At 45.5% G+C, this 71,650-nt stretch overlaps 3 protein-coding genes and 3 pseudogenes across 3 annotated transcripts; 3 read left to right on the top strand and 3 right to left on the bottom strand.

Moving 5' to 3' along the window:
- Positions 1 to 22,557: 22,557 nt before the first annotated feature.
- On the bottom strand, positions 22,558 to 23,496 carry LOC137161221 (olfactory receptor 13G1-like). The gene has a single exon (XM_067560326.1). The coding sequence runs from the start codon at positions 23,494 to 23,496 to the stop codon at positions 22,558 to 22,560; it is 939 nt and encodes a 312-aa protein (XP_067416427.1).
- Positions 23,497 to 25,712: 2,216 nt separating this feature from the next.
- Positions 25,713 to 27,713, bottom strand: LOC137161220 (olfactory receptor 6N1-like). Its single transcript, XM_067560325.1, has 2 exons — positions 27,674 to 27,713; positions 25,713 to 26,638 (listed from the first exon to the last, which is right to left on the bottom strand). The coding sequence occupies exons 1-2, from the start codon at positions 27,711 to 27,713 to the stop codon at positions 25,713 to 25,715; spliced, it is 966 nt and encodes a 321-aa protein (XP_067416426.1).
- A 12,584-nt stretch (positions 27,714 to 40,297) lies between these two features.
- On the top strand, positions 40,298 to 42,908 carry LOC137161219 (olfactory receptor 14A16-like). The gene is made up of 2 exons (XM_067560324.1): positions 40,298 to 40,370; positions 42,064 to 42,908. Exons 1-2 carry the CDS (start codon positions 40,298 to 40,300, stop codon positions 42,906 to 42,908), a joined length of 918 nt encoding a protein of 305 aa, XP_067416425.1.
- A 12,949-nt stretch (positions 42,909 to 55,857) lies between these two features.
- Positions 55,858 to 56,813, top strand: LOC137161218 (olfactory receptor 14C36-like; annotated as a pseudogene).
- Positions 56,814 to 64,516: 7,703 nt separating this feature from the next.
- On the top strand, positions 64,517 to 65,464 carry LOC137161204 (olfactory receptor 4D1-like; annotated as a pseudogene).
- A 4,818-nt stretch (positions 65,465 to 70,282) lies between these two features.
- Positions 70,283 to 71,299, bottom strand: LOC137161217 (olfactory receptor 4D2-like; annotated as a pseudogene).
- Positions 71,300 to 71,650: the final 351 nt, after the last annotated feature.

Below are 71,650 nucleotides of genomic sequence, written 5' to 3'. Positions count from 1 at the left end.
GGGGGCCCAAAACTGGACACAATATTCTAAATGCGGCCTCACCAACGCCAAATAGAGGGGAATAATCACTTCCCGTGACCTGCTGGCAATGCCCCTCCTAATGCAGACCAATATGCCATTAGCCTTATTGACAACCAGGGCAGACTGATGACTCATATCCAGCTTTTTATCCACCATTACCCCCAGGTCCCTTTCTGCAGAGCTGCTGCCCAGCTCGTCGGTCCCCAGTCTATAGCTGTGCATGGGATTCTTCCTTCCTAAGTGGACGACTCTGCACTTTTCTTTGTTGAACCTCATTAGATTTTTTTCGGCCCAACCCTCCAGTTTGTTTAGGTCACTCTGTATCCTATCCCTACCCTCCAGGGTATCTACCACTCTCCCCAGCTTAGTGTCATCCGCAAACTTGCTGAGGGTGCAATCTACCCCATCCTCCAGATCATTAATAAAGATGTTGAACAAAACCGGCCCCAGGTCCGAACCCTGGGGAACTCTGCTTGTGACCGGTGGCCAGCTAGACATGGAGCCATTGATCACTACTCGTTGAGCCCTATGCTCTAGCCCGTTCTCTATCCATTTAATAGTCCATTCATCCAACCCATACTTCTTTAACTTGCTGATAAGAATACTGGGAGAGACAGTATGAAAAGCTTTGCTAAAGTCAAGGTATATCACATCCACCGCCTTCCCTACATCCACAGAGCCAGTCACCTTATCACAGAAAGCAATCAGGTTGGTCAGACATGACTTTCCCTTGGTGAATCCGTGTTGACTGTTCCTGATCACCTTCTTCTCTTCCAAGTGCTTTAAAATGGATTCCTTAAGGATCTGCTCCATGATTTCTCCAGGGATTGAGGTGAGGCTGACCGGTCTGTAGTTCCCTGGATCCTCTTTCCTCCCTTTCTTGAAGATGGGCACTAGATTTGCTTTTTTCCAGTCCTCAGGGACCTCCCCCTGTTGCCACGAGCTTTCAAAGATAATAGCCAACGGCTCTGAAATCACCTCAGCCAACTCCCTCAGCACCCTCGGGTGCATTGCATCCGGCCCCATGGACTTGTGAATGTCCAATCCTTCTAAATAGTCTTGGACCCGTTCCTTCAGCACTGTGGGATGTTCGCCTCCTTCCCATTCTGTGCCACCCAGTGCAGCAGTCTGAGAGCTGATCTTGTCTGTGAAGACAGAGGCAAAAAAGACATTGAGTACCTCAGCTTTCTCCACATCCTCCGTCACTAGGTCGCCTCCCTCATTCTCTAAGGGGCCCACACTTTCTCTAATCTTCCTCTTGTTGGCAACATGCCTGTAGAAACCCTTCTTGTTCCCCTTCACGTCCCTTGCTAGCTGCAACTCCAATTGTGCTTTGGCCTTCCTGATTTCATTCCTGCACGTTCGAGCAGTGTTTATATAATCCTCCCTGGTCATCTGACCAAGCTTCCACTTCTTGTAAGCTTCTTTTTTGCGTTTAAGTTCACCAAGGACATCTTTGTTAAGCCAAGCTGGACGCCTACCATATTTGCTATTCTTTCTGCACATCGGGATGGTTTGCTCTTGTGCCCTCAATAAGGTCTCTTTAAAAAACAGCCAGCTCTCTTGGGTTCCTTTCCCCCTCATATTAGCCTCCCAGGGAATCCTGCCCATCAGTTCCCTGAGGGAGTCAAAGTCCGCTTTTCTGAAGTCCATGGTCCGTATCCTGCTGCTCTCCTTTCTTCCTTTTGTCAGGATCCTGAACTCGACCATCTCATGGTCACTGCTGCCTAGGTTGCCACCCACTTCTACTTCCCCTACCAAATCTTCCCTGTTTGTGAGCAGCAGGTCAAGAAAAGCACGGCCCCTAGTTGGTTGCTCCAGCACTTGCACCAGGAAATTGTCTGCAACACTCTCCAAAAACTTCCTGGATTGTTTGTGCTCTGCTGTATTGCTCTTCCAGCAGATGTCAGGGTGATTGAAGTCTCCCATGAGAATCAGGTCCTGTGAACTGGAAACTTTCCCTAGTTGAGTAAAGAAAGCCTCATCCACCTCGTCCTCCTGGTCTGGTGGTCTGTAACAGACACCCACCATGACATCACTCTTATTGTTCTTGCTTCTAAGCTTAACCCAGAGACTCTCAACTGGCTTATCTCCAGTTTCATACTGGAGCTCAGAGCAGTCATAGTGCTCTCTTACATACAGTGCAACTCCTCCCCCCTTTCGCCCCTGCCTGTCCTTCCTGAACAGTTTATACCCATCCATGACAGCGCTCCAATCATGAGAGTTATTCCACCAAGTCTCAGTTATTCCAATCATGTCGTAGTTTCTTGACTGTGCCAGGACTTCCAGTTCTTCCTGCTTGTTTCCCAGGCTTCTTGCATTTGTGTACAGGCACTTGAGATAAGTAGCCGATTGGCCTACTTTCACAGTATGAATCGGGAGGCCTCCCCTCCTGCACCCTCCTCCTTCTGCTTCCTTGTGGTGTCCCTCTTCCCCACTAACCTTCGGGCTTAGGTCCCCGTCCCCCGTCGAAACTAGTTTAAAGCCCTCCTCACTAGGTTAGCCAGCCTGTCTGCGAAGATACTCTTCCCTGTCTTCGTTAGATGAATCCCGTCCTTTCCTAGTAATCCTTCTTCCTGGAACAGCATTCCATGATCGAAGAATCCAAAGCCCTCCCTTCGACACCACCTGCGTAACCACGCATTTACTTCCCCAATGCGACTGTCCCTACCTGGGCCTTTTCCCTGAACAGGGAGGATGGACGACAACACCACTTGCGCTTCAAACTCCTTTATCTCTTTTCCCAGAGCCACATAATCCGCAGTGATCCGCTCAAGATCATTCTTGGCAGTGTCATTGGTGCCCACATGGAGGAGCAGGAAGGGGAAGCGGTCTGAGGACTTGATAAGTTTTGGCAGTCTCTCCGTCACATCCCTAATCCTAGCTCCAGGCAAGCAGCACACTTCTCTATTTTCCCGGTCCGGACGGCAGATGGATGACTCCGTCCCCCTTAGGAGGGAGTCCCCGACCACCATCACCCTTCTCTTCCTCTTTGGAATGGTGGTCGTGGAACCCCCAGCCCTAGGAGAATGCATCTCTTGCCTTCTGATCAAACGGGTCTCCTGATGATCCATTTCCTCCGAAGGGTCCTCCAAATCATTCTCTGCCGTAGTACTTGTGCAGAGAGGATGAAAACGATTCCTTACTTCTATCTGCATGGTTGGCACATGGGTTCTCTTTCTTCGGGAGGTCACATGCTGCCAATTTCCTTCCCCGTTCTTCATTTTCGCCTGCCGGGCGTTCTCTGAATCTTCCTTACGCTCTGCCTGTGCCTGATGGAGAAAGACATTGTTTTCTGTAGTGCACCGCAGGGTTGACATTTGGGCCTCTAGTCCTTTAACCTTCTCTTCCAATAAGGAAACCAGCCTGCGCTTGGTACAGATGAAGTCATCTCTATCCTGTGGGAGGAAGACAAACCTGATTGCCTTCTATGAAAAGGTGACTGACTCTGTGGATGTGGGGAAAGCGGTGGACGTGATATACCTTGACTACAGCAAAGTTTTGATATAGTCTCCCAGAGTATTCTTATCAGCAAGTTAAAGAAATATGGGTTGGATGAATGGACTATAAAATGGATAGATAGCTGGCTAGGTCATTGGGCTCAACGAGTAGTGATCAGTGCCTCAATGTCTAGCTGGAAGCGAGCCACAAGCAGAATGCCCCAGGGGTCAGTCCTGGGGCCAGTTTTGTTCAACTTATTCATTAATGATCTGGAGGATGGGGTAGATTGCACCCTCAGCAGGTTTGCTGATGACACTAAGCTAGGGGGAGTGGTAGATACCCTGGAGGGTGGGGATAGGATACAGAGTGACCTAGACAAATTGGAGGATTGGGCCAAAAGAAATCTGATGAGTTTCAACAAGGCGAAGTGCAGAGTCCTGCACTTAGGGCGGAAGAATCCCATGCACAGCTACAGACTGGGGACCGACGGGATAGGCAGCAGTTCTGCAGAAACGGACCTGGAGGTTACAGTGGATAAGAAGCTGGATATGAGTCAGCAGTGTGCCCTAATTGCCAAGAAGGTGCTAATAGCATATTGGGCTGTATTAGTAGGAGCATTGCCAGCAAATCAAGGGAAGTGATTATTCCCCTCTATTTGGCATTGGTGAGGCTGCATTTGGAGTATTGTGTTCAGTTTTGGGCCCCCCACTACAAAAAGGATGTGGACAAATTGGAAAGAGTCCAGCGGAGGGCAACAAAAATGAGTAGGGGGCTGGAGCACAAGACTTATAAGGAGAGGCTGAGAGAACTAGGCTTGTTTAGTCTTCAGAAGAGAAGAATGAGGGGGGATTTGATAGCTGTCTTTAACTACCTGAAAGAGGGTTCCAGGGAAGATGGAGCTAGGCTATTCTCAGTGGTGGCAGATAACAGAAGAAGGAGCAATGGTCTGAAGTTGCACTGGGGGAGGTCCACCTTGTATATTAGGAAAAACATTTTCACTAGGAGGGTGATGAAACACTGGAATGAGTTATCTAAGGAAGTGGTGGAATCTGCATCCTTAGACATTTTTAAGGTGCAGCTTGACAAAGCCCGGGCTGGGATGGTTTAGTTGGGGTTGGTCCTGCTTTGAGCAAGGGGTTGGACTAGATGACCTCCTGAGTTCCCTTTGAACCCTAATCTTCTGTGATTCCATGAAAACAAAACTGGCCCTTTTAGCTTTATCATCAAGGCATCTATGTAATTGCCTCTGGGTTTCTGCTACTGATTTGTGCAGGGCTCCAGGGAGTGTGTCACATTACTGTATAGGAAATAGACCTGGATAAATCATCTTCCCACAACATTAGTCCTTTAATGCCGGTGATGCGCAAAGCCATCTCCACACAGCTAATCTGCAGACAGCAGCAGGTTTGAGTCTAGTTCTGTCAGTTCTGTCTCAGATGAGTTGGAAAAGGATTCTCAGATACCCGTGCCCTTATCTTCTGGATTCTAGTACTGAGATAGATACCAACCAAAACATCCTCATGCTGGATGACTGAATTTTTCATGTGCTGGGGAAAAAATCGACAAAGATCATTATAGTAAGTTTGCTATTTCAATTAAATATATTGGGGGATCAACAAACAGGGGGAAATTAAAATGCTAAATATGAATTACAATATGAACTCATTAAGAATTTTACTCACAGTTTAATCAAATATCTACTGCTGATGGGAATTTTAACACTGAAAACCCAAAATTCACTTTTTATTTCAGTTTTTGGCAAACAAAAACTTTCTGCTGGAAACCGGATATTTTTGTTTTAATCTCAAAACCAAAAATGTTTGGCTTTAGAGTTTTCAGTTTCTTTACAAAACTATCCCAAAACATTTGAGGGAAGCAGACAGATTCTAAGATTTTGCTAGTGGTGTTGTTCAGCTGAAAACCCAATCCCCATTAAAAAGAACACACGTGAACATTTCCAACCAGCCTTGAACTTTAAATAAATCGAGGAACATTAATATTGATTGATAGGCCCTTGATTTCAAACCCATTTATTCTTTTGCATTTCTGTGATTTCTCTTTCAAAGGGAATAGTTGCAAGGAGGTAACAATGAGTAACCAGTAAAGCTGATAGCACACAGGATATGTTTTATACAGACTAGCCCTTCTAAACCCTGGGTTAGAGTAGAACCAAGCAGCAAAAGCCTGTCTACCCTGTCGTGGAAAAGAATCACACTGCTACATTTTAGAGTTGGATCGGGTGCAGCTTTAATTGTGACACACACAATCACATAACCATAGCTATGGGGAATACTATAGCCATGGGAAAAACCCAAATGGCTATAGGAAAGTCAAGCATCATGTCTGGATGCTGGGCAAATGTACTTCACCTGGCTACCAGATACAAAAGACTTATACAGGGGTTGCTTAGGTTTATTTACATGTTGATCGTATAGTGGAATTGGATTAACAGTTTATACTTAACAGGAAAGACAATTATATGTACAATGGGGTACGCCAGATGTTTTCTCAAGAAAGACCAAAGAGTCACTTGATTATACAATGTGGTTATCAGGTAACCTGGCTATCACCCGAAGATGGGTGGCTACACAATACATGTTCAAATGCTAATTTGTATGGAGTAAGTTCCTATGGGGCCAGGTAGACAGGGGGGCACGTACCGATACTTATCAGAACAGGAGACGTCTTTTCCACAGACTTCAAAAGGCCTAACGCTCACAACAGACAATTTGCATTTAGAGTGTGGTTCCGAGACATCCTGTGGGATTTTAGCATCTTTATCTCAGTCTCAGTTTGGGGCATCCTGTCAATGATTTAACCTGAGGGCTTCCATCGCAGTTCAGGCTACCCAGTTTCAGGCCAGGCATTCTATAATCAATTCTATGATTAATTCCTTGATTCCACAACCCTGACCCATTCAAAGATATACAGAAGATCCCAGATCTCCTGATCTAGCTCCACTGCAACTAGATGAGCATAAATGGTATAAATGGGTATGCAGGAGATAGAGACAGTAAGACATGGGCCGATGTATTCAGAGGTATTTAAGTGTTTCATGGGATTTTCAGAAGCACCTAGGAGTTTACAATTCATTGATTTCAAGGTGTCTTGAGTGCCTAGATGTTTTGAAAATCCCACCAAGTGCCTCAATACCTTTAAAACCCTGGCCCGTGGCCCCTCTCCGAAAGACCTTAAAATCCTAGAAGACAAAGCAAAGAAAAGGAGGGAGGGGAAACAGAGCCACAAAGAGGAGAAATGACTGTCCCAAGGTCACACAGCAGGTCACTGGCAGAGACAAGAGAAGAGCCTAGGTGTCCTGTCAGCCACTGCACCGCACAGCAGAGCGAACATGATAACCCATAGCAGTAACCGAGGGATGATATTAGCCCATTGTTACAGGCAGGAGGAAGTGCAGCTGGGATTTGGTGCCATAAAACAGTTTGGAAGCAGCCAGCAGGCCATTGAGGAACAGAGCTTAGAGGAGTCTATGTCATACTGCCCTGTATTCTAAGGTGGACAGTGTGGAAACATGAAGTTTGTCCTAAAGGCAGTTGGAGCATGCAGTTGAAAGCTAAGAGGCCGTTAGGAATGTGCCGAGTGATAAGTGTGGTCAGCTAGGCGTGGACGAAGTTTTCTCTGAAGCTAAAGAAGACAGCAAACTGCTCAACTGTCTCTTTCTTTTGACTGAAGTTGTATTTTTCCATTTTAACAATGAGCTATGTACATGCCTTCCTTTGTAACCAAATACGGGAAGTTCCATGTACAGCTGTATACGTGACACTGTTTGTGCAAACTCACTGTTATTTCTTCTGTTTTATTACGCATGCTCAATGCATTTTGCTGTATAACGATGACTTGGTAATGAGTCTGTATAAAAACCCTCACACAATGCAGAGTGGGGGGCGCAGTTTAACTAAAGCTGTTGCCTCAGGTAATTACCTTATTAATAAAGGTCTTTTCCTTGCCCACCCAAACAGAGATGAAGACTATGTTTTCTTCAACAATTCTTGGTGCCGTGACTCGGATTGCTGCAGCTCGCCTGGGTGTGCCAAGGTCAGAGTCTGTACGGTCAGGGTAACAAGAATGAGAGTACAACTGCGGGCACCCTTCAAATTGTCCCTTAAATGGGGCAGTTTGCCACTGGTGGTTCTGTGAACCCCAAAAGACTTGGGTGATAATTCTATGTACTCTCCTCCTCTAACTCATGACCTGACTCTTTACCCTGCACTTACTGCTGGGAAAGCCCGGGATAGGGCTTACACAATCATAAGAACTGCACTCGGATAGGGCGTGCGGAGCGAGAGGGGAGGTCGGCGGCTGTCCCGACTCCGGACGGCAACGGCACCACAACTAGGGAAGGGGCCTTTTGAAATCCCTAAGAGTCGGTCTCCGAGTCCGTTGGCAGTGTCGTGCATCTCCTTTCCCGTGCAGCCGCCTCTAACCGAACTTGAAAGTGGGCAAATGGAAAACAACCTTACGGCCAAATCCTAGGAAAAGGAAACTGAGTAACTCAACTCTGGTTTATGGTTTTGTATTGTTTGTAGGGGTATTGAATATTGTATTAAATATGGGTATGGGACAAAGTAAAGGGGCTTCGCCAAAAGAGTACCCTGCTTTTATATGTATGTGAATTATGGTCCAATGGAACTCTCTCACCCGTGATAATCCAGTCGAGCAGTTCCCAAAGGAAGGCTCTTTTCCCCATGACACAATTCTCCACTTACGAGGATCCTTGGAGTCAAAAGGAGCCAGGATTAAACAGCCAGAGTGGCAGGCATATTTTGAATTGTATGAGGAGTTCTATAACAGAAGGGAAAATTCTAAGGTTAAAAGCTTGCAGAATACTATTGAAAACCAGCAAAAGCAACTGGACCAGACTAAGGAGAAAAAGCCACAGGAGGCTGAGGCCAAAGTGAAAACTCGCAGTCCACTTTACCCTCAACTTCCAACCAAACTGGAGAACAAGGTAGATGACCAGGATCAGATGGATTATGCAGTCTGTACTCACTTTAAAGCCCTCAAATCTTCCCCACTTCCAGAAAATACATCAGCCCAAGTGGCAGAGTTGATTGCTCTCACTCATGCTTGCCAGTTGGCCTGTAATAAAACTGCAATAATTTGTACTGACTCCCACTACACCTATAGTGTTGCACATGACTTTGCAGTCCTATGGAAACAGCATGGGTTTCTTAATTCCAATGGGGGGTACATTAAAGGATCTCCCAGATCTAAAGCCCAAAGACCCAAATTTGATATTTTGGAAATAAATAAATCAAATAGTTACAACATATATGTTACATCCTAGGGATCTCCATATCCTGACTATAGCTAAATACCCCAACCTTTCATGGGTCAAGGTCCTTTTAAAGGAACATCAGAACGACAATTGGGCCTCTGCTAAGTTTAAATCAGAAGTTGATATGACCCATGCTTGCATTGAAAAAAAAAAAGCCGTTCAAAATGTCCTATGCAATGCAGTTGGTAACTGGGGACTGATAGTGCGATGTGTGCAAGACAAAGATGAGCCTGCTGCCAAGTATTGTGAGAGGAAGTGGGAAGTGTATTCAAGTAAGTACAGGCCCTGCGGATTCAGATCCCTGGGACAGGACTTGGAATGGCGACATCTGGGTTGATGGAGGTGTTGTTTTGGAAGATAAGGAAGTGATTAAAGGAAAAAGAGTGAAAAAATAACACTACAGAAGCTGGAGGGAATTGAACAGTTGAAAGTTGTAAAAAATGTTATAGGAAAATAATTCTTGGTTACTTTGCAGCCATTCTGAAGGAAAAATGGGCCTCCCCGATTCAACTGCCCTCAAAGCAGCCCTCCCTGGGGCAAAGGGAAGACAGGGGCACGGGGCTCTGCCACGGCCAGCCAAACGCGCACGCCCAGGGTTTCGTCCCGGTCATGGCGGCACTGCGCAAACCCCAGTCAGCCGCAATCACGTGGCTAAGCTTTTCTCCAATGGGCCCTACGAGGGGAAAAAATCCACCTCATGATACAAGAAGCTCTTCTTTCCGCTAACCTTCAAGTTTCAAATGGCTCCAGCAGAAGGAGAAAGCTCACAAACACACCCGCCCAGAGTGACACCAGAGACGCACAGAGAGAGCCCTAACGCTGCCCACGGAACAGGGAAAGTTTTCCAATTGGCCCCCCTGCCACAAATGGATGCCTCCAAAAATGAAACCGGAGGTCAGGCCAGAAAGCAGAAAGGGGGAAGGGAAAGCCGCCAAAACTGAGAGGATGTGCTAAGAAAAGGAGTTGGTCCTGCGCCTCCTTTACGCACTTCTCCCAACAGCTCGTGAACTCTCACGGGCTTTTCACATCTGAGTCCCCACTAGGAGAACCCCTTACTAAGCTTCCCGAGGGCTGTCAAGTTCAGCTGGTCAAGGGGCGGGGGGGCGGCGCTCAGGAGTGCAGGAAAGGGGTAGAAAAACCCTGGCTGGCTGCGGGGGGGAAGAGAGAAGGACCAGGGCCTCTTTTCCTCATTGTTTGAGGCACTCAAAGCACCAGCTCAAGAAAGCCACAGAAGGGGCCCCCACTGCCATGCCGGAGAACGCAGGCATCGATCCTGCCGCCTCTCGCATGCAAAGCAAGCGCTCTACCACTTGAGCTAATTCCCCACCACAGCAGATGCACTCAGACCGCACTCAGACAAAGGAAGGACTCCGGGGACTTAAGCGGAACACTGCCTTATTTGGGGGGGTACCCAGGCTTGGGGAAGGGGTCCCGGCTTCCTGCCGCGCTCCTCGTCACAAACACCGACGCTCCCTCCCTGCGCTGCATCTTGGGGTCAGCGTTAGCTCTGGGACAAGCACCACACTTGAGAAGAGACCACCGCTTAGCTCTAACCCGAGCAGAGGCAGTGGCAAAGACAGCTGGGGATCTTTAACAGGCTGGATGCGGGTTCCCTGGTCTCTGAGCCAGCATAGAGCGAAACAGCCCTCCCTCAACCCGGAGGGACCCCCACAGGCTCACTGTCCCACGCCAATGCAGCCTTTGCCCGCTTTGGCTCAGTCTAAGTTCTCCGTGCGCTCCGCTCAGGGGTAGAAGGCTGGGCGAGCGCAGGAGACCGCGTGGGATTCGTGGCCTCGGCTTTGCTGGCATCACGCTCCCCAGCCCGCCCGTCCGCTCACTCACACAGCACATTCCCAGGATCCAAATACTTCTGCATTTGAGTGGCCCTCCGTCCTCCCCGATCAGCTTTGGGAAGAGGAGCAGGGGGAGAGGGACAGCGCTCTGCCGCCGGGTCTGTGAAGAAGGGACAGGGCCCTCGGCAACCAGAAAGCATCCTGGATGACATGGGCATTGATTCCCCGCTCTCTCTCTCTCTCTCTGGAAGGCACGCACACAAGGTGTGCCATCTTCCCTTGGAGCCCAGTGCCGCTGCCTACCCCCAGTCTTCCGGCCATCCAAAGAGGGAGGATGAGCCACACTTCGGCACGCAGGGTCTGGCTCTTCTGGAGGCAGAGGGAGGCCACTGGAAGCGCTCAGCCCCTTGGCTGACAACGCCGTCAAAAGGCAAGGAAAGGGTCTTCCGCGAGCGCTGACTTGGAGAACGCAAGCATCCATCCCGCTGCCTCGCGCATGCAAAGTGAGCGCTCTACCGCTTGAGCTAATTCCCCTCCTGCAAGCAGGGCGCCCCCTCACGCACCCAGGTCATCCCGGAGGCCTCACGCTCGCTGCCACGGCCAGCGCTTCCTTTCTCAAAGGGCCATGTGAGGCTGTGACCCCTGGGGGCCTTCCAGCTCAGCTGGTTGGAATGTGGGTTTTATAACACCGAGGTTGTGGCTCCAAGCCCCATGCGGGCCTGTCGGCGGGCTGGGCAAGTTGGCTTCTGCTCTTTGGTCAGCCATTTGAAAGTTTGGAAGGTTTGCGGGAAGAAGAGCTTCTTCTAGCATCAGGTGGGCTTTTTCCCCTCGTAGGGCCCTTTGCAGAAAAGCTTAGCCACGTGACTGCGCCTAAGGGGAGTTTCCGCAGTGCCGCCACAGCCAGGGCGAAACCCTCGGCGTGCGCGTTTGGCTGGTGGTTGGCAGAGCCCCGTGCCCCCATCTTCCCTTTGCCCCAGGGAGGGCTGCTTTGGGGGCAGTTGCATCGGGGAGGCAACGGGCAGAAGACAAAACAAATGGAGCTGCCTCCGAGCGGTGGTGCCCCTTGGAAGAGTGCTGGTGCCGGTGCCGCTCCTTGGTGTGTGAGCGTGCTCCTGGGGGGCCGTCCATGGCAGTGTGAGGCCGGGGGTCCAGGGAAGACCCAGCCTCGCCCTGCAGAGGCGGACTCTTAAGCCTCTCCCCTGGGCTGCGGTGCCGACTGTTAAGCCTTCCTCTGTGTCTCGGGCTGGAGAGCACGAGCGGCTGGAGCATCCATTTGCGTGGAGGTGGTGGGCGGCAGGAATCCGGGCCACCAGGTCAAGCAATTGGGGAGAATGGGGCTTGAGCGGCAGCCCTGCGGTTTGCTTGCCGGGCCGCCAGCTCAAGCCTCTTCTCCCAGGAGCGGGCGAGGCAGCCGGCCAGGCTAGCCCTGCACGCCCCTGGGCCGAAGCACCCTTCAGCCAGCAGGTCCAGCCGGGAGCCCGGTTGCTGAGGGCCCTGCCCCTTCTTGGCAGACCTGGCGGCAGAGCGCTGTCCCTCTCCCCCTGATCCTCTTCCCAAAGCTGATAGGCGAGGACAGAGGGCCACTCAAATGCAGAAGCATTCATATCCCGGGAATGTGCTGCGTGAGTGAGCGGACGGGCGGGAGAGCGTGATGCCAGCAAAGCCGAGGCCACGAATCCCAGGCTGTCTCCTGCACTCGCCCGGCCTTCTGCCCCTGAGCGGAGCACACAGAGAGCTTAGACTGAACCAAAGCGGGCAAGGGCTGCGTTGGCGTGGGGCAGTGAGCCTGTGGGGGTCCCTCCAGGTTGAGGGAGGGCTGTTTCACTCTCTGCTGGCTCAGGGGCCAGGGAACCCGCGTCCAGCCCGCTAAAGATCCCCAGCTGGGTTTGCCACCGCCTCTGCTCGGGTTAGAGCTAAGCGGTGGTCTCTTCTTAAGTGTGGCGCTTGTCCCAGAGCTAAGGCTGACCCCGAGACACAGCGCAGGGAGGGAGCGTCGGTGTTTGTGATGAGGAGCGCGGCTGGGAGCCGGGACCCCTTCCCCAAGTCTGGGTATCCCCCCAAAGGAGGCTGTGTTCCACGCTAGTCCCCGGAGTCCTTCCTTTGTCTGACTGCGGCCTGAGCTGCTCCGCGCCAGTGGGGAATTAGCTCAAGCGGTAGAGCGCTCGCTTTGCATGCGAGAGGCAGCAAGGCTGCGTGGGTCACTTCTGCGGCTCTCGTGAGCGGGGGGGGGCTCTGAGCGTCTTGAGGAAAAGGCACCAAAGTCCTTCTCTCTTTGCCCCCCACAGCCGACCAGTGTTTTTCTACCACATTCCTGGCCCGGTGAGTACCCCCCCCCCACACACAAACACCCCCCTCCCTCAACCAGCTGAACTCGACAGCCCTCGGGAAGCTTCGTAAGGGGTTCTCCTAGCGGGGACTCAGATGCAAAAAGCCCGTGAGAGTTCATGAGTTGGTGGGAGAAGTGTGAAAAGGAGGCGCAGGACCGACTCCTTTTCTTAGCAGGACCCGACCTGCGGTTTCATTTTCGGAGGCGTGATTTTCTGGCAGGGCGACTAATTGTAAAACTTTTCCTGTTCCATGGGGATCGTTAGAAGGCACACCCAGAGCATGGGGTTTTTACCGTGACCATTTTACCGTTACCAGGACCATTTTTCTTAGCACATCCTCTCAGTTTTGGCGGCTGATTATTCCCCTCTATTCGGCATTGGTGAGGCCGCATTCCCTTCCCCCTTTCTGCTTTGTGGCCCGACCTGCGGTTTCATTTTCGGAGGCGTGATTTTCTGGCAGGGCGACTAATTGTAAAACTTTTCCTGTTCCATGGGGATCGTTAGAAGGCACACCCAGAGCATGGGGTTTTTACCGTGACCATTTTGACTTTGCTTAGAATAAAAATAATCATCATTTTTTAAAGGCTCTTCATCATGAAAATCATCCCCATTAACAACAGAGCTGCTAAAAAGAATCTTCTCCAATTAGCCAGGCAGAACCTTTGGTTCTCCAGATATTTAGAGGCCGATACACAGGTTGTTATAACTGCAGGAGACTTAATCAGCACTCTGAGGAACTTTAGGGCCAGCTGAGATCTGCCCATTGCCGGGAGTTTTGTCAAAACTCTCAGGAAATTAAGGGCCAGTGGCAGAAACAAAGTCACTCCTGGTTGTAATGAGTCCCAGGATGGGCCATTAGCATGGAAACGTCGCTGGGAAATGCAGGTCTCCGCGGCAGTCCCATCGTGGCTGATTAGAAAAGAAAGTCAGAGGCATGGATTAAAGTTAGACAAAGGAAAGGGAGGGTTTGTTCCTATGTGAAGCAGCCCCCTGATGTGTAAAGTAAAAAGTGTCAAGCCAGTTATGCCAGCTGCTGTGAAAGGTGATCCCTTCATTCATAAATTCTACCAGAGCCCCCCCTAGCCAGGCAATGTAAGGGGGTGTGTGGATTGCAGGAAAGAAACTGGAGATTCCCACTAGGTTAGCCAAGGCAGCAGGGCCCAGGCACAGCAAGTGAAAGGCAATTCCAGGTTTCTAGGCCTCTGTGACAGAGATCAATCAATGCATCTGGATTGTGACAGGCTTTGCCAGGATCCCCAGTTCTGCCCGTGTCCTCAGTCCTAACCCACAGACCCCTACTCACAAAACTCTTCCGTCTCTGGGCTCACACACTGTCACAGATCCACAGGTCGGGTGCTCCTTGCCAACACCACTGGCTCAGAAATCGAGAGACAAACTCTTAAAAAGCAAGAGATTTGGGATATAAATCAGGAGTTGCTATTTTTTTTCCAGACATAAATCCATATAGTTATATGGCCAGTGGATTTATAAACCTCACTAGGGTTGATGTAACAGGTCAGATCTCTTTACAAAAACTCTATTACATCATCGGAAAAACGCTTTATTAAAACTTTTTTTTTTTTAATTCCTCCCCATCCCCACCACCCTTGCTGGACAGCTCGGCTTGAGGTTAGGATGACAGAGTCTCATTTAACAATGGGGCTGCCTTTTAATTTGTCGGAACCAAAGCCCTGGAGAACACTGGGCAACTTAACTAAGGGTAACCGAGTGAAATCTTGTGTAAGCAAACTGTGGTTACCTGAAGGGGTGTGTGTGGTGGGGGGAGTCTGGGGGGGGTTAGGCTCGGGGTGTGTGTGAGGGGATAGACCTGGCCCTGGAAGTGAGGCGGTGAGGTCCTGGTGTGTGGGGGACAGGCCAAGCCCTGGGGTGTTGGGGGTGGGACCCAAGAAAGGGGGTGTAGGGACAGACCCGCGGTGTGTGGGGGTAGGACCCAGCATGGGCTGGGGGGCAGGATGCAGGCTCAAGGTGGGGATAGATACTGTGGAGGGGGTTGTATGGGGCAGGCCCGGTGTATTTGTGGGGGGGTTAGTCCGTGGCATGGGGGGGCAGGGCTCATGTCCAGGGTGGGGGTGATGATAGGCCCTGCTGAGGGGGGTAGGACCCAGCATGGCGGGGGGAGGATGCAGGCCCAGGGCAGGGATGGGGTTAGGTACTGTGGAGGGGGCAGGCCTGGGATGTGTGTGTGGGGGTTAGTCCATGGCAAGGGGGGGCAGGGAGCAGGTCCAGGGTCAGGGTGGCAATAGGCCCTGCTGAGCGGGGTGTAGGGGCAGGCCCAGGGTGTGGGGGGGTAGTTCCTGGTATGGGGGAGAAGAGGACAGGCCCATGGTCGGGGGGTTAGGCCCTGTGGAGGAGGCAGGCCTGGTCCAGAATGAGGGGCGTGAGGCCTGAGTGGGGGAGGCAGGACCAGGCCTGGCTCGGGGTGTTGGACTGGTTCCGGGGGCCATTCTGGGACGAGGAGACAGAGCTCACCCTGGTGGGGCCACCGTACCTGGGCAAACTGTGTGAATCACACTAGCATTAAAAAAAATCAATTCTGAGATCTGGGAGTTCAGTCAGGAGATCATGAGTGAGGCTTAATTTTCCTTCAAAATCACGTCTCTCGTGAACCGCTCTGTAATGGTCCCTGGGAGGACCCCTTCGGTGTGTTGGGGTCTCACTAGGGTAAGCCACGTGGCTTCCCCGCCTCCTGAGACCGCACCTGGGAGCCTTCGGCACTCCAGCTTCACCCTGTGAGTGCCTGGCAGCGGGTCCCCTGAGTTGGACACCTAAGGGACATTTGCATCCCCAAAGAGGAGCAACGCACCCCCCCACCTTCCTTCATGTGCAGTGACTTTCAGCCAGAGCTTTAAACTAGCACAGCATAGAAAGTCCAGAGTTAACATAAACGGAAGAACACAGCCTGGTCCATCCGGGTCAGTCCCAGAACCTGCCGCCCCCCCCCGTTATAAAATAAACAGCAGGATCTTATTCAGGGGGACAAGGCAACACACCACGTTTATTGTCAATACAAGGATTTCAAAAAGCAATTGCCTGCACACACACCAAGTTCTACAGAGATGGAGTACAGTGACCAGCCTCTGCTGCTCGTGTTAGTCCACCGGCCAGGTGGCTAAGACAGGAGGGAGGGAGCAGGGGTCTGCCGGTGCGCACCGATGCCCCTGGAGGATGATTCTAGAACTGAGCCACTACCCACTGATGTCGGTCAGCGAGTACGCCAAGTTAATTACCATAAGGCGGGAAGCAGGCAGTCATGTATCAAACAGCACACTATCCGCCATAAAGCTGATAGCAGGCTGTCATGTACACTACGGTGTAATTCTCTCAAAAATCACTCTCCATGGTAGAACCAGAAGGGGGCAGTGAGAGTACTCCTCGGACTTTAATAAAAACCCTGCTGAACTGTTCGACAGTGCTTCAGATGACCCGGATGCCAGCCGTCCCTGATAGGCCTGTCAGAACTTGCTGATGCAGTGGTGTTAATTTGCGGTGATCGGGTGAGTTGTCTCTAGATGCAGTTGTTGCTCCCCTGTTCCCTAATAAAATTAGTTTTGCATAAGCCTTGCCTGTCGGATCTCATCTTTAGGACCACAAGAACCAAACCCAAAGTCCTCATCTTTTCGCCCCTTTTTATAGGGGTGAGCTCTTATGCCATTCTATGGGTTCTGCTTCGTCATGCTGCATCTGTGTCCTGCTGTGATTATTAATCACCCATGCTTTGCAAACATGACAATTGTTTGTTTGTTTTTCATAGTTCATCTTGTTTTTGTCCTTTGAGATGGATCCCGGGGTCATCAGGGTGGGCAGTCTTCAGTCATCTGGGTTGTAAAAGTTGTTACCTTCACTCCCTTAAACATCCAAGGCAGGCACCTTTTCCCGTCACTCCCTGGTCTTACATACATACATCACTCATTCATCTATTCACACCCTAATCTCTTAACATTTATTTAAACTGTGTAACTGGAAGACACAAGTGTCCTTCAGGAACAATAACATTCCTTTTTATCTAAACCATTCACTACTATTACAAAACACCCACATTTAACACTGACTCTTTCTGTTTCAGAACATTTACTGATGTTACTTTAAGCAGTGATCTTAAAACACGTGTACTTCAAATATATCAACAGTTTCACAGGATGATCTTTGGTAACTTTACAAACAGGATAATCAATGACCAGATGTTCGTTTTGGACAAACAAATGGTGGTTTCATAAAAACTTATCAGTAATGAACAGATCACCCTAAATGGCCAAAATGCAAAACCACACAGAGACTGCTGTGGTGGTTTATCACGTATCAAAAGAATAAGGGTATTTCACATAGAATCAACATAACAGAATCAAGCTTTGGGCCTACACCCGGAGCCCTCTTGACTCCCAGTCTAGGAGCATCTCCCCTGTCACTTAACAACCCCACCTGTCCCCTCCCCTATCCTTTGTTCTCCATCTGGTCACCCCTGGCTGGACCCTCCAGGGTCGGTTGTTGCTAGTTAGAAAATGTCCGGGCAATTGGAGTGGCCATTGTCTTCTCAAACTTTCCATGATCATGGATGTCGGTCATCCCTGTGTGTCTGCCTAGAGTAAACTGCCTTTTTCCACCCCCTGGTTAACCATGCACCACAGAGGGGAAACTGAGGCACGCACACCATTCATCTAAAATATTCTGAAAAATGCCTGCTCTGTCACAAGTGCACACATGCATGTATGCACACAAAGCTCTGCCAGTGCCCCTTCTGTCCCAGTCCTGCGCTCCCCCAAACACCTCAGCCAACATTCTCCAATCCTGACAAGCAGCCCTCTGCTATCCCAGCCCTGGGCTCTCTTCACAGTCCTATAATACCTCTCCTCTTCCTGACCCCAAACTACTTCTCAGCTCTGCCAGTACACCTCAGTACTGAACTACAACCCCTCTGTCCTGGCTGCCCTGCCTCAAACCCACAATGCTGACAGATTCCCTGGATCCTGACCCTATGCTAGTCACCTTTCTCCCTGCCCCTTTCACCAGCCCCTCCCCCGATAGAGCTCTCTCAATACACCAATACTGGGACCTGCAGCTCCCCCCTCCCTGGTATTCCAGCCCTGGGTGTGCCCACGTGCAGCCCTGACAGCGTGCTAGGCTGCCACACCAGCCTAGGAGGGTACGTCTACACTGCTTTTTAACAGCTGTGGCAACGAGTCTCAGATCCTGGGCTCAGCATATCTACTGTTATTACTGTTATTATAGCACATAAAGGCCCCACCCAAGATCAGGGTTCTATACATAGTACAGAAAGAGACCCCACCCTCCACCAAAGGGCTTACAATCTAAATAAAGAAGATGGACAAAGTGTGGGAGGGGAAACTGAGGCACTGAGTAGGGAGGTGCCTTGCTGAAGTTCACACAGCAGGTCCGTGTCAGATCCAGGAACAGAACCCAGGGCTCCCTGCTCACATTTTAGGAGAAGGGAAAAGCTTCAAACTGGATGGTACCCTGGAATGAAAATTAACCAGCATGTTTATGTGATTACTGTAGCAACTGCAGGTCCCAGTGAAGACCGAGGTCCCATTGTGCTCTGTGCGGTAGCAAAACGCAGTGGGAAACAGTCCATGCCCCCAAAGAGTAGCTAGAGAACATAGACCAAGTGTGGGAGACCTAAAGAAGTGAGTTGTGCTCTCATGAATATGATGGAGTCATTTAAACACAGGAGAAGTGATGGGGAAAGTCATGGATTCTTAGATTTGTGGGCCAGAAGGGACCGTTAGATCATCCTGTCTGAGCTCCTGTATATCACAGGCCATTAAACGTCACCCAGATGCCCCTGTACTGAAATTTCAATTAGGCTAAAACTTTACAAGCCTCAGGAGACTGATTTGCTTCCCATGGTGCCCAGGCCTGTTAGGCACCTCACTACCACCTGACTCGAGCGTGAGGAAGACTGTCTGTCCCCACCATGGGTCAACTCCTCGACTGCACTGGCTGGGGCAACACAAGCACTGCCCGATCAGCCTACGTGGGCTCCGCTGTCCCTCTGCAGGTCCGCAAGAGACACACCAGCCCTAGAGTCCTCTGTGCAACCCCCTGAAGCATTCAGTCCCTGGAGCACTGGGCACTCGCGGTATTCACATTGTCACTACAACTTCCTAGTTAGAGCTTAGATCAAGCACTCCACTTAGCACGCGGCACTGAGATATGTTTATAGTGAACACAAGTGAAAGTTTATTTATCAAAGCGCACAGGTGTGAGTCATCTCAAGAAGAGATATTGGAAACAAAGAGTAACATACGAAATAAAATCATAACACACATTCTCAACCCTAGACTTACTTCACACGATACCCTAAACCGTTGTACAGTGTTGCTCTCCACTGCTATTCAATCAGGCAGGCTGTGATCCCTTTTTCATGGACAAACTACGCGGCCTTCTTCTTTCCTTGGTGAAGGATTCCATGTGTCTCCTTGCATTTTCCTCCTGTGCCAGACTAATACTTTGATCTTAGTCATAAACAGGACACCCTCCTGCTGTGTGTCCCTTCCTGCAGACTGTGTGATCCATTGCTCATTTCGTGGTCTTCGTCAGCTGGGAGCTCCGTTTTCAATTAGACTTGCTCTGTGAGGCGTACAGTACACAGTGACCAGATGTAAAGGCCAAGTGGCCACTACCCCCTGCCTGAAAAGAACCTGTCCAAGGTATGTCACTTCCTGCTGCTCTGACTTTAGCTTCAAGGCTTTAAGAATGTAATTTCCAGTATAAATATATAATTTCTTAATTGGTACCCATGCAAACATTTCACGATGTTTCCAGCCCCTAGATCAGTTGTCTGGCCCTCTTTTGAACTTTCTTCATTATTTCCACATCCCTCCTTAAGTGTGGGCATAAGAACATAAGAACGGCCACACTGGGTCAGACCAATGGTCCATCTAGCCCAGTCTCCTGTCTTCCGACAGTGGCCAATGCCAGATGCTTCAGAGAGAATGAACAGAACAGGCAAGCATCAAGTGATCCATCACCTGTCATCCACTCCCAGTTTCTGGCAAACAGATGTTGGGGACACTTCAGGACATGGGTTTGCATCCCTGACCATTCTGGCTAATAGCCACTAATGGAACTATCCTCCATGAACTTATCTAGTTATTTTTTTAACCCTGTTATAGTTTTGTCCTTCTCAAAATCCTCTGGCAAGGAGTTCCACAGGTTGACTGCATGTTGGGGGAGGTATTATTTCTATTTGTTTTAAACCTGCTGCCTATTAATTTCATTTGGTGACCCCTAGTTCTTGTGTTATGTGAGGGAATAAATAATGTCAGAGAATAAAGAGTTAAAAGCTGGACGAATGGTCAGGCCTAAGTTACAGGGAACGGGGTCAAGGCATGGGAAAACCTTGTTTCTGTTAATTGGTATGAATTCTAGTTAGAGTCTGTTATCTCTCTTCTTTTCCTCCCTTCCTGGCCATCTGCGCAGGGGACGAGACTGAGGCTAACTATCACCACTCCTGCACAAGGCATTTGGTGGGAACAGAGAATTATCTTCTTTCCCTCCCTTGCATGTTGTATATTTTAAAAAAATGTTTGTAAGTTTCAAGGTAATGTGTCTGTGCTCTGTGCAATAATGCTGTAAACAACAAACAGGGGCGAGTATAATTATATTCATCATGTAGTTGTTAATATTCATTTTATAGGTGTCAGTGTAACCAAATAAGGGTCTATGGGGAGTTGCTGGAAATGTATACATTTACAGACTGTTATGGATAAAAGAATTGTAAAGTAACTGTCTCGTTGCTCACTCGTGGTGTCGAGGTGGAACGAGCAGGCAATAAAGGGTTCTGTCTCCCCAGTCCACCTCTGGGACAACCTGTTTGGTTATTTCTAACAAATAACATTTCCTTATTCACTTTCTCCACGCCAGTCAAGATTTTATCGACCTCTATCATATCCCCTTAGTCGTCTCTTTTCCAAGCTGAAAGTCCCAATTTTTTAAATATCTCCTCACGTGAAAGCTGTTCCCTACACCTAATCATTTTTGTTGCTCTTTTCCAATTCTAATATATTTTTGATGGGGTGACTAGATCTGCATACAGCATTCAAGATGTGGGTGTACCATGAATTTCTAGAGAGGCATTATGATATTTCCTGTTTATTATCTGTCCCTGTCCTCATGATTCCTAATATTCTGTTAGCTTTTTTGACTGCCATTGCACATTGAGTGGATGTTTTCAGAGAACTATCCACAATGACTCCAAGATCTCTTTCTTGAATCTCAAGAGCTAATTTAGACCCTATCATTTTGTATGTATAGTTGGGATTAGATTTTCAATGTGCATTACTTTGCATTTATCAACATTGAATTTCAGCTGCCATTTTCTTGCCCGCACACCCAATTTTGTGAGATCTCTTTGTAACTCTTCACAGTCTGCTTTGGACTTAACTATCTTGAGTAATTTTGCATTGTCTGCAAATGTTGCCACTTCACTATTTACCCCTTTTTCCAGATCATGTATGAATAAGTTGAATAGAACTGGTCCCAGTACAGACCCCTGCGGGACACCACTATTTTCCTTTCTCCATTCTGAAAAAATGACCATTTATTCCTAACCTTTGTTTCCTATCTTTTAAGCAGTTACTGATCCAGGAGAGGACCTTCCCTCTTATCCCATGACTGCTTACTTTGCTTAGGACCCTTTGGTGAGGAACCTTGTCAAAGGCTTTCTGAAAGTCTAAGTACACTATATCCACTGTTTCACCTTTGTTCATATGTTTTTGATTCCCTCAAAGAATTCTAATAGATTGGTGAGCCATGTTTTCCTTTACAAAAGCTGTGTTGACTCTTCCTCAATGTATTGTGTTCAGCTATGTGTCTGATCATTCTGTTCTTTACTATGTAGCTTCAACCAATTTGTCTGGCATTGAAGTTAGGCTTACTGGTCTGTAATTGCCAGGATCACCTCTGAAGCCTTTTTAAAAAATTGGCATCACATTAGCTTTCTCCAGTCATCTGGTACAAAAGCTGATTTAAGCGACCGGGTAAATACCACAGTTAGTAGTTCTTCAGTTTCACATTTGAGCTCCTTCAGAACCCTTGGGTGAATAACATCTGCTCCTGGTGACTTATTGCTATTTAATTTATCAATTTGTTCCAAAACCTTTTCTATTGGCACTTCAATCTGGGACTGTTCCTCAGATTTGTTACCTAAAAAGAATGGCTCACATCACATCCTCTGTAGTGAAGACTAATGTGAAGAATTCATTTAGCCTCATCTTCCCAAATTGGACACAGTATTCCAGTAGCAGTCTCAGTATGCAATGTACAGAGGCAAGATCACATTCCCACATGATATTCCACTTTGTATACACACCAAGGATCACATTAGCCCTTTTTGCCAAAGCATCACAATGAAAGCTCAGGTTGAGGCAATTTCCTATGATAATCCCTGAAGCCTTCTCTGAGTCACTGATTTCTAAAAACCATCTCCCAACCTTCATTCTTTGTTCCCAGATGCGTTACAGGGATATCCAACTAACCATCAATGGTAAAACAAACAACAACATGTTTTATTCTATTTGAAAAATAAATACAACTGCAGGAACTTACAAGAACAAATAATCTTTTTAGTGCACAAATACTATACTGATAAGTACTTTAGATAGATAGATAGATCAATAGATAGATAGATCGATAGATAATGTTATTGTCTTTGAAATAGTCCAAGTCTTCTCATCAGTTTCCTGAGAGCCTCTCTGACCTCTTTGTTTCTCAGTGAGTATATGATAGGGTTGAGGGCTGGAGTTATAACTGAATATAGGACAGTGATCACTTTGTCTCTATCTGTAGAGTAGGACGAGGAGGGGTGTATATAGGTAGAAATGGCTGTGGAGTAGTACAAGCTGACCACAATGAGGTGGGAGGAGCAGGTGGAGAAGGCTTTCTTTTTGCCTTCTGGGGAGTGAATCTTCAGGATAGTTCTCAGGATGAGGTAATAGGATATTAGTATTATCGCACAGCTCCCCATCCCGAAGATTGTGTCAGACAGAGAAGTTAGAGTTTCTTGGAGGCTAGTATCTGAGGAGGAAAGTCTTAGCACTGTTGGCAATTCACAGAAGAAATGGTTGATGACGGTCGAGCAGTGGAAGGACAGCTGGAGTACAAGTCCTGTATGGACCACGGAATTGGCCACCCCAGCTATCCATACACCAGCGATTAACCCAACACAAACCCCCTTCCTCATGATGAGGGTGTAATGCAAAGGGTGGCAAATAGCAGCGTAGCGGTCAAAAGCCATGGCAGCAAGGACCAGAGTTTCACTTCCCAGAGTCCAAGTGAAGAGACAGATCTGCACAATGCAACCCAAGAAGGAAATGGTCTTCCTTTGCTCCAGAAGGTTGAGCAGCATTTTGGGGACAGACACTGAGATGGATAAAATATTTATCAAGGACAAGTTGATGAGCAAAAAATACATAGGGGTGTGGAGGCTACTGTTGGCAGTAACCGTGAGGATGAGGAGGATGTTTCCAGCTAGGGCTGCCATGTAGATGAAGGTGAATATCACAAATAGTAACATCTGGTGTTCAGGGCGGCTGGACAGACCCACCAAGTTGAATTCTGTGATAATGGATTGGTTCTTCATTCCTGAATCTCCACTACTCCACTTCTGTCAACATAAATCAATGCACTTGGTCAGATATTCAGCTGTTGCAAAGTAGTGTAGCTCTAATGAAACTCAGAAGGGGAAGGAAAAGCCGTTGATTCACACTCGCTGTTGATCTGGTCAATTGACTCCAATGAAGCAATGTCAGTTTACACCAGTGGGGGTTCTGGCTAATTGATTTCATTACCGTACACCAATTCATAACACTTGGGCAGCTGGCCCATTGACTTTAAAGGACCCTGCCTGAATCAAAAGTAATTCCCGTGAAATTAATGGAGTTTCACTAGTGTGAAGTCAGCAGAGGGGAGATAAGAATGAGGCACATCACATCACAAATTTAAAAAGTAGCCACATCACAAGGAAGGGACTAAAGCAAATTAAAAGGAGCACTTTGTGGGACCACTGGGAACATCGAGTCTGATCTCTTGTATATCACAGGTCACGGAATGTCCCCAAAATAATTCATTAAGCAAAACTTTTAGGGGAAAAAAAGTCTTAATTTAAAAATTACCAGTGATGGAGAATCCACTTTGATCCCGGGTAAATTGTTCCTGTGTTTATTACCATCATTGTCCAAAAATTGCACCTTCTTTTCTTAGTTTTAAACCAGTGATTTCCATCCACTTCAGTGTGGAGTAATTCATGCTTTATGCCACGGTGAGTGAGAGGGATAGCAGGGTCCATGTCACTGAGAAGGGTGAACAGCAATATTGTGTCTAGATAGGACAATTATAAGAGCTAGGGATATAAGCTGGGATTTTTGAGAAAGTCTAAGCAGTTAGGCCCCACATCCTTTTGGTAAGAAATCCCAGTATACACAAATTGACTCTACATCTATCTATCTATCTATCTATCTAGGCCCATTCACATCTACCTTATATGCTAATTGTTATAAAATTTGCTGATGACTCCAAACTGAAAAGGGTTGCATGCACCTGGGAAGGTTTAGAATTCATGTGTCACTGCAATGTTCATTGCCTCTCTGGCCCATTTTGATTGGGGTCGGTTTCAACTAGCTTCTAATGAATCTTCATTCCATCCAGACAGGGAGTGAGACACTCACCTATGTCACTTAGGCTGCCCTGAGAGCAAGCATAACCCTTTTGCCCCCTGACATGGTAGTCATGAAACTTATAGGGGAAATGGAGGCATGCATAGTCCTCATAAAAATATTACAAACATTCCCTCTTTGTCACAGGCATACTATCACGAGTATTATATGCAAGACATGAGAGATAATTGTTCAGCTCTACTTGGCACTGGTGAGGACTCTGATGGAATATTCTGACCAGATTTGGGCACCACACTTTAAGAAAGACATGGACAATTTTGGCAGTGGTGGTTGGGAAGGATCAGGGAATAGCAGAATTTTAGTTTCCAGCGCTAATGTCCTGTCCAGCAGCAAAGTACTGCTAACACGGAGCAAGAAAGGAGCAGAGAGGAGGGATCCGTGTCTTCCTAATTCAGCAATCCTTCCCTTGGCTGCTCCTGGGACAGTGTAGCAGAGACTCACCAGGCCTGATGAAACAAAGGAAAGGAAGCTTGTGGCCATGGAACCCTGAATAATACTGATGAGGGCTAAGATATCAATGAAAACTCTTGGCACACCTGTACATTTACCTTCCTTCACTCAGTCATGGCAGGTAATAGAACTGCAGCATTCAACTTAGCAGGAAATGAAGAGTGGGGATTGGTTGATTTACCTCTGATGTCACCAGGGTCCCACTTAAAAATGACCTGAGTTATGGATTTGGCCACCTGAGAAATGTATTCCTAATCTAGTGGTGTGACACAACTTTTCTGAACAATTTAGCTGCATTATTATCGAATGTCTGCAAGTGTGGTCTACACACATATTTCAAATGAGTTTTAACATAACGGAAAGTGTGAAAAGTATGTTTTACTCCAGTTTTAAGTTCATTCGAGACAAAGAAAGAGACGACAAATGCTAAATTTCTTAAGCATCTCATTTTAATTCTTTTCTTCTCATGAACTAAGTAAAATATTTACTTTCAAATTCATCTATTCTCAAAGAATAATAATCCAGATTCAGGAGGGATGCATAGTATTCTTCAGGCTTTAGTGTGGGAATGAGGGCGCAGTGAATATCTAACGCTATGGCTTGATGCCCTAATTTTCCTCCAAAACAAGTCTGATGGCACACACACAAACACACATATTAACCATGTATTGATTTAAAAGACAAAAAATCTAAGGACAGCTTTTCTCAAGGCTTCTTTTACCTCCTTGTTTCTCAGGCTGTAGATGAGAGGGTTGACCAGTGGAGTCAAGACTCCATAGAAGACAGAGAACACTTTGTTCAGGTCCCTCAGTGCATCCAACTCTGATACCAAATACACAATGATCAGACTCGCATAGAAAATGGTCACCACGATGAGGTGGGAAAAGCATGTGGAAAAGGTCTTTTGCCTCCCGCTGGTGGAAGGGATTCTCAGGATGGTGGAGATGATACAGACATAGGATGCCAGAGTCAGTAGAAAAGGAGGAAATGTGAATATGGAGGAAGATATGAAACTGGTAACTTCCACGATATGGGTGTCACTGCAGGACAGTTTTATTATTGTGCTAAAATCACAAAAGAAATGGTCCATTTCATTGGGGCCACAGAATGTTAATTGTGACATCATAAATATAAAGATGGAAACAGACAGAAATCCACCTATCCACAACCCAGCCACTAGCTCGAGGCACAACCTGCCATTCGTAAGGGCTGCATAATGCAGGGGTTTGCATATTACTAAATACCGATTGTAGGACATCATCGATAAGAGAGAACATTCTGTGCCTCCCAGAGAGCCAAAGAAATATAATTGTGTGATGCATCCAGTAACAGAAATGGTTCTGTCCCCGGTCAGGAGATTGGCCAGCAGCCTGGGCAGGATGGTGGAGGAGTAGCAGGTCTCCAAGCAGGACAAGTTCCCCAGGAAGAAGTACATGAGGGAGTGAAGGTGCTGATCAGTCACAATGAGTACAATGAAGAGGATGTTCCCAACCATGGTCAGGATGTAGATCATTAGAAAGAGAAGGAAGAGAAGAACCTGCAGTTGAGGGAGATTCCCGAATCCCAGAATGATGAAGTCTGTGACGGTTGTTTTATTTCCTGTAGAAGAAACCTCCAGCAAACATGCATGAGGGAAATCAAACAAATTTTGCTGTTGAGAGTCAAACTTCCATTACAAAAGAGCCATATTTTCAATTCTGGTTTGTCCCTGCTGTTTGCCCTCCCAACGCTTGAGTCAAGACTCCAGATGGCAGAGGCATTTGGGGTAAAAGTTTCAAAAAAGGCTGAAGTTAATTCACATTGGAAATTTAGCCACCATCTGGCATCTCTATTGAACACATCTCAGCTTCCTGAACATGTTTGTGTATTTCTTTAGTCACAACGTCTGTGATTATTTTTGTAGATTAAAGGAATTAAATGTGACTCCATTGGCTTCATATGATAACCTCAGAAAAACCCCATTGCTGGGCTCACATTTACCCATATTTCCATGGCAGAATCCACCAGATTCCAGAGGAGTGGACAGTAGAATTTGATTCCAGAGATCTGGTCTTTATTCCTGGCTCAACCATTCCCTGACTTTGGGCTTATCACTATCTCTCTTTGGGCCTCTGTTCCCTCCATTATATAAGAGCGGATGATGATCCCATTTACTGTTTTTTCAATAAGATTTGAAATTTATGCAAGAAGAGGTGTCTACCTATGCTTATATGCTCTTGTGGAGATGGAGATATCATACTTTGACATAAATATTAAAACATTTCAAAGTGTCTATCGGTGTTGTAAAACTTCTCAGTGTTAGCATACAGCAATGAGACCATGCATAACTTTCAACACACTCTAGGAATGTCATATTTCCACCTCAATTTCCACAGAAATGGCATCAAGATTTTGTTTAACACACACAACGTTTTTTAGACATTTTCTTTACTCCCACCCCATATTACAGAAAGATCTCTCTCAAAGCTCTCCTAAAGGGAATTGGATAGTTTCATTTTTCGTCAAGGATATGTAACTTTTTTTTTTTAGAGCTATCCAGCACCTAACATTTATGGCTAATATTTTCAAAAGTGCCCAGGGCCAGATTCTGTAAATTATCCATGCGCCTAAATCTGAAGATTGAACCCTCAGTACCTTTGAACATCTGGTCCTGAGACACGATGTGAAAGAACATGGGGTTAGTTAGTCAAATTAACGAGTTCTGCCAATGCTTGCTTGGCTAAAATTGCTGTGACAATTTGGGGAACATGTCTTTGTCCATTTTATCATTCTGGATTGGATCCATTCTTTCGTACCAGAAAACATGGAATAGGTCATGGAGAAGCTATGCCTCAAAAGCCATGACAACACTATCAAGGTCTTCAACACTGAGTGGCTCATGCCTGATGAAACAGGGGGAGTGTTGAGAAACCCACATCTAGGAACATTGACCAGACCTTACCCGTACTCAAGTGTTTCGGAAGCACATCCGATTTAGAAGTTCGATCCAATCATAACAAACTGGTATCTGTTTTGAGAGGGGAATTGGTCCAGAATGTTATGGTTGAAGCCAGGTTTTCCCCTTGACTAATATTTGAAATTGGCCCACTAAAGAGACAAATAAGGATATTCACTAATCCAAAGAAGAGAGCACACCCCTCATAAAATCTGCTGATTTCTCAAATCTCCTATTAGACACAAGGCTTCTGATAACCATTAGAGATTTGCTGTTAAAAGTGCTGTGTTCATGGCCTGATATTTGAACATCACCTTTTTCATAAGCACCTAGCTGCTGCCAGAAAGCACTGATAGGGTTGAAATTTATAATAATGAAGTAATGACCAACATGCAGCATAACTAGAGATATAATCTGGCACACAATTAATGCCCATCCCTACAGAATCAAGCACACAACAAAAATCTAAAATTTCAGATTTCAAACAAAGTCTTTGGAATAATAACACACACACAGGGGCACACCCACGTGCATTCAGGTGTGTATGTCCTAGTCAGGGGAAGCGTGTAATTTTACCTGGGATGCAGGAGCATGATATGCACACGGTAGGGATATGAAATGCAGATGATAATCAGCTTATCTTAGAATTTTGACGTAATGCAGAATGTTGAAGCTGAGGATTGTGAAATGCTGAAATGGGACATATTCACCTAATCACCATTGAGAGAAATTTTCAATGGGAAAAAAGAGCCGTTTGTTTGAAATGCCAAACATTGCCCATGACTGACCTGGTGACAATCTCTGTAATGAGATTCCAGGATTGTGACCCGTGTCATTCTGAAGCATAGTAAGCCTGAAAAACCAGAAGGTATCCTGTAAAACCTGAAAACATGGACAAATAGCTGAGGATAAGTACAAAAGAATACCACAAGCACATACAGAGACAATCAGAAAGGTTAAGGCACAAAATGAGTTTCACCTAGCAAAGGAAATATGTATATATGCAGCACACACCCACACAGATCAACCCAAATCTGCCAGCACAACACAACCCCCACACAAATCATCACAACCACCCACACTGCAACTCAGCCAGCATACACAATAACCCCAACCACACATACCCCCTAACCAGGACACAAAGCCTTGTTGACCACAGACACAAATCAACACAAATGCAGCACAAGCTACACATAGATCAACACAACCACATATACAACTTAACCAGCACACACAATCACCCCAAACACCATTCTGAAGACTAGAATGTGTATTGAGTCTGTAAGAAATGATGGAAACAGATACAAGAATGGTTGAGAGCTCTTTCTGCTTCGTATATCACCAGATTCCATTATCACCGGGATTCACCATCTGTTATTGTCCAATTGTTCAGTTCTCAGCCATTTTGGGGCTTTTTAACATACATGAGTTCACAAACTACACTTGTGTGACAGCAAAGGTTTCCGGCTACTATGGAAGATGTAAGCAGATTGCCTCCAGGGATAGAAATTTGGCACAGCAACCTGGCTGACATGGCAAAGAGCAAGTAATATTTAGAAGAAGAAGGACCTCAGACAAATTTGGAAAGATTAACTCGAACTTTTAGGAGCTTTTGATTAATCACTAATGGATGGAAACTGAGATGTCATTCTCCTTCCCCCTTGCTGGCCCTCTTCTTACTCTTTTCCCTCTCATCCAGATCCTTTACCTTTCTTTTCCTTGACCTTTTTTTTTTTTTTTTAATTTTTTTTTCTTTCAATTTTTTACCAATAGATTTGTGTTGTGGTGGAAATCAATAAAATAAAAAGAAAGCAATAAAAAGAAACGTGTGCACTTAAAGGTGCATTACAGTAATTGAGTTAACGTGAAAACTAAAAGGACAATTGAAGCTTTTTGAGGAGCTAATCAGGAAACAATTTGGCTCTCACTTACCCTAGTATAAATGAGGACGTCAATAGAGATGCGCTGCTGTAAAACTGGGGTAAGTAAGAGAGGAATGACACCAAAAGAGAGGTGTCCTTCTTCTTAGAATCATAGAATCATAGAGTTGGAAGGGACCTCAGGAGGTCTTCTTCTTCTTGTTCAATTTTTTATGTCTCTATATAAATTCTTGCCCAGTGCAGCTGCACAGACATAGAATGTCACGTTCACAGCACCTTTCCCCATGTGCAGCATTGCAGTCACCTGTATATGTTTTGGTGACCCCATGGGACTAGTTCCCAAAGAAAATCGACTGGGATGTTGCCAGGCAACTTAAACCACGTTCACAGCACCTTTTGCCAGGCAACTTACCCTTAGTAACAAATGGCAAAGAAGTCAGCCTTTCAGAACAAAACAAGGTTTTCTACCACCTCTGCTCCAGGGCTGGGGTTTCAAGTGGATCCTTTGAATGTCTGGGAGCTGGGAGAGGTGAGAGCGAGTTGACTGGTCATCAGGCAAATCAGCAGAGAGGCGCAATAAGATTGTGGTTCCGTAGCTGTTGCTTTGCAGGGACTGTGCTGTAGAGCGGTGCCATGTCACCGTGATATGACGTGGACGTGCCGAGGCAGCATCGGGCTGCAGACATTGTCAAAGAGCAGCCAGCCTCATGCACCATCATTATAGCTGCCCCTCCATCACCCTCATTTCACCTTTGGGAGCAGATTCATTCCTGTTGTGTCTCCAATATCTTTGATGGAGTGAAATCCTCATCGCCTCATTCTTTTCTTCAACATTTCAGGACCTCCCTCAGCGTCCCTGCTGGAGAGAAGGCAGATGTTTCCTCTCTCTTCCTCCTCCTGAATTCTGAGGATCTTTGTTCCCTCTTCATCTCCCAGCCCTTCCTGGGGTGTGATCTCCTCACCACAATGCATGAATAATTCCACCGTGTTGTACCCTGTGGCTGTCAGGAAGAACAGGGTCCTGGGCGGGACATGGGGGAGCTGTCCTGTTTCCTAACTTTCCCCTGTATCACACTCAATAATAGGGATTGCTCCTCTTTGCCAGCCAGCCATTGCTCTTGTTCCATTCCACCACAGCCTGGAAACAGTCTCTCCAACACGTGCTCTCCATGACAGCCACGTACGGCAACCCCCAAATCCTTGGAAAAGTCAGTGCCGCACATGGAGGGGCTTCCTGAATTCTTACGTGGGCAAACGTCCAGTGAAGTTAACAGAGCGTCTCACATGAGTCACGATGACGCTCAATGATTCACAGATGCTTGAATTTTGACCCTGTGTCCGAACCCATTCCCCCTTATACTTAACGTGAGAAGATTTCTGGCACAGGTTTCTCTCAGCTCTAGAAACGTGTCCGATAGCTGAGTGCCACAGAAATCTCCATGCAGGCTGCAACTGTGCTGACTTCCATCTCTTCTCTTTGGTAGATCAGTTATACGTCACAGAGTTTTATGGATGTGGTGTCCTAGGATAAATATGCACCACGTATGTGCATTTATATGTCTCCCTCTAATGTCTGGACCAAACGACTATAGCAGCCTGCCACCAACTGACATACCTTTAGGTCTATAAGTTGAGACCTGAGTTGTTGTTACAGGTCATTCTGGATCAGATAGATAGATAGATAGATAGATAGTATCTATCTACCCACAAACATATCTACCTTATATGCTAATTGTTATAAAATTTGCAGGTGAAACCACACAGGAAAGGGTTGAGAAGACAGACTTAGAATTCTGAGTCATTGCCTCTCCGGCCCTCTTGTTAAATTGGTTCAGTTTCAAGAAGTTCCTTAATGACCCTTCATTCCACCCAGACCAGAAGTCATACACTCACGTATCTTTCTTTGGCTGCCCTGCTAGCAAATTTAACTCTTTCCCCCTGATTAGGTACTCAAGACACTTATAGGGGAAACTGAGGCACATATAAAAACATTACAAAAATCCCCACTTCGTCCCAGACATATTAACAGCAGTATTATATGCAAGACATGCTAGGTAATTGTTCTGCCGCTGGAGTATTTTGTCCATACTTGGGCACCACACTTTAAGAAAGAAGTGGACAATTTTGGCAGGTAGCGGTTGGGAAGGATCAGGGAATGGTAGAATTTTAATTTCCAGCCCCAACAACATGTCCAGAAGCAAATTACTGGTGTCAGGGAGCAACTTTGGAGGATAGGACTAGCACTCAAAACGATCTTGATGAATTGGAGAATTGATCTGACATCCACAGAATGAAATTATTGATTCTTGATTGAAATTATTATTCATTGTATATTATAAAGACAATTATTTATTGCCTTTCCATTGTAAACGAGTTTATTATATTATTCATTGTATATTATAAAGACAATTATTTATTGTCTTTCCATTGTGAACAAGTGTGAGACCCGACAATTCATCTCACATCAGAGATGGTACAAACTTCACTCTGAATTGCTGCTGCCCTTTCTGTTCAAACCACAAATTAGCTTTCTCCAGAGTCACTCAGCCTCAGAGAATATAACTTTAGCTTTGCAGTCAGCTTGCAACTGGGATCATCGCACTGGAAAAATGATCCATATCTATGCACCTTAGGTATGTCCAAGGTGCCCATCACCTTGGTATCTAAGCAGCTTGATAGCTACCTGGTCTAGTGCCCATATGGACTTTTATTATCATAATGTTATTGATCTGTTATTTGTATTGATTTATCGCTTCACAATTAAGCTCTGCTGATCAGCTACCAACAAAAGGCAGTTAAGATTAATGGGTCCCACTGGGCATTATTAAAAAGTCTTTGAAACGATCATGAAAAAGATTTTCAACTTCACACAGGTCGCAGAGGGATCGTTAACATTCAGTGGGCTCAACTGGTGTAACGACACTGGAGTCCACCAAGTTACATTCAGGATGAATTTGGCCCATTGCATTAAGCGCCCTAGAGATGGGAGGTGCTTGCTGACTTCTCAGTCGTGGTTAAGGCTGAAACTAACTTGATGTTAAATTATAGCAACTCAATGAGACCTTGCGGGACTCACCAAAGAGGAGGAACAAAACTTTCTGGGTTGGCAGCTGGAGTAAATTGGCATCGCCTCATGCAAGTCAATGGAGCTTTCACCAGAGGAGGCTCTGGCCCCATCACATGCAGCAGAGTTGGTGGATGACTTCATTCTCACGAGACAAATTTCCCCAACGCTCATCCCCACTGGGTCCCAGAGAAGCAAGTGGTGGAAATGTCTTTGGGGCAAAGGCTAGAGACAAAACAGATGTTAACTCCGAAGGGCATCGAGGGGAATCCAGCCAGTTCTGTGTAAACATCAGGGGGCCAGATCTGTTCCGGGAGTAACTCCTCTCTGGGCAGTGAGATTACACCCTGGGTGAGTTTGGTTCCTGTGCTGTTAGCAGTTACCATCAGAACAGCTAAGCGCTGCCCAGCTCAGGAAATGGGATACAGATTGTGTTTATGTCCATATCCCACCGGTTAAAATCTGCCCCCTCAGGTGCTAGTGACCAGTTCTGGGTGCGCACTGAGGACCAGCTAATTAACCCCTTGGTCACATTAGTGAATGGTTACCCACACGAATCGTCCCTCTGAAGTCAATGGAGCTACTAGTGACAGTAACCATTGGCCAGGGTGAGCGAAGGAGTCATGTCTTTAAAGTGCCACAGAACTCTCATTTTTATTACAACCACTAGCAGTTTAAAGACCCATTTCTTCCTTCTTCCCTCACATGGGGCAGGACCTTACCCTGAGATTGGTCCCACTGATTTTAATAGGGCTACTCGCTGAGTAAAATATTACTCCATGTGAGTAAAAGAGGCAACATCTGGCTTGTTGGTCTTGTGTTGATTTGGCATGGGCCAAAGGTGCTAATGTAACCCAGTCGCTGTGCAACATTAAACAGAGTTAAACAAGGTTTGGTATACAGAGACCCCAGCTTGCTTGGCACCATGGCATACACACCATTAAAAATATTTTAACCCTTTATTAAAGATACAGAAAAGAAGGAAAAGCAGTCAAAGTATTTGGAAGGTAAAGTATGAAGTCAGGCTTTCATTTTAACAACATCCCTCCTTCCCTTTCCCTTTAGCTGGAGAGAGTTTTTAGAAGGAAAAAACGCTCTTGTTTGACAGTTTCTTAGATGGTATCAAAGATGGTCATAGATGTCCTTTGGGGGAAAGGAAATGTTAGTTGAGATGGGCTGGAGCTCCTGTAGTTGTTGTTGTTGCAGTCCAATCCCATTTTATCACAGGTGGTTTTTAGAATCCAGCTGGAACCAGTAAAGGTGGTGATATCTTTTGTCTCTCTCTCTTTGACCCTGGTCTAGCCAGGACATCTTTCAAGATCAGGATGAAGAAGGCCAGGGTCCCAGGAGGAGGTGAGGGTAGCAGTGTCTAGTAGTCAATTTCTATCCAAGGTCTCTCTTTCCGTAAAGATTCCAAAAGAGACCGGTGAGTGGAATAGCCACTCCCTCATTACTTTGTCCACCAATGAGGCCTAGTTTCACACACACCAGTTTTGGTTCACTGATTTCTGATTCCACACTTTGCTTGTTTACCAGGCATGATCTTAACACAGTCCCTGATTTAGGCCTTTTTGTTTGGACTCACTCATAGAATCATAGAATCATAGAATATTAGAGTTGGAAGGGACCTCAGGAGGTCATCTAGTCCAACCCCCTGCTCAAAGCAGGACCAACCCCAGAAACACTCAGTCTTTCTGTCTCTATTTTGTACCTTTTCCACTCGACGTTTGTTCTTCGAGGCTATCGCGGCATCTTATGAACTTTCACTCACTTCTGCAGTTAAATTCATGCTTAGGGTAAAATTGTAGGCCCAATTATCACAAGAGGTTGGGGCCAGAAACTGGCTCCTGGTTTTGGTGTCCTGTGTGGAATGGATTGTTGCATGGGAGGTGGAGGGTTTCTTGTAGGCCAGTTAGTTCCCACCCAAGCTGAGTGACAATTTTATGGATGAATAGTTAATTCTTTGAAAAATCTTGTTTTGGGTCAACGTAAACTATTTGTGAATTTGTGCTGAGTGTGCCAAAGAGTTCTGTGAATGTAAGAACAGCCGTACTGGTTCAGATCAATGATCTATCTAGCCCAGGATCCTGTCTTCCAACAATGGTCAATGCCAGGTGCTTTAAAGGGAATGAACAGAACAGGACAATCATGGAGTGATCCAGCCCCTGTCGTCCAGTCCCAGCATCTGGCAGTCAGAGATTTAAGGTCACCCAGAGCATCTTGGCTACTAGCTATTGATGGACCTATCCTCCATGAGCTTATCTATTTTTTTTTAACCCAGTTGTACTACTGGCCTTCACAACATCCCCTGGCAACAAGTTCCACAGGTTGACTGTGCATTATATGAAGAGATACTTCTGTTTGTTTGTTTAACCTGTTTCTTAGTAATTTCATTGGGTAACTCCGGGTTCTTGTGTTATGTGAAAGGGTAAATAACACTTCCTTCTTCACTTTCTCCACACCAGTCATGACTATATAGACCTCTATCATATTCCTCCTCAGTCACCTCTTTTCCAAGTTGAAAAGTCTCAGTCCTTTTAATCTGTTGCATCGAGTTAATCATTTTTGTTGCCCTGCTCTGTTCCTTTTCCAATTCTAATATATTTTTTGAGATAGGGAAACCAGAACTGCACACAGTATTCAAGGTGTGGGTGTACCATGGATTTATGTAGTGGCATTATAATATTGACTGTCTTATTATCTAGCCCTTTCCTAATGGTTTCTAATAGTCTGAAAAATGGCCATTTATTCCTAACCTTTGTTTCCTGCCTTTTAACCAATCCACGAAAGGACCTTCCCTCTTTTTCCGTGACTGCTCAGTTTCCTTAAGAGCCTTTGGTGAAGGACCTTGTCAAAGGCTCTATGAAAGTCCAGGTATACTAAATAACTGGATCACCCTTGTCCACGTGTTTGTTGACCCCCACAAAGAATTCTAATAGATTGATATGATGCTGACTTGGAACTGCTTTCAGTTTCCTTTACAAAAATTATGCAAGTGATGGTGAAAACAAAGGCTGCTCCTCTGTCTCTCTCTTTCCGTCCCCATCTCTCTCTCTCTCTCTCTCTCTCTCTCTCTCTGAGATCTATTACAAAATTCTGCTATCTTTTACTCTCAGAGTCAGAGCTGACACCTCAGCTTGCTATGCCTTTCCCCACGCTTTGTTAGGTTAGGTACAACTAAGGTTATGCAGATTCTGGATAGGGAGCCCTGGACACTGGATTCATCTATTGAGCCACAGAATTAGCAATCTATGGTAGAAGAGCATAGTCCCCATAGATGGAAAGTGCTAGCTAACTCCCTTGCATGTTATATGGTGAGATCAATGCTGAAAAAAATTCTAAAAATAAGGCAAAGGACCAAGAAGTTTTGCATTAATCTTATTACACAGGTGATCTCAGGAACCAAGAACCCTAACTTCACTGGAATGACTCATAGACTCTAAGGTCAGAAGGGATCAATATGATCATCTAGTCTGACCTCCTGCACAACGCAGGCCACAGAACCTCACCCACCCACTCCTGTAATAAACCTCTAACTATGACTGAGTTATTGAAGTCCTCAGATCATGGTTTAAAGACTTTAAGGTACAGAGAATCCACCAGCAAGTGAGCTGTACCCCATGCCACAGAGGAAGACGAAAAACCCCAGAGCCTTTGCCAATCTGCCCTGGGGGAAAATTCCTTCCCAACCCCAAATATGGTGATCAGTTAAACCCTGAGCATGTGGGCAAGACTCACCAGCCAGACACCCGAGAAAGATTTCTCTGTAATAACTCAGAACCCACCCTACGTAATGTCCCTTCACAGGCCATTGGCATGTCTACCACCAGTAGCCAAAGATCGGTCAGTTGCCAAACTAGGCTCTCCCATCATACCATCCCCTCCATAAATGTATCAAGCTCAGTTTTGAAGCCAGCTCAGTTTTTTGCGTCCACTGCTCCCCTTGGGAGGCTGTTCCAGAACTTCACTCACAGCTCATCCTGCCTAAAATAGCCTTTCCCTGCTTGGCTTTAGCTTTCCAACTGGTGCTCCTACGACAGAATCGTAGAAATGAGTGGGTAGAAAAGATGCCACAGGAAACAATCATGAATTTGTCTGGATTGGAGGGTGATAATGACCCCTCCTGACCTTAAAACTTTTAGGTCTATACCTGACACAGTGAGTTCAGCGTGGAGCCAGGAAATGACTCTACCTTACATGTCGTGTGAACCCAGGCAGAAGAAATTGTTTGGTAATTTTACTTTATTTTTATAAAACGTCCTCCTTTGAACTGCACAGCTCCCAAATGTTTAAATCATTCATAAAAACTTTCTCCTCCTCCTCAGTCTCCTCACAGTATCCTTCACCGCCTTGTTTGTCAAGCTGTAGATCACAGGGTTTAACACGAGGGTGATGATGGTATAAAAAAGAGCATCACTTTGTCTACGTCCCGTACGTGGTTGGACTTGAGCCACAGGTACATAGCACAGGCTAAGCCATTATACAAATGGGAACAGGGGCACCTTAGAATTCAGACGTACTCTTTGTTAATATCATACAGATTCTAAAGAATAGCTGATATATACATGAACCGAATATACAAAAAGAACTAAAAGGGTTCGTATTTATTAACAGATACTAACGAGGGATTCTCAAAAGTGTCTAAAACCCATTGGGAATTCGGTGCCAAACAGTTGTGGCATTTTTTTAAACTGCCCTAGGTACCTACCTGCACCGTCTAGTGCCTACATAACGTTGTCCACTGGCCTTAGGGGACTTAGGCTGACGTTTGTGACTTAGGCTGACGTTGTTGAAGCAGAGTGCTTTGTGTCTGTGGGCGGTTTTCCAGCCCAGGGCAGGGACATTGTTTAGGCCAAAAAGAGGCAGAGGAAGTTGTTTGTGCAAGAAGATGGATCCTGGTTTTTTTGCTGCTAGAGACCCTGTGTTCGCTACCTGACTCCTGGCTTAATTCCCGGTCACTGAGTCCAGCCCTGCCCTGTTCCCAGCCCTGGTTGCTGACTGCCCTGGCTACAACCCCAGGCTATGGTTATTTGGTTTCTGACTCCGTGCTGACCCTGTTTCAGCTCTGACACCTGGCTCCTGACTTCAGAGGCACCCATTGGCCTCTGGTTCCTGGACACGGCACTGGCCGCCAGCCCAGATTGGCCACATCACGGTCACTGGTCCAGCTCTTCCACAAACCCTGTGCCTTTTATTTCAGAGACAGAGTGAGTGAGAGAGCTCCGTGGGAATCACCACTTACATTGCGTGGAAAATATTGCATTTCTGATTCCCGCTCCTCGGCCCCGATTTGAAAGCAGAACAAAAAGCTGAAAATGCAACGTTTTCTGCAGCAGGGACATTTAAAAAAATTCCACTTCACTAGGGGTGGAAATGATTTTTTTCCCAAAAAAATCTCATGCAGGGAGATGACCAAGCTGGCAAGCCACCGGGGCAGCTGGGGCTGCAGGCAGTGCACCTTACCTGCCCGGGTATCCCAAGGAGCCAAGCAACCCATGGCGTCAGGCTGCCTGAGAACACATCTCTCCACCTTTGCACCAGGCGGGCAGGCCAGGGATCCCAATTTCCTTTGCAGTGGAGAAAGAAGGAGGCCAAGGAGCTGGGCTTCCTTGGAGCCTGAGAAGCCAGACAGCTGGGGAGCCCACCCACCTATCTAACCACCACAAGTGCCAATGGGGATTGCAAGCAACCTGGCAGCACAAGAACTGACCAGGCAGCCTGGAATCAAAGGGCGATGGGCAACCTGGCTGCCCAGCAGGTGGGCACTTGGGGAGTGAAGAGCTTAGGAAGTTGACCATACTGGGGAGCCAGGCAGGTGGGATATTTGGACAGAATGGAGCTGGGACAGCTCAGGGTGTCAGTCTGGCAAGACAGGGATCTCTGGGAGCTGGCAAAGTGGGGATCCCTGGGACATGAACAGTTCATCAGGCTGAGAACTGGGGGAGCTGGGCACGCCATCCCCCCATTCATCTGTCATCCGCCCAGCCTGGTGGGAGGGGCTGGTCCAGAATATAAAAGAGATATCAATTAAATTAAAAAATATATTTGTAAAAAGTTTCAAAGCATATCAAATACACTTTAAAACATTTAAAAAATAGTAAAAAATATTTTTTTTGCAAAAAAGTAAAGTCTGAAATTGAACCAACACCTGCGGGGTGAGAGACAATGGGATGTGAGCTCCCCCATCACATGTCAGGAGCTTCCGTGTGCCCCCCACTCTCTGCCCCCCAGGGCAGGGCTAACAGCAGTCTCACTCCGGCCATGCGGCCACCCCAGCCTGGGAGTGAGGGGCGGCCCCCTCCTGGGCTCCCAAACCCACAGACAAAGCCCAGGGGGAACCACTCCCATTTACACTTGCCGGACACAAGGCTCTTGCTCTGGTTGTACAGGGGCTAGGAGACCCCAGGCAGAGTTCAAATAAAACTAAGTTTTGCATAAGCCCTTATTTACACCATCCACTATGAATTATTCCTCCACTGCCAGGTCTTCTCCCCCTGGTTACAGTTGGGGCAACTGAGGCACGGAGAGCTGAGGTAATTCAGTTGCGTAGCAGGGCTTAGATCACAAGCGCTCCAGGTGACTTGACTTCCTCTCTATAACCCCTGCTGCCTGGCTGCCCTTGTTATCGTTGTAGGCTGGGATTGTCAAGGCAGTCTAAGGGAGTTAGGCCCCCAAGACGTGCATGCATGCCTTACTCTCCCTAGGCTCCTTTACAAATCCAGCCTTCATAGTTCTGAAAGTCAAGAGAAGCCCAGGCCTTGGAAGATGCCAAGAGAGACCCAGGGCCAGAATTACAAAGGGGTTTAGGCATCTAAAGAAGCTGATAGTTGCCTTGTGGGATTTGCAGTAACACCTCAGCAAGTGAGGTGCCTAACTCCCATTGGATGACCATGGGATTTAGCTACCTGGCAGATTTAGGAGCTTTGGGAAATCCCAGTATATACCTGCCCCCACCTTTAGGTACCCAAATCCCTTTGTAAACCCAGCACACAGACAGCACAGAAGCTGGGCTGGAGTCAGGAAACCCTGGGGGAAATCCTAGGGCCTCTGCTAGGCAGGGGGTCAGAGTAGAGGAGCAGAACGGCCCCTTTTGGCTTTACAATGGATGAGTCTACGAAGTTTTGCCTCTGGGTTTCTGCTTCTGAGCTGTTCAGGTCTCTCAGGAGTGAGTCCCACAAGCCCTTAGGAAATAGACATGGGTAAATCACCTTCCCTCAGCATCGCTCCTTTAATGCCAGTGACGCTCAAAGCCAGCTACACACTGCTCAGCTGCAGAGAGCAACCGGTCTGAGTCTAGTTCTGTCAGGTCATGCTCAGAGTGAGTGGTGAGATGACTCTTACACACTTGTGTCTTTGTCATCTAAACAGATAGATAGATAATGACCGAAGAATCCTGGAGCTGGACGACTGGATTCATCACCTCTTCGGGAAAAATCCATAGTGGCCAGTACAGTAAGTGTGCTATTTCAACTAAATATATGTGTGGGGAATAACACACAAGGGAAATTTAAAGAACACGACTCAGAATTGCTGTCAGCACTCGTTAAGGATTTCACTGTTAAGTTACTCAAACAACTAGAGACAGTCAGAAGAAACAAAAATTCCTCCTTTCGAAAATGTCAACTTTTCATCAGAAACCCCAAACCCATTCTTTTTCCTCCTTTAGGCAAGTGAGAACTTCTAGCTGAAAAGTGCAAATTTAAGATGAAAACCAAACAGGATTGCTTGTTGAGTATTTAGTTTTCCAGCATAACAGATTTTCAATGAAAACAGACACATGGTGAGAAAAACGTTGTTTTGCTGTAAACCCAAATTTTCCATCCAAGAAAGCAACCAACAAACCAACCAACCAACCATAATTTAACTGAAAATTTCCAACCAGACTTAAACTTCAAACAAGGGTGGGGAAACTTTAAGGTTGGCTAATAACACCATAACTGGAAACCCATTGATTTGGTTGTATCTGTTTGATTTCTGTTTCAAATGAAAGTAAAACTGAGTAATGGCAAAGCTGATACCCACAGAATATGTGTTATAGGGACTAGGAGTTTCAAACCCAGTTTCAGAGTTGCACCCAGCAGCCAGATCTGTCTATTCTGACTTGGAGCTTAGATGGACAGGGAGGAGGTCACTGGGACTAGAAACCTCTTTGTCTAGCACCGTATCCAGGCTCCATCTCTGCTGACAGCTGAGCACACAAATATTGTAATGAGGTGCAGAAAATATACACATTGTAAGACACAGCCCATCCCCCGAAGAGCTCACAGTCCTAGTAGACCAGGCAGAGAAAGGGAGGGAGGGAAAGAGAGTCCCAGGGAGGGGAAGTGACTGGCTGAAGGTCATACAATAGGTCAATGGCAGAGCCGAGGACAGAACCCAGGTGTCCTGATTGCCACTGACCCGCACAGCACAGACACAAAGTCACAAAGGGAAACGATACAGCACAGCAGTAACTGAGCCATGCCACTAACCCATCGTCACACAGCTTTGTAAGCGTGGCTGGCACTGGGGGCCATAAATCAATGTGTGAATTGGCAGCAGGCCGTCTATGTGGAATCATCACAGCCGAGTGGCCGTGTCAGACGCTGGGTGAGTCTATGTCGTATTTCCCTGGCAATGGGACTGAGGCTGTGCTGGTGTTTTACAGTTTCAGTTTCAGATCAAGGCCCAAGCTACGACCCTGCGGTTGGTCACAGTAGAGGGACTTTCTTTGCTAGGACTGTTGGATTCAGCATGTACCTTGTTCCATCTTCTTAATGCATTTTATCAAGCCAGGCCCTGGTTCCAATCTTCACAGGTGTGATCTGACCCAGCTTCCAAGACATGTGCGGATTGACATCAGTGGGATAATGCACCGGACTAGTCATCCCATGCCCCGCAGCGAGGAGCCCTCACCGCCCCTGCTCAGTGGATGTGATCAGGGCTGTGCTCGGACAGTCACATCGTCAGTTACTATGGAGAGAGGAATCAGGGTCATTCCCTCGGTCATTCTAATCCTCACCGTTGCCCTTCTCCTTCCCTCCGCAGGCAGGACACAAAGTGCTGAGGAAGAAAATGTCCAACCAAACCACTGCGACCGAGTTCCTTCTCCTGGGATTCTCCAACATTCGGGAGCTGCAGATTTTGCACTTTGTGGTGTTTCTAGTGGTTTACCTGGCAGCCCTGGTGGGGAATCTTCTCATTATCACAGCCATAACCTTCGACCGCCACCTTCACACCCCCATGTACTTCTTCCTGATGAACCTGTCCATCATAGACATTGGCTCCATCTCTGTTGCCGTCCCCAAATCCATGGCCAATTCCCTCATGAACACCAGGTCCATTTCTTACGCTGGATGCATTGCCCAAGTCTTTTTCCTCCCCTTCTTGATGGGAAAAGATTTTTTCCTTCTCACTGTCATGGCGTACGATCGCTACATCGCCATCTGCCAGCCACTGCACTACGAGAGAGTGATGAACAGGGGAGGTTTTGTCCAAATGGCAGCCGGGGCCTGGGCCAGCGGTGTTCTCAATTCTGCCCTGCACACCGGGAACATGTTGGCAATCTCCTTCTGCAGAGGCAACACGGTGGGTCAGTTCTTCTGTGAAATTCGCCAGCTACTCAAGTTCACCTGCTCTGATTCCTATGTCATTGAAGCTGGGCTCATTGTCTGTAGTGTGGGCTTATTGATAATCTGTTTTTTCTTTTTAATTGTGTCTTATGTTCAGATCATCATCACAGTGCTGAGAATCGCCTCTGAGCAGGGCCGGCACAAAGCCTTCTCCACCTGCCTCCCTCACCTCACTGTTGTCTCACTCTTTACTTCTACTGGCGGATTTGCCTACCTGAAACCCATCTCCAGCTCAACGTCAGGGCTGGATCTCGTGTTGGCTGTTTTATATACTATGGTGCCTCCCGTAATGAATCCCATCATCTGTAGCATGAGAAACAAGGAGATCCAAGCTTCCCTGAGGAAACTGACAGAGTGGTGGTTATTGACTAAACATTAAAGGTCCATCTTTTTTTCCTTTGTCTGTGATTTCATTCTTTGTCTGTATAGAAATGTAATCAATGGGTGACATTAGTGTCTCTGTAAGAACATGCTTTGCAATCTCTTTACATGCAAAGGGGTATTTACAGTGGCAAAAATGCACACTGTAGGAGAGTAAAGAGTTAAAAGCTGGACAAATGGTCATGCCTAAGCTACAGGGAACGGGGTCAAGGCACGGGCAAACCTTGTGTTCGTTAATTGGTGTGAATTCTAGTTAAAGTCTGTTATCTCTCTTCTTTTCTCCCTCCCTGGCCATCTGTGCAGTGGATGTGGCTAACTATCACCATTCCTGCACAAGGCCAGGGTGGGAAGAAAAATTATTTTCCTTCCCCCCCAGCATGCCTTTATTTCAAAGAATGTTAGTGTAAATTTTACAGGTTTTAAGGTGATGTGCTTGACCTCTGTATGGTAATCCTGTAAACAACAAACAGGGGCGGGTATGATTGTATTCATCATGTAGTTGTTAATATTCATTTTATAGCTGTCAGTGTAACCAAATAAGGGTCAATGGGGAGTTGCTGGAAATGTGTACATTTACATACTGTTATGGATAAAAGAATTGTAAAGTAACCCCCCCGTTGCTCACTCATGGCGGCGAGTTGGAACGAGCAGGCAAGAAAGGGTTCCATCTCCCCAGTCCACCCTGGGAAGACCAGTTTGGTTATTTCTAACACACACAAACTCAGGTCAATGGAGTTACTGTAGATTTACACTAGTGGAAATAAGATCGGAATCTGTTTATCTATCTATGTGTCTCTCTCAGGTCTCTGTCCTGCCACCCATCCCTGGGCTAGCTGAGTACCTTCCACATAAAAGCAGCAGCCAGATCAAAGTCTAATGAACTTTATGAGGTCATTGGGTCTTCTCCTTTTGGGCGTATAAACTCTGTTTGTGTTATGCCGGCTGTTGGTTTATTGTTTGCTTGTGTAACTCCGAGGGATATGACTGTTTGAAATCCTAAGCTCTGTGTTGTGGACATATTGCCAAGCTGACGGCACATTCCTGCTGTCTCTCAGGGGCCAAGTGTTGTGCTGGATTCCAGACAGCTTCCCTGACTGGGACAGGTGTTTGACACCTGGCTGAAGGACCACCACGGACAGTCACCAAGAATAGGCTTTTGGGGGTCATTGATTTTTATGATCTGTGAATGAATTCTCCGCCCTGCCCCTGGAAAACAGGCAGCTAGAGAATGGAACGTCGCAGTTTAAACCCATGGCACAGAGACGGGGGCCTGGTGAACAGCACAGTTTTGCTTTCTGCAGTGAGACACCGAACACGGACACAAACAGGACAGACAGAAAGAAGCAAGAGGGAAGGAGTGACTCTACTGAGCCGGAAACTCTGATTAACATGGGACTCACGGCAGAGGTAAGATCAGACCACGGGAGGGGTCTGCGTCTGCCCTCAGCTGAGGGCATCTTCAGGACGGTGGAAATGATGCGGCTGTAGGACAAGAGGATGAGCAAAAATGGAACCAGCGAAAGGTACACCGTAAGGATAGTAAGAGCAACTTCATTCTGGCTGGTGTCTGTGGAGGCCAGTCTCATCACAGGCAGAATGTTGCAGAAGAAATTACTGATTCTATTAGACCTACAGAAAGGCCATGTAAATATAGAAAGGATGTGTCCAAACGCCACCAGGATACAAATGGTCCAGGAACCAGCTGTCATCTGAGCACAGAAGGTTTGGTTTATAATGAGGGTGTATTGCAGGGGATGGTATAAGGCCACATATCGGTCATACTCCATGACAGAGAGGAGGCAGCACTCCATGATGCCAAAGAGAGCAAAGAAACACATCGGAGCACCGCAGCCCACGAAGGAGTTGGTCTAGGTCTCCGACAGCAGGTTCACCCAGCATCTTGGGTTGGGTGACTGAGGTGTAGCAGATCTGCCAGGAAGGATAAATTCCTGGGGAATCAATACATGAGGGTGTGAAGGGCAGAGTCAGCGATCGTGACGCTAACAATCAGAGTGTTCCCCACCAGGCCCATCACATAGAAGGTGAACACCAGCAGAAAGAGCAGGACTTGCAATGACTGGAAATCAGAGGATCCCAGCAACTCTGTCTCAGTCACACAGGTCTGGTGGCCCTTCTCCATATCTTGAACACACTTCACCAGGGACCTGGGAAATTGAAAACAAAGGGAAGCACCTTTTGTAATAATAGATGTAGAGATGGGCCGAAAAAATTGTTGAAACTCTTCTCTTTTGCAAAATGCTGTTTTGTTGATATTGAAATAACTGGCAGAAATGTGCCGGTTTTGGGCAAAATGTTCCACACAAAAATATTCAAAACCTAATGTTTTGTGTATCTACTCTCCCATTTCATTTTGTTCCAGATTTTTTGTTTTGATTGTTTGACAGAAGCTATGAGGGTGGATGGATCACTTGATGATGACCTGTTCTGTTCATTCCCTTTGAAGCACCTGACATTGGCCACTGTCAGAAGACAGGATACTAGGCTAGATGGACCATTGGTCTGACCCAGTGTGGCCGTACTTATGTTCTTATTATTTGTATGTTCTATTACATTGTGAAATATTAAAATTTAATATGTAATACATGATTATATATATACATTATATATATACTTTAATATATTTGTATTTTACATTATATTTAATATTTTACTATATTGCATTTAATATTTATTATTCTATTATCATTCTAAAGGGTCGTTTCACTTCAACATGATAAAAACAAAACATTTCAATAACGTCCTTTTGAGGGTTGTGAATTAAATCTTTATTCAGAATTTCCATTTTTAAACGTATTTAGGTGCCTAGTGGGATTTTCAGGAGCATCTAAGGTAACCTTAGAGCATGCCTACCAGGTTTGTGTGTATTTGTGTACCCTATATTCACATTAAATAAAAGCAGAGTATGTGGATAGCTAGCTTGCTAGATAATAAAAGCCAATTATTGTGCCTTTTTGTTGTTTATAACTGTTGATGTCCAGATCAATGATTTCCTTGAAAGTATTCATTATTTGGTGTTATTCATCAAAGAATGTATGTGAATCTTTCCTACTCCATAGCTCATTTACAATAACTTCATGATAAACATTGTCTGTGAGCCTTGAGCTGTTTTGACTTGACACATTTTAGCATGCCCTGTTTCCCTTGCCTTTTTCGTTGCAATGGATTATTACAATTGGTTTTCTTAAAAAAACTAATTCAGCTGGTTCAAATTGTCATAACTTATTGTCCAAACACTCAATGATTATGAATTTAAAACTCATCTCCTTCGAATATTCGGATCTAAGGCACTGATCTAAAAAAAAAATATGGTGCTTAACTGTAACCATGAGAGAAGTACCACTGATGGCTTACAGCTAAACTCATGCTTAAGTTTGCTTATTTTTTTTTTTAATTAGGGGGTTTGTGTCACGGTGCCTGGAGTGGCTCACATCTAAGTGTGCTAAACTCAGGTCAGAGCGTCAGAAACCAGGGCAGACACCCCAGACTGGGGATATATCCCATTATTAGATTTCACCATGTCAGTAGTGAAAGTGTGCTCCTGGATCACTCTTTATCACTGTCTTGGTCACAGACGGTCCCCTTATACTCTCTAGCTTCTCTTTACCACCCAGACAAATAGGACTTTCTGATAAAGGGTTATGAAAACCAGAAATCATATAAACTAGATTCTTCCAGCCCCAAAGGATAGAGGGGGATTTGATAGCGGCTGTTAACTACGGTCGCTCACTCTAGATCACTGGGTGCTCAGGTTCTTACCAAAAACAGCACAGCACCCAATTCTTTTGTAAACTAACTACAGATTTCTTAACTAAGAAAAAGAAATGAGAGAATTATCGAGGGGTTAAAGCAGATAAAATACATTACAGCTGGATCAGATTGTGTTGTCTAAATGGTAGCAGAGAAGTCATAATCTGCCAGTCTCTTAGCGTCTTCATGAGTTCCTCAGGGTTGACCCCAGTGGATTTGGGGAACTCTGTCTTGTATCTGGAAACTCCCCTGGCAGCATCCAAAAAGATCAGAGAATCCCATCTAGTGAGTCTTTCTTTAGCTAAAAACAGTCTATCAATCCCTTTCAGCACACCATGGATCTTGCTTTGGTCATTGAAAACAAACAAAGCTTGTGGATCTCCCATTCTCCAGTATAATGACCCATGCTTTGAAGCTAACTGTCTTCTCACTCAAAGTTGTAAGGCTCCAATTCTGGTTTATGGCCCATTTCATTACAGAGATATAGCTAATGCATTTAGTGACAATAATCCAGAGCATTCCATTTGTTTTCATTAACACCACAAGAAGAAGAAAACTCTTCCTTAAATGCAAAACATCCTTTGATTTAAGTCCAGGATACACACATGAGAAAGAACATGGCAGCAGCAGGCTAATTTAGTTGCACTAATACACATCAAACAAGATACATAGATAATGCAAACAGCCTTCAGCCAGCTACAGATAAACGTAGGCAATAACATTAACATTTAACGGACAAAAGAATTGGGACACTTAACACTGCCTTGAGGTCATGACCTGACCTCAGTTAGCTGCTAGACCCACAGTGCGGATGTGATTTTCAACTGGTCCTGTGGTAATTAGACACCCAACATCCATTGACTTTCTGTAGGAGGGCAGCACTCACCTCTCTTGGGCCAATTGCTTCAAGTTCACCGGTTCCATGAACCTTCATGTCTGCATTGCTGGGATATTCATGAACTCGCCTGACTCAAATTCATTTTAGAGGTAAAAGTATAAGTCACACAACTATGGTTTTATTGTTTCACCCATTTCTTCAGATGATCCAGGCTTTTGGCAGAGATAATCAGTGTTGTAACTCCAAGTTGTCTTTGTTGCCATGTTAGGTCATCTGTTTCCATAAATAGTGAGGCTCATTCAACCCCAGGCCACTGTCATTTGCTGAGACTCTTGAGAAAAGAGGTGACGGGTGACTGACACTGGAATTGTCTTCTCATAGAATCATAGAATCATAGAATATTAGAGTTGGAAGGGACCTCAGGAGGTCATCTAGTCCAACCCCCTGCTCAAAGCAGGACTAACCTCAGCTATATCATCCCAACCAGGGCTTTGTCAAGCCTCAGTTTAAAAACCTCTAAGGATGGAGATTCCACCACCTCCCTAAGTAACCTATTCCAGTGCTTCACCACCCTCCTAGTAAAAAACTTTTTCCTAATGTCCAACCTAGACCTCCCGCCCTGCAACTTGAGACCATTGCTCCTTGTTCTGTCATCTGCCACCACCGAGAACAGCCCAGCCCCATCCTCCCTGGAACCCCCTTTCAGGTAGTTAAAGGCCGCTATCAAATCCCCCCTCACTCTTCTCTTTTGCAGACTAAACAAGCCCAGTTCCCTCAGCCTCTCCTCATAAGTCCTGTGCTCCAGCCCCCTAATCATTTTGGTTGCCCTCCGCTGCACTCTCTCCAAATTGTCCACATCCTTTTTGTAGTGGGGGGCCCAAAACTGGACACAATATTCTAAATGCGGCCTCACCAATGCTGAATAGAGGGGAATAATCACTTCCCGTGACCTGCTGGCAATGCCCCTCCTAATGCAGCCCAATATGCCATTAGCCTTCTTGACAACCAGGGCACACTGCTGACTCATATCCAGCTTTTTATCCACCGTTACCCCCAGGTCCCTCTCTGCAGAGCTGCTGCCCAGTTCGTCGGTCCCCAGTCTATAGCTGTGCATGGGATTCTTCCTTCCTAGGTGGAGGACTCTGCACTCTTCTTTGTTGAACCTCATTAGATTTCTTTTGGCCCAATCCTCCAGTTTGTTTAGGTCACTCTGTATCCTATCCCTACCTTGCAGGGTATCTACCACTCCCCCCAGCTTAGTGTCATCCGCAAACTTGCTGACGGTGCAATCTACCCCATCCTCCAGATCATTAATAAAGATGTTGAACAAAACCGGCCCCAGGACCGACCCCTGGGGAACTCCGCTTGTGACCAGTTGCCAGCTAGACATGGAGCCATTGATCACTACTCGTTGAGCCCTATGCTCTAGCCAGTTCTCAATCCATTTTATAGTCCATTCATCCAACCCATACTTCTTTAACTTGCTGATAAGAATACTGTGAGAGACAGTATCAAAAGCTTTGCTAAAGTCAAGGTATATCACGTCCACCGTCTTCCCTACATCCACAGAGCGAGTCACCTCATCATAGAAAGCAATCAGGTTGGTCAGGCATGACTTTCCCTTGGTGAATCCGTGTTGACTGTTCCTGATCACCTTCCTCTCTTCCAAGTGCCTTAAAATGGATTCCTTAAGGACCTGCTCCATGATTTTTCCAGGGATTGAGGTGAGGCTGACCGGTCTGTAGTTCCCTGGATCCTCTTTCCTCCCTTTTTTGAAGATGGGCACTAGATTTGTTTTTTTCCAGTCCTCCGGGACCTCCCCCTGTTCCCACGAGCTTTCAAAGATAATAGCCAATGGCTCTGAAATCACCTCAGCCAACTCCCTCAGCACCCTCGGGTGCATTGCATCTGGCCCCATGGACTTGTGAATGTCCAATCCTTCTAAATAGTCTTGAACCCGTTCCTTCAGCACTGCGGGATGTTTGCCTCCTTCCCATTCTGTGCCACCCAGTACGGCAGTCTGGGAGCTGATCTTGTCTGTGAAGACAGAAGCAAAAAAGGCATTGAGTACCTCAGATTTCTCCACATCCTCCAGCACTAGGTCGCCTCCCTCATTCTCTAAGGGGCCCACACTTTCCCGAACCTTCCTTTTGTTGGCCACATGCCTGTAGAAACCCTTCTTGTTCCCCTTCACTTCCCTTGCTAGCTGCAACTCCAATTGTGCTTTGGCCTTCCTGATTTCATTCCTGCACGTTCGAGCAGTGTTTATATAATCCTCCCTAGTCATCTGACCAAGCTTCCACTTCTTGTAAGCTTCTTTTTTGCGTTTAAGTTCGCCAATGACATCTTTGTTAAGCCAAGCTGGACGCCTACCATATTTGCTATTCTTTCTGCACATCGGGATGGTTTGCTCTTGTGCCCTCAATAAGGTCTCTTTAAAATACCGCCAGCTCTCTTGGGTTCCTTTCCCCCTCATATTAGCCTCCCAAGGAATCCTGCCCATCAGTTCCCTGAGGGAATCAAAGTCTGCTTTTCTGAAGTCCATGGTCCGTATCCTGCTGTTCTCCTTTCTTCCTTTTGTCAGGATCCTGAACTCGACCATCTCATGGTCAGTGCTGCCTAGGTTGCCACCTACTTCTACTTCCCCTACCAAATCTTCCCTGTTTGTGAGCAGGAGATCAAGAGAAGCTCGGTCCCTAGTTGGTTGCTCCAGCACTTGCACCAGGAAATTGTCAGCGACACTCTCCAAAAACTTCCAGGATTGTTTGTGCTCTGCTGTATTGCTCTTCCAGCAGATGTCAGGGTGATTGAAGTCTCCCATGAGAATCAGGTCCTGTGAACTGGAAACTTTCCCTAGTTGAGTAAAGAAAGCCTCATCTACCTCATCCTCCTGGTCTGGTGGTCTGTAACAGACACCCACCACGACATCACACTTATTGTTCTTGCTTCTAAGCTTAACCCAGAGACTCTCAACTGGCTTATCTCCAGTTTCATACTGGAGCTCAGAGCAGTCATAGTGCTCTCTTACATACAGTGCAACTCCTCCCCCCTTTCGCCCCTGCCTGTCCTTCCTGAACAGTTTATACCCATGCTACATGCTGACCTGTAGGATGTGCCCTGAGGCCTCCCCATTCCCCCAATCTTTCCCTGACGTCTTGGATTGAAGAGGTAACATGATGGGTTGATGGGAGGAATTATATTCAGGTTTCATTAGTTGAGGTGAGAGGATATTATGGTGAATATCTGCGAAATGATCTTATGGTGAGTGAAAAGGGTAGAATACTATCATTGACTGAGGAACAAAAATGGTATGATTTGTGAATAAGGAATTGTTTATGGTAAATTGTGAGGGGTAAGTCTATAACAGGTGGAGGTACGGAAAGTCTATGTATAAGTAATTGTGCTAGTGAATATTATGGTTTATGAATGCAGTATTATCCAATGGTTAGTGGAGGATCGAGAAGCCTATTGCTGGTGGAGGGCAGTGAAGTCCGAATGCTGATTACAGGATAAAAGATAAGATTAATAATGCAGAAATGCAAGAGACCTATCAGCCCAGGCCTGTAAGAATTAGTGTCTTGGCTTTGTATATGAGCAAGTCCTCACAGTCTTAGCAGGAGTAAGTTGCTTAATAAAGTTAAGCTTAAATTGCTTAATAAACACCAAAAGGAAGCTTACAAGAAGTGGACTCGTTGTCAGATGACTAGACAGGAGTATAAAAATACTGCTCGAGCAAGGTACATGCAGGCTTCCTATAGTTATGTGAGCAACATGGAGGAGTTTAAGGGAAGTGTGGGTCCCTTACAGAATGGGGGAGGCAACCTAGTGACAGATGATGTGAAAAAGCTGAAGTACTCAATTTTTCCCCCCTCTATCTTCACAGACAAGGTCAGCTCCCAGACTACTGCACTGGGCAGAACAGAATGGGAATAAGGTGAACAACCATCAGTGGTGAAAGAACAGGATCAGGACTATTTAGAAAGTCTGGACATGCACAAGCCCATGGGGCCAGAACCAATGCATCTGATGGTGCTGATGGAGTTGGATGATGTGATTTCACAACCATTGGCCATTACCTTTGAAAACTTGTGGCGGATGATGGAGGTGCGGGAAGACTGGGAAAAAAAAGCAAATATAGTGCCCATCATCAAAAGAGGGAAGAAGGAGGATCCGGGGAACTACAGACCGGTCAATGAGTAATGTGTCCAGTTTTGGGTCCCCCACTACAGGAAGGATGTGGAGAAATTGGAGAGAATCCAGTGGAAGGCAACAAAAATGATGAGGGGGCTGGAGCACAGGACTTATGAGGCGAGGCTGAGGGAACTGGACTTGTTTAGTCTGCAGAAGAGAAGAGTGAGGGGGGATTTGATAGCAGCCTTCAATTACCTGAAGGAAGATTCCAGGGAGGATGGAGCTAAGCTGTTCTCAGTGGTAGCAGATGACAGAACTAGAAGCAATAGTCTCAGGTTGCAGTGTGGGAGGTCTAGGTTGGATAATAGGAAAAGCTTTTCACTAGGAGGAAAATGAAGCACTGGAATGGGTTACCTGAGGACATGGTGGAATCTCCATCCTTAGAGGCTGTTAAGGCCTGGCTTGAGAAAGCCCTGGCTGAGATGATTTAGTCAGCGTGTTTTCTGCCCTGAGCAGGGAGTTGAACTAGATGACCTCCTGAGGTCCCTTCCAACCATAATCTTCTATGATTTTATGATTCTATGAAGAAAGAAAGAAAGAAAGAAAGAAAGAAAGAAAGAAAATTGAAAATCAGATGCAGGAAATCTAAGCAGCAGTGGATTCCTCTAAAGATCTGTCCCCAGTGGTAATGAAACACTCCTTAACCATGAAAAGTGACACTCTTGCAATTATAGTAGAATCTCACAGTTTCGACACAGGACTGTGTTAAGCACAAACTACCCAAAATATAAAGGGAAAGTTTAAATAAACTATTTGACACAGTGAGGAAACTGTTTCTGTGCTTGTTTCATTTACATTAAGCTGGTGAAAAGCAGCATTTCTCTTCTGCAAAGGGAAGTTTCAAAGCTGACTTGAGTCAATGTTGGGCTGTAAACTTTTGAAAGAAGAACCAGACTGTCTTGTTCAGAACTGATAACTTTGCAGAGTTACGAGCAGCCGCCATTCGCCAGGTGGCTGGTAACTCTGCGGTTCTGCTGTAATCTCATTGGGCAAAGAGCTAAGAAAGAGCAGACGGTTCAGGCACTTCTGTCTCTTGTTCAGTTCAGGTTCACAGGCAAAGAACAGGGATTTGAAACTGTTTCATGGGCCAGGTTCCCAGCAGGTGTGAATCAGCCATAGCTCCATTGCCGTCAATGGGCCAGATCCCCAGGTGCTGTAGATCAATTTCAGATCCACTGAAATCAAAAGGGCACATCTCCACTGGGTGCAAACCATCAATGAAATGATACCAAGTGACATCAGTTTCGGTCACTGCACTCAGCTCTTAGTGTTTGCCTCTGGCTGCCTTTTAATGAGCAGCGTCCTACACCCAGGGCAGCCAGAGCTGCGGGTTCCTCTGGAGGCTGCATCACACCAGCTACTGATGCAACGCCGGAGAGAAACATCTCTGCTGTCTCAGAGCTGGTTGTGTGGCATTACTGAAGGAACAGGCTATTCTAGCCCATCTGAGTTTCTGGTGCTACTGGGCTCTGAGCTATTGCTGGTCACAGCTCTGGGCTAACCTATAAATGTAACTATTATTCTGCAAACCCCTTGGGACACCCCTTGAGCCTCAGCCCTGCCTTGTTTTTATCCCAGGGTCCTTCCAGAGATGCTGCCGTGGTGTGAGATCCATGGGGATCGTGTTCCCCTGCTGTGGGGTTAGGGTCAGCTGGGACAGGCTGTCAGATGGGTTTGCTGCAGAGGTGAGATCAAGGCTGAGCTCACAGCCCTGGAGCTCAGATTCAGCTATTTAGTCCCAGAACAGGGACATCCTGGGTTGTGACGGTGTTTGAAGCCTGCACTAGAACTGGGAGAGGCTTTCAGTGCCTGATCCCATCTAGTCCTGCACCATCTAGCCACACCTGCCCGAGGAGGGGAGCAGGGAGCGGCCATCTGTGGAGTGGATCCTTGTCTGCCAGGAACTGCAGAGAGATCCAGCAACTCAGGAAATATGGTGAAGGGGCAGGGAAACGGTTGCTGAATAATACAGGGACAGAGTCAGGCAATGACTGAAGAATCCTAACTTGTTAAATGTATCACAAGCTGGGCAATTTCCACATAGTGCAACACAGTAAGTTTGGTGTTTTGATTATCGGTTTGGGTATTAATCTCCTGGGCAAATTTAATAATAGAGCTGTGAATTACAACAGGAACTCTTCGAGACTTTTACTATCATTTAATCAAACATCTAGAGCGGCTCAGATTTCTTTCCCCAGACAAAAAAAAAAAAAAAAAAAAGGAGGGGGAGAAGGATCTTTTCATATAAATTGTTACAACTAAAACTTTCATTTTTTGTTTATTGAAAACCAGGTGATTTCAGGTAAAAACTGCTGAGAACTGGGGGAAAAAATTGCTGAAATTAGGAAAAAAATGTTTTCAGTTTTCCAATATCTATATTGAGAGTCCTGTAGCACTTTAAGGTTACTGCAGGTGTAAGCTTTTGTGGGCTGTAACCCACTTCATCAGATGTAAGGAATAGAAATCAGATAGGAGGTATATATATACAGCCAAGGGTAGGGAACAACAATGGGAAAGGTAGGTCTAAGCAAAGTCCATTCAGTTAGAGCAGTTGAGTCCTATTCACAACCATTGATTAGGAGGTGAGAATGTGTGAACAGTGACAATTACTTCTTGCAATAAGAGAACCATTCCAAGTCCCTATTCAGACCCAGTCTGATTGTGTCAAGTTTGCAGATGAGTTCCAGCTCTGCAGTTTCTCACTGAAGTCTGTTTTTGAAGTTTTTTTGTAGACGTATGGCAACTTTCAAGTCAGCTGCAGAGTGTCCTGGGAGGTTGAAGTGCTCTCTGACGAAAAGTGCTCTCCCACGAAAGCATATGCCTGCAGAAATTAAATTTGTTAGTCTTTAAAGTGCTACAGGACTCTTGTTGTTTTTGCTGTATACAGCCTAACACGGCTACCCCCCTGGAACAAAATCTATATTGTATTTCCAGGACAACAGAGACTTTTCATGAAAACTTCTTCAATAGAAAACCCAGTTTCCTTTGTTATAATTTCAGCACAGAATATCTCACCAGCCCCTCCTGCAAATTTAGGTGTAAGCCGGAGTGGGAACATTTATATTGCCCAATAAAAGCACATTCACTCTGTTGCAATGGCGCTTATTTCTGTTTGAAAGGGACACTCACAGGAAGGTAAAATGGAGGAAGTGGCAAAGCTGGAGATCCCCCAGGCGTATGTATTAAACATACTAGTGCCTTCAGCTGGGGACGGTGGGTTGGAGCCCCCAGCCAAAGCCTGTTTCTGTGGATTCTGCCCAAGGACATGGAGAAGGTCAGTGGGATTAGAACTAGCTCTCCTGCTCTAGCGCTGGATCCGCTGCTCCACTCTGCTGCCAGCTGAAAACAGATGCTGTTGGCAGGGGAACAGAACATACACATAACCAGACACAGCCCACCCCCAAGGAGCTCCCAGTCCTAGCAGACAAGGCAGCGCAGTGTAGGGAGGGGAAACAGAGGCACAGGGAGGGGAAGTGACTGGCCCAAGGTCACAGAGTAGGTCGGTGGCAGAGCCAAGTCTCCTGACTGCCAGGGACCCGCACACACATAAAGTTACAGCAGTAAATGACCCAGCAGAGAGGCAGATGAGCGATGCTACTAGCCCACGATGACACAGAGAGGGAAATGCAACTGGGATTTGGTGTCATCAGTCAATCCATCATCAGGCAGCAGGCTGCCTGGGTGGTGCTGCAGTGCAATCATTACAGAGGAGCTCTCACACGAGTACCGAGTAACACTATGTCATATTTCTGCCGAAAGTGGATATCAGGCAGGGTTGGCATTTTAGTTTCGTGCCCAAGCTCAGAGCCTGCGGTTGGAGGCGAGAGGGGATCCATCTTGGCTAGACGTGTTGTGTTGGGGTTGCACTTTGCTCCATCCTTCACACGGCATTTCATCAAGACACATCCTGAGCTAGACCTTCAGGTGGTGTACACTGCTGCATCTCCACTGACTTTACAGGAGCCTATTTACCTTCAGGTGATAACTCTCCACTCCTAGTCAATGGAAGGGATGAGAGCTGTGCACCTTTGACACCAACATCATGAGATATTACAGAGGAGGGTCAGGCTCATTCCGTCTGTCACTGTAATCCCAACTGTTATCTTTGTCCTTCCCTCCACAGCCATCAGAGAATATACAAAGGAAAAAAATGTCCAACCGAACCGCTGTGACCGAGTTCCTTCTCCTGGGATTCTCAGATGTTCAGGAGCTGCAGATTTTGCACTTTGTGGTGTTTCTAGTGATTTACCTAGCAGCCCTGATGGGGAACATTCTCATTGTCATGGCCATAGCCCTCAACCGCCACCTGCACACCCCCATGTACTTCTTCCTGCTGAACCTGTCCATTCTAGACCTTGGTTCCATCTCTGTCACCATCCCCAAATCCATGGTCAATTCCCTCATGAACACCAGGTTGATTTCTTATCCTGGGTGCATCACTCAAGTCTTTCTTTTGTCGGCTTCACCACAACTGATTTTGCGTTGCTCACCATCATGGCGTACGACCGATACGTTGCCATCTGTCAACCACTGCACTACGAGAGGGTGATGAACAGGACAGTTTGTATTCAAATGGCAGCCGGTGCCTGGATCAGTGGTATTGTCTACTCTGCCCTGCACACCGGAAACACCTTCAGGTTACCCTTCTGCCAGTCCAATGTCATCAACCAGTTCTTCTGTGAAATCCCCCAACTGCTCAAGCTCACCTGCTCTGACTTCTACCTCAGTGAAGTTGGGTTTATTGCCTTTGGTGTGTTTCTAGCTGCAAACTGCTTTGTTTTTATAATTGTGTCTTATATTCAGATCTTCAAAGCAGTGCTGAGAATGCCCTCTGAAGAGGGCCGGCATAAGGCCTTCTCCACCTGCCTGCCTCACCTCACTGTGGTCTCTCTGTTAGTTTTCACTGGCTGTTTTGAGAACCTGAATCCCCCCTCCACCTCAGCATCAAATCCGGATCTGCTGATGGGTGCTCTTTATGCCGTGGTGCCTCCGGTGATGAATCCCATCATCTATAGCATGAGGAATAAGGAGATCAAAGCTGCTCTGTGGAAAATTATTGGATCTTGGCTGTTTACCGAGAATAATAAGTCCATCTTTCTGCAATGACCATGCTTTCCTTTTTTTTTCTTTATAAATTTAAGAAACATATGACATTGTTTCCATAAGGACATGTCGTGCAATGTTTGTGCACGCTGAGGTACTTACACTGGTAAATATCCAGACGAAGGCCACTCAAATCAATGGAGTTACTGTGGAGGTATATACAAGTAGAAATAAGATCATACTCTACCTAGCTACTGCCTCCCATCACCAGCCTCTCTCTTCACCTTTCACATAAAATGAGTAGCCATAGCAAAATCCCTAGTGGATGTCAAGGTGCCAGTGCCTCTTCTTTTTGTGGGCCAAATCTCTGCTTGTGGTATGACGGTTTGGGGATTTCGGTTTGCTTGTGTGCCTTAGTGGGAGCTGATGGCTTCAGCTGTAATTTCTCTGCTGTACTATGTGTGGGAATATTGGCAGGGTGACTACACAAGTCTGTTCTTGCCCAAGGTAGCCCGTTCAGCTTCTTTGTTTCTTCCCTACCTGGGAAAGGTATTGGACACCTCACTGAAGGACCATCACTGAGACCCATGCAGACTGCAGTCTGGGGGACACAGACTTTCGTTGTCACTCAGCTCCTGCCCTGCCCTCATGCAACAATGGTTTTTCTATACAGGGAGCTGCAAAAGGGTGTGGTGGAAGAGGGCAGCTGGGTCTGGAACTTCAGAGTCTGAGCACATTGCACAGGGACGGGACCTCGTTTCAGAGCAGCGTAAGGCTCTGTGCAGGGACGGGGCTGACCGTGGACACACATAGGAAGAGTTTACAGGAGCGAGAGGGCAGCCTAAAACACTGATGAACCCTGGACTAAGAGAAGAAGAGGGGGCATCTCAGGACTCTGTTCTTTTCAAGGATTTGTGACTCTTGAGGACTTTACAGATAAAGTTTCTGTGGATAAGGAATCCCTTTGCTAGCCTGTGATCCTTGCTTGCCTGCCTCGTTATCCATGAAGGGCTGAAACTAGAAACCCAGAATGACCACATCTTTGGCAGAGCTTTGTGGGAGTGTGTGAAAGCGACTGGGAGGAGACAGACACTGATTTAAGGGTCTAGGACAGCTGGACAGTGTCCTTGCACTATCAAAGGAAGGGCATCAGATAGGAGCTCGGCGCTTGTGAGGGTGTCCTAGACTACTTCTACACTGCAGCTGGGGGCAAGCGTGATGTGCTGTCCTCGGTCCTGTGGGCATGACTCCATCTGGCAGTTATTCCTGGAAATGACACAGGCCACTACTTTCTCTGTGCACCGTTTGGCTAACAGCAGATGAAAACGCCAGTGACTCTTTTCATGGGAAATTCCACTATTTCAGAAAAAAAAATTGTATGGAAAGAAACAAACAAAAATTGGAAATGTCAGAAATGTTTGCAAAATTACAAGTGCAAATAAAAATTATTTGGAACTGTGCCATGAGAAATGTCTGCATTTCTGATTGAATCATTCAGTCAGTAATTTCTTTGGTTTTCACATCTCAAATTATCAGTATTTTTGACATCTTATGATTTTCACATCTCAAATTATCAGTATTTTTGACATAATAAAAATATGCCCATATAAGCACATAGAATCATAGAATCATAGAGTTGGAAGGGACCTCAGGAGGTCGTCTAATCCAACCCCCTGCTCAAAGCAGGACTAACCTCAGCTAAATAATCCCAGCGAGGGTTTTGTCAAGCCGCAGCTTAAAAACCTCTAAAGATGGAGATTCCACCATCTCCCTAGGTAACGCATTCCAGTGCTTCACCACCCTCCTAGTGAAAAACTTTTTCCTAATGTCCAACCTAGACCTCCCGCCCTGCAACTTGAGACCATTGCTCCTTGTTCTGTCATCTGCCACCACCGAGAACAGCCTAGCCCCATCCTCCCTGGAACCCCCTTTCAGGTAGTTAAAGGCCGCTATCAAATCCCCCCTCATTCTTCTCTTTTGCAGGCTAAACAAGCCCAGTTCCCTCAGCCTCTCCTCATACGTCTTGTACTCCAGCCCCCTCATCATTTTTGCTGCCCTCTGCTGGACTCTCTCCAACTTGTCTACATCCTTTTTGTAGTGGGGGTCCACATCATTGGCAGTACAAAACAAACAAATTAACAAAGGTTAAATGATCATTCAAAATGGAAATATCTTAATAGGGTTCCCCTGAAACCTCTTCCATGAACTTGGTTCAACTCCAGTCTCATAAACCAGGTTCCTTTATTTGACATACAACAAAGCTATGCTGAGTTGATCAGACCCAAGCACAGGGGGTGAGTGTAGGAGGTACCACACATCCAAAGTTACACACCAAAGATCTTCCTTTATATACTTTTACACATTACATTGCACTCGCTATACATTGTGCTGCACATTTTGGGATTGGCTTGGTTACTTTGTAGGAACCAATCCCAGTACAGCATTCTCTGTCCATCTACAACTTCCTCTTTAGCTTATCTTTTTGTTCCCAAATTATCGTATCCATTGTCATCTTGTCCATTGTGAATAGTTCACCAAGTGTTCCCCCTTGTATTAGACAATACAGACATTCCATTTCCAGCCTTCTGATCCAGTTATGTCCCTTACCCTGTCTCCCAAAAAATGGGACCTTCTTCATGTTTAATTACTTATGTCAAGCCAGGTTTACAACTGTTTTAAATGTTTCCAATTCAATAATCATAAAATATCATTAAAATTGAATTCTTTCCCATTTATTTTTTCTTTAGCTGAAACTGTTTGGCAGGGAATTTTTTTTGGTCACCATTTTCTGACTATCTCTGCTATCTATGAACTAAGGGCATTGACTTGAAAGTGATTGTTCATCATGTGCTTAAAAGGAATCCGGTGTGCATAAGCATTTTGCCGGGTTTGTTTTACTTGTTACATCTTGTTACTCTAGGTTTACACAGTGTAAATAAGGGCAAAGTCTTTTTTTTTATCTATTTTAGGATTTTATACTTCCCCCCATTACCACACTATCAGAACACCTTCCTCACAAAACCAGTAGCAATAGTAAAGTCCCTAGTGAACCTCATGGAACCTCTGGTTCTTCTACTTTTGAGTGGAAAAACTCTGCTTATGGATGGACATTTGGAGGGTTTATAGTTTGTTGATTTGACCATTTTTGCTTTGCTTTGGTTGGTTGGTTTCTTAGTTGCAGATACTTGGCTTTCAGGGTAGGGGATGGTGAATTATTTGGAAATGTTTGGTTAGATGCACTAATTCATTCATCTCATGGGGGTGATGTTGTGTCATCACTTTAATGGGGTTTTCAAATGGAGTTGAAGGTTTGAAGGACAGAAGGGTGCAGAAGAGTTTCATAGATGTCTGGGCTCCTGTTGAGATGATTACATTAATGCAGCTGGGATTTTATTGGGTTACTAAATGGGTTATTATCTGGTTATTAATCTGACTGGATAAGCATCCTTTTTATTATTTTACACCTCAATACCTAAATACACCAATGGTGTGTCATTCTTCTTATGGTAGAAAGTCTTTTTTGGAAGAGGAAGGTTTTGCAGTGTTTCCTAACTGACTCTGGAAAATGAGACAAAACTCTGATCCAATTTTTGTCATTGGGACTTTTCAAAGGAAGCTTTTTTATTAATAAAATGCTGATTCGTCAATGCTGTAGCTTCTCCTAGAAGCACATCTGTTGTGATTAAAGAAGGTGTCTCGGGTGTAGGATGGGATTTCGAGCCAGCACCAGGGAGCAATAGCCAAGAATAGCCAATAAGGCAGTGATCAGATCACTGAACGGGGCTGTTTTCAATGAGACATAGCTCGAACCTGGCTCTCCCAGAAGCTAACTGAGTGTCCTACCCATCACTGCTTTTGGCCCAATGAATAGGACATTATTTATACAAAGTCGGAGCAGGATAATCTATTGTAACCAATAAGGCATGAGAAACAGAGCCTGCTAAAATATGTCCAGTCAAAACAGCTCAAAGCTAACAGACATTTCTTATCATGAAATTCTTGTAAATGAACTCTGGGGTAAGAAATATTGGCAGCAATTCTTTAATAAATAACACCAAATAATGAATACTTTCAAGGAAATCATTGATCTGGACATCAACAATAATGGACAACAAATGAGGCACAATAATTGGCTTTGATTATTCATAATCTAGCTAGCTAGCTAGCTATCCCCATAGACCTTCATCTATCTATCTATCTATCTATCTATCTTACATACTCTGCTTACATATAATGCATACATAGGGTACAGAAATAAGCACAAACATGCTTTAAAATAACAATACTAATAATAACAACAGCAGTAATAACAGTCCACTTTGGTGATCTAGACACATTTGGAAGCCTGTGTGGAGGAAAGACCTTTGACTAATTCCAAATCAACCCTTTGCAGTGAATGACTAAATCCCAGTTGCCCTGGTTACAGGGTTAGCTGCATCTCTCGCCCCTTTTTGGGTCTCTCTGAGTTCACCCCCTCAGGTCTCAGCCATGATCCTGCCCCTCTTTTAAGGCAGAATCACCTGATTTTTCCCCCTCTCAAGCAGGGTCTCAGCTGACAACACCCTGTGCAGCAACGTGATTTCTCAACAAGGTTTGATACCGGCAGTTCTTCTCTCAGCGGATGTGAGCAGTAGTATGTTGAGTGACTGGCTGGCCTTCTCCATACAAAGTGTGATTTATTTACCACAATAGGAACAAAGTTTAACATAAGAGAAAATATTAGATAGCAACTCCAGATCCATCACAGCAATTGTTCGGTAGGACAAAACTTTCACCTTATTACCACGACTCAGTTTGTCGTTAGGCATTGCAATAGCTTTCTCTTCCAAAATGTCTTTCCACCGTGGAAAGAATGATACAGCATAAAAATTTTTTTTTTGACCAAAAACTCAGCTATCCTGACACCCACATGATTTTTTTTTCCAAGCCTTCATAGAATCATAGAATCATAGAATATTAGAGTTGGAAGGGACCTCAGGAGGTCATCTAGTCCAACCCCCTGCTCAAAGCAGGACTAACCTCAGCTATATCATCCCAACCAGGGCTTTGTCAAGCCTCACCTTAAAAACCTCTAAGGATGGAGATTCCACCACCTCCCTAGGTAACCTATTCCAGTTCTTCACCACCCTCCTAGTAAAAAACTTTTTCCTAATGTCCAACCTAGACCTCCCGCCCTGCAACTTGAGAGCGTTGCTCCTTGTTCTGTCATCTGCCACAACCGAGAACAGCTTAGCCCCATCCTCCCTGGAACCCCCTTTCAGGTAGTTAAAGGCCGCTATCAAATCCCCCCTCATTCTTCTCTTTTGCAGGCTAAACAAGCCCAGTTCCCTTAGCCTCTCCTCATAAGTCCTGTGCTCCAGCCCCCTAATCATTTTGGTGCCCTCCGCTGCACTCTCTCCAACTTGTCCACATCCTTTTTGTAGTGGGGGGCCCAAAACTGGACACAATATTCTAAATGTGGCCTCACCAATGCCGAATAGAGGGGAATAATCACTTCCTGTGACCTGCTGGCAATGCCCCTCCTAATGCAGCCCAATATGCCATTAGCCTTCTTGACAACCAGGGCACACTGCTGACTCATATCCAGCTTTTTATCCACCATTACCCCCAGGTCCCTTTCTGCAGAGCTGCTGCCCAGTTCGTCGGTCCCCAGTCTATAGCTGTGCATGGGATTCTTCCTTCCTAAGTGGAGGACTCTGCACTTATCTTTGTTGAACCTCATTAGATTTCTTCATGAATGGGGAAAGCAAAACTTTAAGACTCTCAGAAAACCCGATCAAAGAGATAATGAGATTGTGTCTCGAATAGATGATAAAAAATTAATACCCTCATTTAAACAACCATATTCCACAGTCCCAAACTCCTACCCCCAAATAAACCACGTGGAGCACAGGAATAAATCAACCAACCAATAAACAAAATAACACACACAAAAAGAAACAATCAAGCAAACACAAAGCAAACCACTCATACCTGAAACACAATTTTTATGCCAAAAAAGGAGAAGAGACAGAAACTTCATGACATTCACTGAGGACTTATCTATGGCTATTGATAGTCTGTGCAACATGGTCAGGTCGTGTGGGGATGGTAGCAGTATAAACCTCTAAAATAAACAGAGAGGTGTGTAGGCAGATTTATGGATAGCTATAGAGATTCTGATCCTATTTACACTGCTGTAACCCTTCACTAACTCTTCTGACTTCAGTGGAGTTAGTCTGGATTTTATTACTTCATAAACATATTTCACACGTATGAAGGAGACAATTTTGTCATCAGTCGATAAAGAAGCTCAGAATGAAATCACAGTCAAGGACCAAGTACGGACATTCTAATTCTTGGTGAATATCCTCCACACAATCAGTTTCTGTAACACAGTTTTGATCTCCATGTTCCTCATGCTATAGATGATGTGATTCATCACCGGAGGCACCATGACATAGAGAACACCCATCAGCAATTCCGGATTTGATGCTGCGGTGGAGGTAGGATTCAGATACTCAAACAAGCCAGTGAAAAGTAACAAAGAGATCACAGTGAGGTGAAGCAGGCAGGTGGAGAAGGCCTTATGCCGGCCCTCTTCAGAGGGCATTCTCAGCACTGCTTTGAAGATCTGAATATAAGACACAATTATAAAAACAAAGCAGTTTGCAGCTAGAAACACACCAAAGGCAATAAACCCAACTTCACTGAGGTAGAAGTCAGAGCAGGTGAGCTTGAGCAGTTGGGGGATTTCACAGAAGAACTGGTTGATGACATTGGACTGGCAGAAGGGTAACCTGAAGGTGTTTCTGGTGTGCAGGGCAGAGTAGACAATACCATTGATTGTCCTCCTCGGGACCCCTGGCTTGGGCTAAAAAGGCCATGTACTACACAAGCAATAATCATGTGCTGATCACTGCAGCTTCCTAGCCTTGGAGTTAGGGCTGCGGGGGAAGTAAACACTGGAGCAGGGCAAAATGACTTGACCAATAGGTACCATGGTAACGGATTTATAATACGGGCAGGCCACACCCCTCCTTCTATTCCTCCCCTCACCATCTGGACAAAGAAGGTGGTAAGAAGTGTGTTATCTTTTCTTCCTCAGACAGCATGCCTGTTAGAGAAAGCTCAAGATATCTCCCACTGGTTCTTCCCTTGCAGCTGGTTCATTCAGGAAATTTATGGTCATTCCTGCTGTCAAGAGAGGCAAATTCATAGCAAAAATGTTTATGCCATGCAGATTAAGTGGTAAGTAATAAATGGGGGGGGGGTATAATTATATGCTATAGCCATTAATATTCATTTTATAACCAATTATATCACCAAATAGGGGTTTCATGGGGCGTTGTAGAAGTGTGTGTATTTACGTATTATTTAAGATAAAAAGTTGTAAAGTAGTTAACTTGGGGCTCACTTTGTTGGTCGCGAGGTGAAGGGGAACGAGTGGTCTAGAGGCTGTAACTGAATAAACACTCCTTATCACTCCACCCGGCTCAATCTTTCTTCAACCGGCCCCGCAACAATAGTCAATAATCAATATAAACAATAGTGGGAACATAATACACCCATGCATCACCCCAGTTGTCACTACAAAGCTTTGGTCAATGTCACCATCTTTGACCTCACATTCTGCCCTAGCATATAAATTCTTGATGATTCTAATTATTTTTGCCTGTATTCTATGATATGCCATAATTTTCCAGACTGTCAGATGTTCTCTGTGCTGACTATAAAAATAAGTGATTATTTCTATGTCCTCTCCAGGTGTATTCCAAGGATAACAAATGGAACAAGGCAATCTCACCACCACAGAGATGGAATTCATCCTCTTGGGTCTGACCCAGAGTCATGAGCTGCAGCAATTCCTTTTTGTTGTTCTCCTCTTGATCTACATCACAACCTGGGTGGGAAACTTCACCACCATCACCACAGTGATCACTGACCACTGGTTCCACACTCCCATTTACTTCCTACTGGCAAATCTGGCCCTCATAGACGTTAGTGATTCCACAGTCAATGCGCCAAAGATGCTCTCAAGTCTCATCTCCCAGCGTAAGACCATCTCATTTAACGGGTGCATCATACAGATGTTCTTCTTCCACTTTGTTGCTGGGGCAATGGTCTTTTTCCTTGTGGTGCTGGTGGTCGATCAGTATGTGGCCATTCATAAACCACTGCGGTACTTAACTATCATGAACCGGGCCGTGTGCATGGGGCTAGTGGTTGGGGCGTGATTGGGTGCCTTTTCTCATTCCATTGTTCAGATTGTCTTGATCATCCAGTTATCTTTCTGTGGGCCAAATGTCCTGGACAATTTCTACTGCGATGTCCCTCAAGCCATCAAACTGGCCTGTGCAGACACCTACCTAGTGGAGTTGCTGATGGTCTCCAATAGCGGGCTACTGCTCATAATAATCTTCATCATCCTGCTTATTTCCTACACTGTCATCTTGGTCAAGATACGGACACATGTCACAGAAGGGAAGCGAAAGGCTCTGTCCACCTGCAGAGTCCAGATCACAGTCATCATCTTAATATTCATCCCAGGCATCTTCATCTATGCTCAGCCCTTTCGTAATTTTGCAGTGGACAAGGCAGTCTCTGTCCTTTACACAGTGATCACCCCGATGTAGAATCCGATGATCTACATCCTCAGAAACACTGAGATGAAAAATGGAATCAAGAGATTATTGAGGAAAATCCTTTTCTCAGCGAGGAAAGAGCCATCTTAATCTCAGATTTTCATAGCCATGTCATGGAACCGAACACCCAATTCCCTCTGAAGTTAGTGGAATTTGGGCCTCAAAATCCTTAAGGTGTCTTTACAAATCTAAGTATTTCCTTGGAAGACACGGAGAGGATGTATATCCATTGTGAGAACAGGGAATGACTCTGAGAAGAAATAAAGCTCTTCCAATTGCACTGCAGAGAAATAGTGATTTGAAAGGTAGAACTGGTCCGAGGGAGACACACAAATGTTAACAGGATTTTGGAGCCTAAGTTTCATTTGAGCCTTCTAGATTGTGAAGTTTTTAAAAAAATATATTTGTTAATATTCACAGGAAGTTAATTCTGGAGTTAATAAAAATGATTCTGTGCCTCAGGCTCTCTATCTGTCCAACGAAAGAACAGATCTATGCCATGTCATGTATCTCACATGGTCCAGGGAGTTGCTATATGAATGCTATGCGATTAGGATGTCCAATCAATCACTTTCTAAAATATCCTTGCTTGTAAAAAGCCTGATTTGTTACTGATTGTACTGATCCATTGATTTCATTGGAATTACACCAGGATGAAAATGTAGTGACAGAGTCGTTAATGGGGTCCTGAGAATTTAGGGTAATTCTGGAGGGACTGTATGGGGTGGGTTAGTTGCCAAAACAACAACAGCAGAAATCTATGGTGATTGTTTTTTAAATAATTGTTTCCTTTAAAAAAAAAACAAAAAAACCTATTTCTTTAAAAAAAAACTATTTCACAGTGGAGTATCCATTTTGATGAAAATTCCATTTTTCATCAGGAAATGTTTTCAATTAGCAAAAAGTAACATCTAGTATTGGCGCAACGATTTATAATGAATTAGTTGCACATTTACAGTGAGAACACCAAATAGATCAATATGACTTGTCTATTTGTGACAATGTGGGCTAGTGGATAGAGCACTGGGTTGGGTTTCTAGAAGGCTGCATTCTAATCCAAGCTCTGATGTTCACTTGCCGGGTGAACTTGGACAAGTCACTTCCCTGCCCTGTGCCTTAGTTTCCCCATCTGTAAAATGAGACAAAAGCCATTGACTTCTGTTTGTAAAGCACTTTAAGATCTAGTGATGAAAAGTGCTGCATTAGGATTTAGGTATTATAACTGATTTCTTTGTTATGAGTAGGCATACCTCATCAGTCTTTGTCATCTGACTTGTCTGCAAAAGGTATTAATAAACTTTAATAGACATTACTTTCATGGAGTATTAGATGTAAGTTGGTGTTTATAAAGGAGGTTTTCAAGTGCACTTAGGGGATTTAGGAGCACAAGTCCTTCTTGGGGGACTGCTTTCTTAAGCCGTAATAAAAAATAAGCATAAATAGGATGGATAGATTGCTAACCCTGGGACACAGGAGTCCTGTGTAACCTTGGCCGGATTTTCAAAGGTTATATAAGTGCTTATTGGGATTTACAAAAGTGCCTAACCACCTATGACACACTGTACCCCATGTGACACCCTGTAATCCATGTTCACCCCATTATATGATTATGTTATATTTTATACAAAGCATGCCTTGTGAGTTATCATTTGAAAACCCGTAATCTAATGAACATTATTGTCTTGTTGAAATATGTGTAGCAACACTGTGTATGGAGTTATAAGATTCTACTGTATGATTATTTATGTAATATGCTGTAATTCTGGGTAACGCCCACAAGCCAGTTTTTCAGGGACAAAGACATACTGATGTGTCAGCAAGGTGATGAAAGTTTTTGGGTGAGAAAAACCTTTTTGCTATCAAATCGTTTTTAGCTTGGTAAAGTTTAGGAATTAGATTGCATGTTTACCTTTTATTTCTTTCGTAACCAAATATGAACTGTATGACTTATAATCACTAAAAGTCTATCTTTCCCTAGTTAATAAATTTGTCTTATTGTTTTAGCTAAACCATTGTGTTCTGATTCAAGTGTTTGGGGAATCTCTAATCAGGTTAACAAAGGCTGATGCATATTCATTATCCTTTGCTGGAATGGCATACTAATGAATGAACTTGCATTGTTCAGTAGAGTACTGGCCAGGACAAGATGCATATTTCTCGGGGTGCAAGGCTGGTGCTAAGAATGCGCAGGTATCACCCTGTGTGTAGTTCATGAGTGTCTGGGAAATCATTCATGTAACTTTGCAAAGAGTGACTTTACATGCTATTGGCTATGAATGAATAGAACCTGAAGGGCTTGCTGTTCACTAGCAAAGCAGTGTAAAAGGCACCCTGGGCTGGAGAATTAAAGGGACACAGTGATGCAACACTCCAGATTGCACCCTGGGGAATGCCACAATCACACTGATACTGCCTAGGTGCCTATCTCATTCTAAATCCTTTTGAAAATCCCATTAGATATCTGTCTGCACCGTTAGGCCCTAAATAGCTTGGAAAAGTGGGCCCTCTATGCTTCCCTACCTCACTGGGGAGCTGTGAGTATAAATTAATTTGAAAAAATTGTGAGGGGCTCAGAGGCTATGGTAATGGGTGGCCATATTAGTACAGGAGCTAGACAGTCTGCAGATTAGAGGCCAGATTTCTAAAAGGTATTTAGGGACCTAATAGGATTTTCAGAAGCATTTAGTTGCCTAACTCCCATTGGTTTCAATCAGTATTCGGAGCCTAGATGCCTATGAAAATCCCACCAGGGCTACATTCGCTGCCACTTTAAGCACCTTAAATATAAATCCCAGAATCAGTCCCCCCTGGGACTCACAAAAGCCGTAGTCAGCTGCCCCCAAAGGCTGTCTGTGCATCATTTCTCTCAGCACCTACGTTGTTGCACTGAAATTACCCTGGGTGCCTAAGAGTCTGCCTCTGAGCAGGTGCGTTGCAGCCCTGCCCCAGGCCTCTGAGCACCTAAGTTGCAGAGCGATGCACAGACCGGGGAGAAGAGAGGGGTTCTTGAGCCAAACTCACCTGCAGGGCCCGATCTGGCAAGGATGCTCATAGTTTGCCTATCGGATGCGGCCCTATAGGCGAGATTCCACAGTATGGCCAAGTGATCTCCCTGCACAACAGCTCCCTATTCCCAGCCTGGTGCAGAGGGCAGTCCAACGGGTAGGTGAAGGTTGGAGGGCGAGCCCACCCTGCACTCACCCCACAGTGGTGGGGTCTCATTCTGGGGGTCTTGCCCTGGCGCATGGGGTCACAGCACCATTGAGGACTGGCTCGGTTCTGTTACCCTGTGGGCCCTGGTGCATCATGGGAGTTGTAGTTGTAGATTATGGTACATTAAAAACCCTGGACCTCAGAGACCCCAGTGACACCCCTTCCCCATCACACCCTGCCCTCCATGACCCCAATGTCCCATTTCCAGCCATGGGCATCTCTGATGAGTCAATGGATTTTCAGAGGTGTCATTGATTGGAAATGAGTTAATAGTTCTCTTTATATTTCAGTGGGAAGCAACACCCAGCCACCATCCCAGACCTCTGTTGGCTCAATGGGGCTAGCAGGGGTTAAAAATCAATTTGGTCCTGACAATCTGACCCTGTTATCCCTGGATTGTAGATTTATGCAGTAAGAAGAGGTCTTTTTTTTTACTTAACAAGACAGGGGAGCTGCATTTCAACTACTTCAAGTCCTGCATTTTGAGCTGATTGGAAAAGGAAAATAATCACAAAATTATTGAGCAGCTTCAAAAATGTTCTATTGCAAAGGTTTTGAAAATAAATCATTTTAAAAATAAATATCAAGGGCATTTTTATCTGAAATGAATATGGCTTTTTTTCAGTAATCCTTTTTTCATATTTCTTGCCACTTTTTCTCTTTTTTTATTTTCTTCCCTTTTTCTAAGGAAAAAGCCAAGATAGAAGAAGAAAAAGAAAGGAAGAAAAAAACACCCAAAAATAAGTAAATAGATTTTTTTCATTACTTGTTTTTTCTCTGAAAATCTGGAAAAGGTCTGAAAATGTTTATTTCCCAATTTTCAATTAAAAATCATTTTTTAATAAAAACAATTTCCATTAAAACAAGATTGAGCAACTTTATTTATAAATACATTTTATATCAGGAGAAGGGGAAAAGACAATCAAAGAGAAAAAGACAACTTGAGTTGAATCTATACAGACAAAAAGACAAAAACAAAACGTTGTAGTAAAACAAACAAACCTACCTCAGTAATTCTTGGTAAAAGAAAAGACTGAATTTTTATTAAATTATATTGCTGACTTGTCCTATGGGAAATACAAATAAGCTGTTTATTTGTATTAGAGAGAAAATGAGAAGATGTAAAATATTTGAATAACCATATTAATTTATTGAAACATTCTATATTAAAGTCCTCATAATACTTAAGATTAAGAATTGTTTATGTTACATACATTTTTCAATATATTTAAATTTTTTTCTCCTCCTGAGTAGACTATAATATTTATTATTTTTTTCCCCAGTGTGTGAATTCATTCAGAGAATATTTTTTTACCAAAAATTCTCACGGTCAAATCCTTAATTGTTGGAACATGGTCAGAGAACATACTGAATTTCATCAAATGGGGATCTGGCCCCTTTGATTCCAATAGAGCAGTAGTTGACTTACAGTGGCTGGGGAACTCTGCCATTGACTTCAGTGGTGCTGTGCAGGGTGATACCTGGGGATATGGTCTACTGGCTCCAATGAAGCTACTGTACATTGATTTACACCAGCTGGGGATATGATCCATTTACTCCAATGGAGGTATGCTGATTTACACCAGATGGCTACCAGACATGAATGGAGATTATGGACTTTGGTCTGTAACTTATTTATGGACACGATTTTCCATGAGTGTGCAGGATGTGATCTCTTTTGATGGGACACACAGTTCACATGGCATATAAATCTCTGATAAATTGGGGTCTGGTTTTTAATAGCAGTGATAATTCAAAAATTAATGATGTCTTTAGATTCCTCCCTGAAAACAGGATTCTGCTCATCAGTCTCTTGATGGCCTTTTTCATCTCAGCGTTTCTCAGCGTGTAGATCATTGAGTTCAGCATGGGGGTGATCACTGTGTAAATGACTGACACCACCTTGTCCAGGGCAAACTTCTTGTAGGGCCGAGCATAGATGAAAATGCTGGGTATGAATTTTAAACAGACCACAGTAATCTGGGTCCCACAGGTGGACGGAGCCTTGCGCTTCCCGTCCGTGACGTGTGTCCTGATCTTGACTAAGATGACTGCATAGGAAATAAGCAGAATGATGAATACAACTACAAGAAGCACTCCTCCATTGAAGACCATCTGAATCTCGACCACGTGGGTGTCAGTGCAGGCCAGTTTGATCACTTGTGGGACATCACAGTAGAAATTGTCCAGGACATTCGGCCCACAGTACGGTAGCTGGAGGAGTAGTCCAATCTGAACAGCAAAGTGAGCCAATCCACCCAGCCATGCCCCTGCCACTAGTCCCACGCACACACCCCAGTTCATGATAATCAAGTATGTCAGTGGTTTATAAATGGCTACGTACCTATCAACTGCCATCCCCACAAGTAAAAATGCCATGGCGCCCCCGATGAAGTGATAAGAGAACATCTGGAGGATGCACTCTTTGAACGAGATGGTTTTGTGCTGGGACAGGAGAGCCTAGAGCAATTTGGGAGTATTGACCGAGGAGTCGCTGACATTTAGGGAAGTCAAATTGGCCAGCAGGAAGTACATGGGGATGTGGATCCGGTGGTCTGAGATCACTGTGATAATGATGGTGACATTCCCCAACCAGGTGGCCATGTAAACGATGAAGAAGACCATGAAGAGAAAATGGTCTAGCTCTGGACTCTGGGTGAGACCCAGGAGGACAAATTCAGTCACTGTCGTGGTGAGGTTCTGCTGGCCCATTTTGTGGATTTAAAATATACCTACAATTGAAGAGAAATAACAATAACGTAAAGAAACTAAAGCTGGCTTCAGCTGCTGAGTGTGTATGGGGGACTTGGGGCTTTAGCCCCACAGGGGCACCGGGGTTGAGGGCTTTAGCCCCCTGAAACCTGCTTACAGCCCCCCAGGAGGCCACGGATCCCTGGTTGCAAATCACTGGTCTAGGGGATTGAGATGCCAAATTCCTGGTGAAATGAATGGGGGCTGAACATTCACATCCTACAGCTGGCTTTGAAAATGTCAGCCAGAGTGACTGCGAGTCTGCCCTAGACTGGGAACCTCCTTGTTTCTATTCCTGTACATATGCCAAGC

Source organism: Emydura macquarii, unplaced genomic scaffold, assembly GCF_026122565.2.
Source record: "Emydura macquarii macquarii isolate MOO-44397 ecotype Brisbane River unplaced genomic scaffold, CSIRO-AGI_Emac_v2 contig_2287, whole genome shotgun sequence".
NCBI classification, from domain to species: domain Eukaryota; kingdom Metazoa; phylum Chordata; order Testudines; family Chelidae; genus Emydura; species Emydura macquarii.
The sequence above is the reverse complement of the archived record's forward strand: the minus strand, read 5'-3'. Positions and strand labels throughout refer to the sequence as shown.

Coding starts and splice junctions, on each gene's coding strand:
- LOC137161221 (XM_067560326.1), bottom strand. CDS start 23,496: ATGAAGAACCAATCCATTATCACAGAATTCAACTTGGTGGGTCTGTCC.
- LOC137161220 (XM_067560325.1), bottom strand. CDS start 27,713: ATGTTCTTTCACATCGTGTCTCAGGACCAGATGTTCAAAG. Junction 26,639..27,673: donor TCAGGACCAGATGTTCAAAG/GTACTGAGGGTT, acceptor TTTCTTCTACAG/GAAATAAAACAACCGTCACA.
- LOC137161219 (XM_067560324.1), top strand. CDS start 40,298: ATGACCGAAGAATCCTGGAGCTGGACGACTGGATTCATCACCTCTTCG. Junction 40,371..42,063: donor AATCCATAGTGGCCAGTACA/GTAAGTGTGCTA, acceptor TGGTGTTTCTAG/TGGTTTACCTGGCAGCCCTG.